The sequence below is a fragment of the Calypte anna genome, chromosome 1 (assembly GCF_003957555.1).
Source record: "Calypte anna isolate BGI_N300 chromosome 1, bCalAnn1_v1.p, whole genome shotgun sequence".
NCBI lineage: Eukaryota > Metazoa > Chordata > Aves > Apodiformes > Trochilidae > Calypte > Calypte anna.
Window position 1 is genome coordinate 19,632,376 of NC_044244.1, and position 72,089 is coordinate 19,704,464.

A 72,089-nucleotide genomic window follows, 5' to 3' on the forward strand; every position below is an offset into this window, starting at 1 on the left:
GGCCCTATGTCACTTTTAAGTGCCTGCTAAGGCCTTTCTAACAACTGGAACACATTTACCTCAACATCCTGTTGGTGTTTGTCTCTCCAAAGTACTCCTTTAAGGTAGTTCCAGCTGGCTGTGATTGCAAGGGCTGCTTCCTGGGAGACATTCCACCTCATGGGACACAAGGAAAAATAGGAGTACAAGAGAGACAAACTGATCAGCAATGTCAGTCATGCAAGAAGAGATCTCCAAAGCCATTTCTGGACTAGAGAAAGGCAGAGGTACAATGCTCACTCTGAAATTCTCACATAAAAAAAAGTCAGAAGATTGCTTGTCAGCAAGGAACTAACACATGATCCAGCAGTGAAGACATAGGTTCTTGTTTTGCCCCTGGCCTTTGTAGGACTTTGGGCATGCCACAAAGGCCTAAATTCCCCCCAGGATATCCAATTCAAGAACTTGTGAGATCATTTTCATGTGGAGGCCAGATGGAGCTGCAGCAGAGCTTCCCAGGAATGAAAATCAGCAAACAAATTTTAAAAACAATGCAAAAAAACAGCATCTGAAGGTTTTTCAGCAACATGTTGAAAGACATAACATCAACAAAAAAAAATGTTGGTTGGATTTGACTGCAGTTTTGACTGACAGACTGGAAAGCCCTGTTGCAGCACTTTTTGGAAGTGGGGATGGTGTCTGGTGAGCTGGGCAGCAACAGTGAACTATTTTGTCAATATTCTCCTAATGTCAGAAGCAGATGAAGTCTGTTCACTTTGGAGCTTACAGAGGTGATCTGTAACACACCCTTAAAAAGCTAGAAAATGTGTTTCTAGAAAGAAGCTTGAGAGTCACAAAACACCTCAGAAGTCAACTGCCTGAAAACAGGCCAAGGGAGTTGAGTCATCCATGATATTTTTATGCTCATCATAAGCTCACAAAAGCTTAAAAGAACACAGGAATGCTTCTGCTTGATTCATAAGAAACCCCACAGTCTCTGAAGGAAGGGCCCCAAGTGAGATAATTCATTTGGATTAACATGGTATGATACCTTCAGTAAAGACAGAAAGAATACATTTTTGAAACATCTCAATTAACATTACAGAACATATATCCAGGAAAAAGGCTGAAGGTTTTTTCATATAGCAACGTGTGGACAGATAACAGACTGTGGTCTGTGCTCTCATTTGGCCAGACGAAGTTGTCCTCAATCTGGAAACCACATTAGTGCTGGAGTGATCTATCAAAGTGATCTATCCTGTCTATCAATGTCTTGTTAGTTTAGGGACATTGCCACACAACTGTGACTTTGAAGACTCAAATATGCATCTGTCTCAGAGCAGAAAGAGCCTGCATGGTCCAGAAATAAAAAGACATTCAGAGAATCATGGTTGCAAGGTTCATCATTGTAACCTGGGTAGGGCACAGATAAGAAACTGGATAAAAGGACACACCAATGGAACTAGCAGAACATTTAAGGGTTATTATGATGTTGGTATCTGCAGACAAAGAGAGAACTATGTCTTCCAGGGTGAGCTGGCAATAGCCTAATCTGTAGATTCAGTTGGCCACGGTCCTGCTGATAGAAAAAAAATCGATGAGTAGAAATTACAGATGTGGGAAGAGGTTCTGGATTTCACAAAGAATGTAAATTGAGAGCAGAAGTGGAGTGGGACAGAAGCTGACTTCCATGGATGTCCAGCATTGCAAGAGAGGAAGACATTTATCATCATATTAAGTAACTAGAGAAAGTAAAAATTCTACTTCTAAAGATAAAGGCAAACTAACAGTAAAGCAAGAAATTAAATAAACAGCCTTGTCAAGTGCCAGTACTTTTAAGATGGAAAATGGTTATGGAGGGACTGTTAAACATATGTGGCTGTTGTGTAGCTCAGTGCTTCTCCACTCATTTGATTCACACCTTTGCTTTCTCTCCCTACTGTTAGGACCACTATAATTAAAGAGAAAAAAACAAAAAGACAGGCTGCTTCCATGCCTCCTTTAAGTCATGCTCTGTATTGAGAAGCTGAGGCATAAGATGACTTGCTGAAAACCTGACCTCTCCTAGGGAAGTCCTATGGGTAAGAAGCCCATGGGCACCCTGAAGAGGACTTGCTGTCAGACAAGGAGGTTCTGGATCTGTTTGCCCCCCACACCATGACATTGTGCTCCGTGAAGGAGGAGGAAAGATAGCATGGGGGCAGGGATGAAACTGAAAAGAAAACAGGTAAGGCAAATATATGTACTGGATGCAGAGCAGTGCCTGCCTGGTTCCTCTCCACTTGCATTCCCATTTTGCATGGAGGTTCTGACTGAGGAACAGATCTATTCTGCTTTTATAGTATCAGCAATATATATTAAGGAGTCATTAAGGCCAATGGAAGATGGAGAGCAGATAAGATCTACCTTCACATTGATGGTTCATAGGAGATGATAATTTCTAGAGTTCTTTTGATGCCAGTACAGGAACTGACCCTTGCTCATTTAATTAATTTTTTTTTTAAAGTGGCATGTTTTAAAATGGCACATGTGTCGTGTTTTAAAATGGCACATAAAAGGGACTATTAATGCAAAATGTGAGCCAGTGATACCAACAGTGGCTTGAAATGGTAGAAAACCAGAAGGATAGGAGGTAAGAGCTCCCACCATTGCTACTGAACTTCTTCCTGTACTGCACTAAACACAGCAGTTTTACATGTTTGCACTAGAAGGCTTTCTGGATAAGAGAGATAAATTGTTTTCTTAATCTAAGAAAAGGTATTTCTGTGTGCAATAAAAAAACTTACAGGGGATGTGAGACAGAAGATAAAGTCACGATTTTTTAAGGCCAGCTGTTGAGTATGAGCAAGGGGGATTTGCTCATTTCACAGTAAATTGAAGCAAATGCATTTTCTTCTGTTTGCTAAGTACAAGTACCTGGTCAGGTTGCAGTGTTACATTACAACTCAGTTAATCTGCTGCTTCAGGAACCAAGAGGAGCAGCACTATTTCCACTCCCCTGTAGCTGGGCTACCTCCCAAGTGCCTGAGTCCATAGTACAGGGAGTGAAATCAGCAATAAACTAACCCTACAGAAATACTCATAACTTCCCATTTTTTCTCTGAAGCAATTTATCAGAAGTCCAGAAAAGAGATGAGTCAGGAACACAGCCTGCACAGCACTGCTGTGGCTGCTATTATGGTTTAGTGAAGACAGAGCTGCTCACTAGGATGTGGCAATGGAATCATGCCACTCAACTAGAATTTGCTGTCAAGGAAATGTATCCACTGCTGCAAATACAGACATACAAAATACTGCATGCAACAGCATCAGTCTGTTTTCCCATACCAGACCCAGTGTGGGTGTTGCAGGTGAAAATAAATCCTTAAATAAGTGAAGGCAAACTGCTTTAAGTTATGCAGTAACTAAATGTTAGTGTCAGGTTTGTGCAATGCACAAGATGCAAAGGCTTTTAAAGGATTTTTAAGGCTTTTTAAAGGATTACTGCAGAGCATCTATTTGTGCTTTTGCTGTACCTAAGTTATATTCTGATATGTGCTAGTATCCCTGAAGAACTGGGACACCAATGCTCTGTGGTAATAGTAAGAAGCTACATAGGAAAATAAGCATCAAACAACTTAGGGTTGTCTCAAATTGGGTGTTTGGACTGGAACCACAATGAACAAGAAGTGAGTTTCCTTCAACAAAAGAATGTGGCTCTACAGAATTAGTCAAGTCTATAGGCAGACACGGACATCTGACTGTTATTATAGCACATTTACTTGTGTCTTGGTCAATATTGCAAAACTATTGCATAGTTTGGCTGAGAAAAAGAAAACATTTCAGTGATCAGCAGAGTGAAATTAATACTTTTAGAGTTGGGAAAGCTTCTCATATCTTCTTTCAGAATTGCCCTACCGATGTTTAAAAACCTTGTGAAAAAGAAAAGAAAAGAAAACACTTTATTTTTGCAGATATAACACCACAAGGACAGTACTGTTTGGTAGCTTTGTAGTGCAGAACTCTTCAATTCTCTAGAAAAAGCATCACCTGAGTGGAACTCCTTCCAGAGCATTACATATCAGTATTTGAGAGAGTGGGAAGAGCTGGCCTCAGGCAGAGCAGGAATTTTGTAGTCAGAAAAGACAATGTTTGCCTGCAGCAGTATATTAGAAGCAGGACTTTTAAAGATCAGCCTGGGATTCAATCAGAAAAGCTAACAGCAGTTTTCTCAGTATGCAAAGACAATGCTCAGACCTGAGCCAAAGCAAGGAAATACTACTAGGAATCATTTGCAAACATTGCCATAAATTGGAATGCCTTAATGGTAAGCATTTAGGCCAAGCTGTCTTGGTTCCCTTTAAAACAAATATCCAACCAGAATGAAATATGCTCGGGAAGTACCTGTCTCTCTGCAGTGGCCATCATGGGAGCCTTTAAATGAACACTTCTTTTGTAGACAGTTAATATAAGTTACATGTCTGCTATGTTCCTTATTGAAGCTTTTCTGTAAAACAGATCAGGGCCATGGTTGGTCAGATTCTTTTTGGTATTTCGATTGCTGCAGCCAGGAAGAGAAGCTATACTGCAGGAGATTTAGTGTCTCTGCAGCTAAAACAGGAGCTTGTAATTGTGTATTGGGTTTGCATGGCCAGATTTTGGTATTGGGGGTTTACAAGAGTGGGTTCTGTGAGAAGCTGCTAAAGTTTTCCCCATGTCGTGAGCAAGTGGCAGACAGCTCCAAGATGGAGCTGCCAGTGGCTAAGGCCAAGCCCCTCTGTGACAGTGGTAACACCTCTGTGATAACACATTTAATAAATGGGAAAAAAACTCTGCATAATTGCAGCTAGAGAGAGGTGTGAGAGTAGGTGAGAGCAACAGCTCTGCAGACACCAAGGTCAGTGAAGAAGGAGAGGGAGGAGGAGCTTCAAGCCCTGGAGCAGAGATTCCCCTGCAGCCCATATGAAGCCCATGATGAGGCACGGTGTCCCCATGCAGCCCATGAGGATCCATGCTGGAGAATATATCCACCTGCAGACCCCTGGAGGACTCCACACAGGAGCAGGTGGATTCCTGAAGGTGGCTGTAACCCCATGCTGAAGCAGGTTTGCTGGCAGGACTTGGGACCCCCTAAGGGACCCAACTGACTGGAGCAGTCAGTTCCTGAAGGATGGCATCCCATGGAAAGGACCCACACTGGAGCAGCTTGTGAAGAACTGCAGCTCGTAGGAAGGACTGAAAATGGAGAAGTTCTTGGAGAACTGCATCCCGTGGGAGGCACCCCATCCTGGAGCGAGGGAAGAGTGTGGGGAGGAAAGAGCAGAAAAGACAACATATGATGAACTGACTGCACCCCCATTCCCTGTCCCTTGGACTACTGTCAGGGAGAAGGTAGGGAAAATTAAGGGTGAAGTTGAGCCCAGGGAGAAGAAAGGAGTGGGAGGAAGGTGCTTTAAGATTTGGTTTTATTTCTTATTATTCTACTTTGGTTTGATTGTTAATAAATTAAATTGATTTTCCCCAAGTCAAGTCTGTTTTGCCTTTGACAGAAACCGCTTAGTGATCTCCCTGTCCTTATCTCAATTCACAAGTCTTTCTTTTATCTCAATTTAAGAGTCTTTTTTTGTATTTTCTCTCCTCTGTCCAGCTGAGAGGGGAGTGATAAAGCAGCTTTGGTGAGTACCCACTATCCCACCAAGATCAGCCCACTTGCACTGAAAATGTCCAGCTCTTGGATAGTTGTTGTTGCTTCAAGACCTCATATGACCTTGTCATTGGAGTGGTGTTTTGTCTTAGCCAGACTTAGGTTTTCAGATCCTGCTCCACCCTTATATTTTTAATTCATATTCACATTTCACATTTGAAAAGTGGATCTTAAGACTTTGCTGCAATAAAAAGCACACTGTACAAGTCAGGCTTTCCTACAGGAAAGATTTGTCCACTGGAGGAGAGCAACGAGGTTGATGTTCTGGTGCTCCCTCAGTTGAGTGGCTGAATGTCTCATTTCTGGCTGCAGTCTGGAGGGTATTAAAGGCAAAGCAGATGTCTGAATAGATCAGTGCTTCTATTTCACAACCAAAGCAAGCAACTAAAAGCTCTAGGAAAGCCACCTTGTCTCCTCTGCTTTTGAAGCTGTAGAGCTGCTTGAAATAAGAATATATCTACTAGATACAGTCTACACAATGGAGCTTTGATATCAAAGGAGCCAGGCAGAATTTGCCCTCTTCAGGACACCTCAAAGCTTGTGTTTCCATAGAGCAGATTTGTCTCTTACACCGTATTTGTCTCTTGTAAATTGCTCTTGAAAGTCTTGACACAAAAAACACATTCAGATGGAAAATATTTTTTATTGATCATCTTCTTGTTCCAGACCCTCCCTCCCCACCCATATTCCAGATCCCACTTGAGCAATTCCACATGGCTTCACGATTTGCTATTAATCATCTTTTAGCTGACTTTATTTCCTTGTTACACAACAGAGAGTAAGGATATTTGACAGGAGTATTCAGTGAAATAAAGGCCAAATGTTTGATAATCAGTACAGTGTGTAACATTGCTCTCAACAATTGAGTACAAATACTGATATAATGGGGAAAAAAAACCAACAAAACTTCAATTCTTTCCAAAAAGCTGTTTCATTCTAGGCTGAATTTCCACATAACAGTTATAAATAGCTAACAAACCAAAGAAATGTACCTTGTCAGACAAATAGGAAAGTAGTTGTTATATTTATCTAAGGAATATGGTCTGTCATGGTGAGATCATTAGAATGGCATTAGAAAACAAAGGAAATTAAAAAGAAGGATAATGTAACAAAGCTGAGAAAACTTCCTCCACTCTTCATTTCTGAAAAACATTTGCTTATAGTTTGAAAATGAAGGTTAAAAATAAGAAAATATGAAGTACTTGTTCTATAGGTAGACAGAGTACTAAGAAAGTACTCACTTATAGCATATTATATATAAAATATTAATTTAGAATAAAAATGTGAACCTGATGCTCTAAGCAATCAGATTTTTTTGCTTTGAAACACTGAGAAAAAAAGGGATAATAATCCAGCTGCTTTTGAACATGTTAGAATAGGCTTCACCTGCTAAAGTCTTCTCTCGTGGGGATAATCTCACAGTAATTAGCAGAACCTACTAACATTAGAGATAACCAGTTAGACGAGTTTGCAAGTTACACAAAATTACAACTTGAAAAGGACCTTGAAAATGTGCTGTTAAATTCAGTGCAAGGAATGCACACTCTTCATTCTAGGGGAAAAACAGAAGAGGAAAGAAGAGTTAAAAAACAAATCTAACCATTTCTCTACAGCATGTGGACTTGTCACAGTGCAGACAGCACTCATGAACAACTAAGCAAAACCAAGAAACTTTATTATTCCAAATGGTATCTTCTGACAAGAGAAAAGCCAAAGGCTGCCTCAAAGCAAGGATGGAAGCCCCTTCTCAACCACGTGGCTTTTGTAACTTCTGCAAGGCTGCATATTTTTCCCACCTTTGAACAAGGGCTTTTAAGAGCCTCTGGAGTCTTAGGTCATTTCCACTATTGTATGTTGCCTCTGAAATGGTAACCTTAAAGGAAGAGGTTTTTGAAAGCACTCAGCAGCTACCAAATCATACATCTATGGGTTGCATCAATTGCTGGTTTGCATATACCCTAGGAACAGGTGTTTTGTGAAGGGCTGTGGAAATGAAAAGAAGCACTGGAACAGCTGGGCAGACATCACTGACAAGTGAGAGCTCAGAGGGCAGTGATCAGCTTGCAAATGTCAGGGAGAAAGCAAGGGGCAGGTGCTAATAATGTAAATATCCTGCTCAGCAAATCTAAGATTGTTCCAGGGCCCTCAAAAGTTGCCTTGTTACTTCACAAACTTCTGAACTCCCCTGGTTATCTGACCCCCTCTTTGTTCTCTCTCTTTGTTTCTCTCTCTTTGTTTCTCTCTCCTTGTTTCTCTCTCCTTGTTTCTCTCTTTGTTCTCTCTCTCTGGCCTCTGATGCCAGATCACATTATGGGGAAAGAGGGAGAGAGAGCAAGAAAAGAGAGCAGAGGAGCCAGAGGTGTCTTCAGTGGGGACAAGGAGAGGGGAGAGATAGGAACCTGATACTCCCCCATTCAGCCAGACATTGCTTCTGTTCTTCAGAGAAGCAAATTACATTCTTTCAGGATTAACAACTCTGTCAACTCACAAAGATGTTTTAAACTTTACATTGGTTGGATACCTGTGTGTCATGGCCTTTGCTGGGTTTCCATCACCGTATGTCTGACCACGAAAACCTGAAGAAACAAGTTCAAACATAGGTTGTAATTTAGTTTTCACTGTGGTTCACATATTTATTCTGACATTCTCAACTGATCTGAGTTATTGTTTCATTCAAAATAGGTACATTTCATTTTTAATAAGTGAAATAATGTCTCAAAATGTTTGGCTACATTAAATAGAACCCAGAAAAGAGGCCAAAGGAAAAATATAGTTTTAAAACAAGATAAAATTTTGCCTCTCAGCCAATGCTATTAAATGGAGGGGGGAAAAAAAGGAAAAAGAAGAAGTTTTCCCATTTCAGTCCTCTGTAGAGTAAAGAAGGCTAAGCCATTCCTATTGTAAAGCATAGCTATTGATAGAAAAGTGCAGTGCACTGCAGTGTAATGAATTCTACATGTCGTAAACCTAGTCCTGCTTCTGGAAGGAAGCAGTTTTTGTGATGGTTAACTACACTGATTTTTTAATGCTAGAAAGTGTTTTCACTAGAATCTGGATTTTGAGTGACAAAATGCTTTTTAGTAACATCATGGCCCTTGGACACATTGATGCTGCTTGGTAACTAACAGTGATACTTAATGTAAACTTCTATTTTTACAAAGTTGTATGCAGTAAATATTTTTACTGGTTTCTCTATGCTTTTATAACATTATTTCTAATTTACTTCAATATTTTACATAATCCAAATTGTGACAACTTATGGACAAATTTTACGTTTATTATTCCCTTCACCTTTATGTGGATTTTTTAACACCTTGGGTTCAAACACAGTAGCATCCAAATATAAGAATTATCACCCATTGTCTTGAAGATAATTTCATGATTTCCTGATTTTGAAAAGCTAGTGCTTGAGAAAATATCTTTGTTATAGAAAAGAAACATTTAGGAATATAGAAACCCTTAGCAGAAAATGCTATTACTGTTACATTTAAAACCTTACCCATGACAAGCAGTTGATGATTCATGGTGAGTCAGTAAGAACACAGGAATCACAGCAATAAGTCAGACCCACCTAATTCACTGTCCCAGTCTGACACTGACTGGTACCAACTGGTCAGCTGGCAGAGACAGAATTATCCACCCACCGATGTGGAATGGAGTATCCCAAAACTATACAGTATGGCAGAATCCCTAGAGTATGAGGTTAATAACCTCTGTACAACACACACAGTGACTATATATTACAGTTCTGATGTGCATGCAGTTTCTCAGATTTCTTTCTGAATCTCCACTAATTCTCGATCAGAACAAAAATATGTGTTGAAATGTTCCATGTTTAAATAAAATAATGTTACCCCAAAAGCTCTTCACTCAGCTTTTGGTGTTTCACCATTTTCATTTCATATGCAGACCCATTTACTTCTACTGTAAGGCAGAGGGGAATACCCAGACTGCTGTCTCTGGAGCCTTCCATTATTTTACCTGCTTTTGTCATACCCTTCACACTTGTAAAAAGGAAAATATGAATAAGAAACATGCATGCAGACTACATGAATCACCTCACTGATTATTTAATTGATTGACCCTGAGTGCATTTGTTTTATATTTTTGAGTGAAGACAAAACCTGAACTAGCATTATGCAAATGCTTGCACAAAGAACTACATTTAGATGGCAAATTTAAGCCCCCTTTTTTCTAGTACTAGGCTTTGAAATCTGAAGCTCAACTAACAGGTATTCTTAGATAACAGAGAAAATCTGTCATAGGAATCACAATGTTTACAATGAAATGGGCGGGGAGATTGTTTCTGTAAGTGGGTTTGGGGATGTGTCTTTTGCAATGCTCAGATTGAGTCTTCCCACAGTTTGGCTCCTTAAAGCCTTACTAGTTCTAAACTCGTGCATTCTTCAGCATAAACCTCACAGCATTAGTTCGCTCTGAACTCACTAACTTCATCAACACCTTACTTCCAGGTCCTGGATTATTCTGACTCCATGAGCATCTCTGGATGTACCTCAAATCATAACAATATCCTCACTGTACTCCTGCAGCACAGGGAGGGAGGTACCACTGTCCCACTTGCAGAATTAGCACTAGGACTGTGCCGCAATCACTGCAATCATAGAACTCTGTGCCTCCTTGCCAAGGATTGTTTTTAACCACTTACCTCATATACCAACAGCAAAGTAAAGGTAGGTGTGGCATGCAGAACTTGGCACAGGATGGAAAATTCACACAGGAAGCAGAGAGAACAGGCAGCCACACAAGTTGCCCTTGCAGTAGCTAATTAAAAGCTAGTTGAGGTTTATGAGCACTTTGTCTATAAAGGAAGCTGAGCATATCTTGCTTCCATGCAGACACCAACATTCAGTCAGGTGAATCCCACCTCAATTTCCAATGAAAACACACTTCACCTGAGATGCTCTCTTCTATACAGTCAAGGCTTAATTCTTCTGTTATCATTCATACTTACCACAGTGGAAATCACAGATTTGCAGTGGAACTGAATAATCTACATCTGTCCTCCATCCCTTTTAAAAGAAAGGATTAGTCTTATTCCCCTTTCAGCAGAAGTGCTAATAAAATGTGTTGACAAAATGTGATTGCTTTACTAGTTTTATTCAAGTGAATTTTTCAATCTGTTTCTAAATAAATACATATGGAGCCTGCTGGTCTTGTGTATATTTAGTGAGTTGCAATCACTTTTACATTTCTAAATGATAAAGCAAATCACCTTTTTTTTTAGAGGGGTTGAGGTGAAACGGGAGAACTGTATTCAGACAAATTATGTCTTATTTACAAAAGAAACTATTTATGCAGGAAAACATCAATTTTACCATCAAATCTGATTTTCTCTGGGGAACAAAGAACAACTCTCATTATCCAGAAGGATTTTGCCACTATTCTTTTCATCTTGCCCCTTTCTGCTTAGAAGCAGAAAGTGATGCTGACAAGGGCCTTGCAGGGCAGCTTCTGGAGCCTCACAGTTCTGGCTCTCAGCCTTTCTTATTGTGGTGTCTGTTGAAAACATTAACTCCAGAGAGTAATAAACCCACCAGCTTCATGCTCATTTTCTATTAATATTGTCTTAATAGAGTTCACCTTCAAACATAGTGTGCAAAAATGTCAGAAATAATTTGCTAAGCCTGATTTCAGGAGCACTAATTCTAGCATAGGCTGCACTCACTGTGCAATTTGCTGTCTGCCTTTTCCAGTTAGTGGCAATTTTGAAAAATTAACCTATGATTTACTTGGATCTTTTGATACCTTGGAACTTCTTATTACAAAGGAATGCACAAGACAGAATTAACAATTTCCTGATCATATCCCTTTATCTGCCATTGATGAAGGAACAAGATCATGGAGAGCAGCTTCTATAGTAAGTAATTAATGTCATCTCAACAAGTGGCAGCATATCAACATATAAATAATGCTCTTTGCTAACTCAATCCACACAGTAATCAGATTTGGCTGGGAGAAGAAAGCAGTAAGAGTGCCTGCTAGGTTTTTTCAGGTTGTTTTTTTTTTATTATTATTATTTTTTTAATTACTCTGTACAAAGTACCTGGCAAAATCAAGACACATACCTGAATACAAATCGTTGACCCACACATTTCCTGTGACATAGTGATTGATACAGAATCTCCCTAATGAAAAGAAAAAAATTGAAAACTATCATTTGCCATACCCTGGAAAAAATAAAATGTATTGTGTCTCTCCAGTTCTTTGGTTTATTTACCAATAATGCTACATGTTCTACTGTATGAGAAAATTTAGACAGAGTAAATATTCATTGTGGAAGGGTTTTTATTTTCAGCAATATCCCCAGATCTAAACGACTGCTGTACTTTTGCCAGGCACAGTATGTGCAACAGAGGAATAAGGCTGATGTTCCTGCATTTTATGAAGGACCGTCAGGCAGGACACCCTCCTTGCTGTCACTGCTCACACCACGTTAGCTGTCAGTATCTTCACAGTAAGAATCTTTTCCTGGTGTACCTAAGCTAAAGGAACTTATGTTTCTTTACAGTTCTGCTGGATTTCCCATCACATTGTATGCTGAGAACAAGTTCACTCCTGAGGTGAAAGTGTCTCAAATGACTTAACATTTGGGGGTTTTATGGTTTGTCCTCAAAATAATGTTAGTTACCTCACTAACAGCTATGAAACCTAAACTGATGTCTTTAGTGTGACAAATTCCTAAAATAATCTTGGAAAGATCAGGGGAATATATTACTTTTGAACATAATTGAACAGGGATTACAAGGTAGAGAATTAACATTGTTTTCTGGGAACAGAGCTAAGTCTTGATGAAAACATTATGTATATTTCTCATAGTAGTGAGACAGGAACCATATGTAATTTATGTGGGCTCCCATTCTCTCACGGTAGCAGAGGACATAAGAGCTTTGTACTGGATGGAAGAAAAAAGCATTTTTAATTGCATCAGTGCCCTTCATGAAATACACACTTCAACACTTAGCTCTGATTTATTGGTGCTCCACCATTATCCTTCTCACTCAGCAAATCACACAGGGACCTTTAAAAGAAGAAAGCTTAAACTCCATAGATTGCATGTGAAATAAACCAGTTGAAGGGAAGTGTCACTGTACGTGTTCACTGAGCACAGAGTTTGACAACTCTTCTGCTGTACAGATCTCCATCTCTGCCAGCATTAGCCTTGGTATCCTGTCCCATTAGGAGAGACTCCTGAGAGCATTACCATTGCCCTCTGTGGTCTGTGTTGATGAGATTTTTTTTTTTTCCCCAGGCCTTTCCCCATTATTATGGAGCTCTGGTACCTCTTGCAGCAGCAGCAATCACCTCCCACTTCAGTATGGCCTCAGCCTGCCCAGCAAAGATGAGTTTGGAAACTCTGCCTGTCACAGCTGCTCTTTTAGTTTCAGCACCGGAGATGTAATACAGACCTAATCTGATTCATTAGAAAATAAATTTAGCTTTCAGTGTCCAGCCCTTTGATTTTAAGTCCTCATCCATACCTGCTAACTTTTCATCTACCCCTGATAGGTGCATGATGCACACTGAAATCATCAGAGGTGCTGGGACAGTCAGTTGTAGCATTTATGTGCCATACACTGGCAAAGAAAGAAGTATACCTCAAAAAAAGGATGGCTGTAGGATCAACAGCATACTTGTGTCTTCTAAAGCACATGCTGCTATAGGTGAGTGAAGTCATAGAATCATAGAACTGGCTGGGTTGGAAGGGACCTCTGAGATCATCAAGTCCAACCCTTGATCCACTACTGCTCCAGTTACTAGACCATGGCACTGAGTGCCACATCCAGTCTCTTTTTAAGTATCTCCAGGGATGGAGAATCCACTACTTCCCTGGGCAGCCCATTCCAATGCCTGATCACCCTTTCTGTAAAGAAATTCTTTCTAATATCCAACCTAAACCTCCCCCGGCACAACTTGAGACCATGCCCTCTTGTCTTGCTGAGAGTTGCCTGGCAAAAAAGACCAACCCCCACCTGGCTACACCCTCCTTTCAGGGAGTTGTAGAGAGTGATGAGGTCTCCCCTGAGCCTCCTCTTCTCCAGGCTGAACAGCCCCAGCTCCCTCAGCCTCTCCTCATAGGATCTGTGCTCGAGTCCTTTCACCAGCCTGGTTGCCCTCCTTTGGACCTGCTCCAGGACCTCGATATCCTTCCTGAACTGAGGGGCCCAGAACTGGACACAGTACTCGAGGTGTGGCCTCACCAGCACTGAGTACAAGGGCAAAGTCAATGGGGACAGGCTGGAATAACAGTAGAAATCGCATCTGGATTTCTCAGCTTTCTCAAAATCTGTCATATGACACCTCCTATGCCTGGTCAGTGGAGCAGAAAGCAGGAACACACATTTAAGGGTGGACATAAACCTATTGAGGAGCACCAGCAAGGTGTCTGTCAGCATGCTGGTACCAGGAGCTCCTAGGACCTATCCTGCTAATACTCTCCTATTTGAAAATTGGTGGTATGGTCACTCTCTTGCTTTTTAAGCCCAATCTCCAGGTGTACTTCTCAGTGGATCACAGGTCAGGCCAGCACAGTCATCCTGGTAACCAGGGTTGAAGGGTAAGGGCAAGTCTCAGTTGTTCATACAAAATGTCTGAGGTGGAGGCTTGGCTGCAAGAGAGGAATGAGGCTCCCATTTCCTGAAGGGGCTGAAACAGAAATCTCACCTTCCCATAATCTCTCTCACTCACTTGGCTGGAAGAAGCCACTGTGTAATGACACAGCCAGCTCAAAAGCTAATTTGGCCTAAAAGTTTCCTTTTTTTGTGTGTTGAGTTTTTGGTATTTTTTTTTTTTCCTTCTGTGAGAATGGCTCAAGATCATCATAGGTTTATGTCTCAAATCTTACATTTCACGATGTGGGATTTGCCAGGTCAACTGTATCAGTGACCCATATATCAAATACTAACACTAATATTGCCACACTATGTATATATTAATGTTCCACTCAACAGTCACTTCCTCTGCTGTGACTCATATGACTTCAGGATTCTTATTTATTTCTTGCTTCATGTGAGATCAGAACTAAAACTAAATGCCTTTAAAATGTTCCAGTAATTGTTCCAACATGTACGTGCCTGGGATTATTAATGCTTTCAAGCTGCAGAGTGATAAATGAAATAATGAATGAATGCAGTTAGATATGTTTAAAAGTCTTACAAAGTTTAAGAAATAATATATACAAACCACAGAGACTGAATGGTGGATCCCAACAGTTTCACATGAGGCCAGCTGTGTCTTGTTACACACAAGCACTGAGAACTCTGCCTTGGTCTGGGATGTGAAGAAAACTTGTATTCGTTCTGCAACCTCAGCCATTCTCATTTTCCAAGCTGATATTAGGGAGAAAAATACTTTCAGATGTACAAGGACAATACACAATATTCTAAATTGTTATGTTAAAAATAAATGCATTTTAATTATTAAGTGCCATCAAAAGATAGCAAGTAATCATTTTGATTCCCACAAGTTCATTTTTATACTGATAAACTCTTTTATCTACTGGGAATACATAGAAGTAGCAAGTTGTCAAATCTCTTTGCCACAATTTACAAGCTACAGTGATATGAACATAGCTCACTTACTGGAGAAGGCTCACATCTACTTACTGATTTAAATATTTTTCACAATTTAATATTAGATAATTTAAAATGTAATTTACCTGGAAATTCTCCATTAGCAAATGGACATTTGACCCAAGAGCCTTGTTTGGTTGTAAACTGAAAGCAAAGAAATCTGTTAGAAAAATTATTTTTCTATTTCAGTCTGACTACAAAGATGATTACAAAAGATGCACTGACAGCTTTCCTGGGCTATGGTATCTTCCCACCCTTGATTTAAATTAGGTCCCTCAATCTTCAGATATCTATGCACACGCTTATTTTACAGAAACATGTTAGTTCCACTAATGTAAAAGTAACCTAAAAGAAAACTATAATATGCCTATATTAACCTTACATGCCATTCATGTCTCAAATAGAATAATAAAAGTTATTCCAGTAAATGTACTGTGTCAACCATTTTTATTACGAAATATTTTAAATGAAAAATTTTGTTTGTCTAGTGCATGCTTCAGAGTTTGCATCGATCTAAACAATTTCTTCTCTGTTTTTCTCAGGCAGAGAAAACAGAGGGCACAATCTGACCTGTGCCCTTTCTATTATTCCTGCTGAACTTCCAAAAAACCTCCTTTTGATCTAATCTGGTATTTCCTCTATTCCCACTTCCTGCTCATCAGAGCTATGAAACAAAATATTGATCCTAAGGAACATTAGCAGTTCATAGAGCTGACAGAAAGAGGACAGTTAAGAGGTGTTTTGCAAAGAAATCTCTTTACCTTCATGCAGAGTCTTGGGTGAGTGTCCACACGAGAATATTTAACCTGCTTGAAAAGAGAGCACTTAGCATTAGCCAGTTTCATTCACCAGTTTCACAAAGTCAGTTACCAAAAATGTTAATGGTTTGGTTACAGAAAGGAAACAGATTTCTCTACTTTATAAATATCCCAGGAAGTTAATCACATAAAAGAGTAAGAATAGAACAACTGCTACTTTGGATTACCGAGTAATTTGCTTATTTTTATCTGTAACATGTAGCACTTTTTATAGTCTGTCTGACCCAGTAGAGCTAAATTAATTGATTCTATGGTGGCTCATGTGCAAAATTCTAATTACACACTCATCTTGCTTCAGTCCCTCATTTACATTCGTCAGCGACTCAGCGAACATTTAAACACCTAAAGTGTTGTTTCACCTTCAGTTCAGAAATTTTTCAATTTTCCATATCTCTATTCCAGAAAAGACTTAAACATAAACTGCATTTTAGACAGCCATTCAAGTGACCTACAAAATGTTGCTTTCTTGATTAACAACTGTTTCCCAGCCAAGGACTTCACCATAAAGAGCCTTGTTTCACATAAACAACTACTCCTCATGTAAGTGGTCTTGACTAAATAAACACCCTTTGCTTAAGCGACTGAGCATAACGGGCCCTAAACACAACCCATGGCATAGTGACCAAAGTGACTCTGCTTTCCTCTAACTTTTTGGGGATCAGAATGGATATTCTCAGGCCTGTCTACACTAGGGTGACAGAAGATAATGCTGTAAGAATCCACTCAGATCTGGAGATAGCATTGTCATCAACAGAGAAAGCCTCACCCTAATTAAAGAGAAGACTTAACAGAGATTTTGGGCCTGTGTCAGCATGTGTCAGCATGGGATTAGACTGTGAAGCTTTCTGTGGATTTACAGGGGGAGCTCCTACTTTGAGGAATCTCTGCTGTAGCCTCCAGCACTCTATAGAGATGCCCTTCAATGCTTCAGTACAAGAGATCAACCAAATTTGGCATCAAAACCTTTAGGATTAAATAGGGGGGGAAATGGAAGATTTATCATGTCCGTTAATATTAATAAATAAAGGAAAATATTCATCATCTGTATGAAACTATTCTTGGGTTGTGTTCTGTCTAATAAACATGACCATTACCAGTCAAAGCTCATTCTAGACTTCTTTCTCTTTTCCTGCAAGCAATGACTTGTGCTTGTTGTCTGCAGATGTTGAATCCCACAGAGGCCACTTACATATATAAAAGTTAATATTTGGGTTTTTGCAAGATCAAAGCTTTGTTGAAACCCATAAAATGGTGAAACTGAACAGTTTCTAAGCACTGGGACAGAAATCCCTAATCAAAAAAGCATTCAACAGTCAGCCCCACCCAATTAGTGTCATTAGAACAACACTCAAAGTTCCAAATACTCAGAAAGTGTTTGTTTTTATTTATTTTGCAGTTGTTGCCTCAATTTAGTGGCTTCTCTCCACAATCTGGAAAGCCTGAAACCTACTTTTCAAGATGAAATACAGGATTCTAACCAACCTCATAAATCCAGCACATTCAGCATCATGAGATTTCAGACTGAAATATTAGCAGTTGAGAGGAACCCAATGTTTCAACACCCAAAATTTCAAGACATTGGAGGGGGTAGAGAGAGGACTTCAAAGGGATCTTTATTGAGTACAAAACAATTGTGTCCTACAAAACGACTGTTAATTTTCCATTATGTTATAAAGAGAATTAGCTTCATCTCAATTATGTTTAGTTGTCTAAACATTAAATATCCAAATCTGATCTAATCACAATAAACTCTTGTGATTCGCAGTGAAAAGAAAGGTGTATCTTCAAAGAAATCCCCCAAACTTTCTTATATGCTTATCATCAGATGAGCTGTCCTCTCAATAGGTTCATTTCACACAATCACTTTAAATGGAATCTGACATGAATAGCATAGTCAGGGGCCCATAGTCATGGGCTTGAACACCCATCTATTAGGCAGCAAAGTCAGGATGGGTGAATCATACCTTTACTGTAAACAAAATCAGACCCTATTTGCCCCAAAGAATTTAGCAAACATTAATAGCTTCACAGTCATCTCCATGTTCTATTTCTTAACCTTGAGTCAGCGAGCTCTTTGCATAAGTCATGTGGTTAGTGTACAAGAACATTCTGTGATGATGAATAGTTTTAAGTATCAGAAGAGAAAAGAGGAATCTGCAATTGCTCTTAATCCAACATCAAACTCTTTGCATTGTGCCTTTGGTCATGGCCTTCAGTCTCACAGTTTGAATAAACCTGCATAGCTCTTACTTTCTCAGTAGAATTTTTGGAAGAGTTCTGTATATCTTCACAGTGGTCGTTAGACTTCAATGACCTGCACAGGTTAACCATGACACGCACAGGACAGGCTGGCTCCCAAGCCAAGGTTTGTGTCACTGGGTTATAAACAATATTATCCCACAGCGCCTTCGTATCTGTACACAAAGAGTGGAAACATTATTCAAGAGGTCTAACAATGAATCAAAAGTTTTCAGTAATCTGGTACCAATACACACGCTTAAAACCACAGGGATTGCTTTTCCCTTTCCTTGCCATTCCCACCAATCAGACCTGCAGTGTTTCACACTGTAACAGTTTAAAACTCGAATTTATCACACCAAGGAGGTGGCATTTACCAGAGGTTCTCAACCTGAGAGCTGAGTCTTACCAGTCTCCCACCATGGTGATAGCTGGGCATCACCAAGGAATGACTCCTTGGCCCCAAAGTTGGCTGCACAAGCTCCTAAAAGTGCATTTTGTGCCCATCAGTCACAGAAGGAGTGTAATGCAAGTAAATTCTTAGCCAAGGAGCTTCAGTTAACTGTGTGTGGTAAACTGGAATAATTCCATTCATTAGTGACTAGAGGTCATGGTATGGGAGATTCAGCTTCTGTGTGTCTTGTGTAGGACTGACATGAACATGAGTATGTAAGAGGATAAATTCAAACCTTTAGCCACATATCAAGAACCCCAATATTAAACAAAGCTGTGCAGGTAATTCACAATAATTAATTTTTCTGCAGCATTTATATAAATGTTCTTTCTATGAACAGTGGGCACTCCATAACTACAGACCTAGTCAACTTAATAATGTTATAGAAGTCTGTAATAATATAGATACAATGTAAGTGTAATACTAATAGTTCAGAGAAAAGCATCACAATTAAGATTTCTTAAATTTGTTTCCAGGCCTAGTCATTAACTTATTGCCTGAGTTTCCTTCTGTTTTAATCCTTTGTGGCATCTACTTATTCACATCATAATCAAGATGCTTATTCATCTTCATTCTCACATAATTACATTGTTAAGAAACCAATAGACCTTTTTTTTTTTTACTTCTCTTAGCTGCATTAACCCAAAAGAGTTATTACATAGAGGAGCTTATTTAATTACCTCCTCTATTATCCCAACTTTATTACTGCAATTACTAATGAAAAAGAAAAAAAAAAAAACCAAAAAAAAAAAAAAAAAAAACAAAAAAACCAAAAAAAAAAAAAAAAGGACACAATGTACTTTGACTATTCCAACAAACAGAGATCTCAGTTAGGAAAAAGGAAAGATTTAAAAAGAAAATATTCTGTTTCAAAAGCTGGAACACCCTAAATACTTAAATAACTGGGTGCTACAGTTTGAAAAATTGCTTGAGATTCTTGCAAGGAGGATAGTTGAGTGAAATAAAATTTTAATTGTAAAACAGTATCTCTCATATTCACTTCCTTATCAAAGCTGTAAGTTCTGTTTTCATCTGTAATTGTCCATTGGAACTTCCTAAATGAAGAGAAATAAGCTTCAAGAATTTCAGTGTGCCAAACACATACAGCACTTCCTCTGACTACATGAAGCTTTGTAACCTGTGCTTCAGCACTTCCCAAAGTCCTGACTCAATGGAGAAGAGAATGACTGCAGTGCAAGGGGAAGAAAAAAGCAGAATATTGAAGGAAGGAAGGGGTCACAGCATTCATGATCCCAGCTTCCTGCATTTGCAAAGCATAACCACTTCACACATGGAAAAATAGGTAGAGACAGGAGAAAATCTAGAAGACAACAGCTTATGCCCCATGAGACCCAGACTCCAGCTGAACAGCTACCAAGAACAGAGTTTAGGACTGGATACTGCACGTGCCCAAGAGGTTTTGTTTCTATGACCTTGAAGCCAGATGTGAGTACATCACATAGACACAGCTACAGAGCTTGAGAACTCCTGTGCTTATTTCCCTAATGGAAAAAAACATCTTTTTTTATTTAGCCAAACTTTACTCCATTAATACAAAGGAATGGTAGTGTCAAGAAACACTGTATTCTGCCACAATAAAATAAATCAGAAATGAAGGCTGGGCGTACAAAAGAGGACATTGCTTCCTCTCTAACACGTGTATCAGCCCTGCAAGATTGCAGTTAATATATAGGCAGTATAATGGAGTTTGAATGCACTGTTATGAGTTGGTGGCTTTGCCCCCTCTCATGTTTGTTTTATTTTTTAAATGAAACATTAAAATCCTTTCTTAGAACAGTCTAGGGAGAAAATGAGAAAATATTGTTGTACTTATGTTGGATGCAACACAATAAAACCCTGACCCAGGCTATGCTTTTTTTCTATATGCCTAGTAAAACTTTTATTAAAGACCTACATAATATGACAATTTCTTTTTCAGCTGTCATTTTAGACCAGACTTTAACTTTGATGGAACACTTTGTGTGAATAATTTCCTATTAAGTCTGAGAAGTCCCATGTGCACCAAACTAACTTCTTTTTCATCTCTCTGTTCCCTCCTTTGTGTTAGTTGCTGGACACCTTCAAATCTCCCTTTGAAGCCATCTTCTCACATCAGCATGTCAAAGCTGACTTCAGTGGCTTTTCTCCTTCTGGCCATTTTATGTGTGACTTAAGAAAATGTGAGAAATTAACAGAAAGTTACTTCGTGTTTATGTTGGCATAAACTTTGTGAACAAGTTGGTCTGAAAAGAAGTTATTTCATCCACCCACAATATAACAAACCAAAATGACATTTTCCTTGAAGTTTTGCAATGCATAGTTTTCACCTTGGATTGATTTTAAATTGCAACACATTATTGAAGCTGCTGAAAACCAGTCATATAAAGGGTTATCACCCACTACTTGCCGTTTTCAAATGGGCAAAGTTGTATCCTTCTTGCATCTGGAATTGCCAGCCAGCCCTACAACCCAAAAAGTAATCATTAGCTAGAGATTCTCAGAGACACCAATTTTTAACACTTCAGGCAGAGTGTGACAGAAACCATTCCCACCAAAGATATAGATGCTATGTTTATTAGAAAGCTTTGGAAGTAATTTTTTAAAAAGATGTTTGGCAATAGATAACTCTTTCATTGTTGATCAATAGAGAAAATGGAGCAGATGATCTAAGGTGATCAAATCTATCCCTTTAGAGTGTAATAAAAAAAATAAAAATAAAAATCCCTAGACTTGAAAGACACCTCGTAGTTTAATTCACATATTAAATATGATTTTAGATTCCTACAACACACACATCTGAGTGTAACTAAAGTGTTCAAATTACTATTACAGCAGCTACATGAAGATCTAGCCAGTGCAGCTAGTGAAATCTATCATGCCACCCAGCACATCCCAAAATAGCCACCTGCATCTGGTCACTTGAGAGACTGCATTAATTAGATCTCCATTGACTATAGGAGTTTGGACATAGAATGCAAATGTAGATATTGACACCTGGACATCTACCTTTAAGTATCTTAATCTGTAAGGTAAATCATACCCCAAAAAATCAATGAGAAACTAGGTCACGTAGTATCTTTATATCTTACAAAGATAATTTTAAATTGGTTTGGTGACTATTTATTCCTTTTAATGAAAGATATTTAAAAAATCTTGCTTCTCAGGTTCTCAGAAAAAAATCTGTCCCAATCCTGAATATAGTAATGCAATACAGTTTATTCTCCTTTATTCTTTGTGGCAAGAATGGCTTCAGCTTAAAAAAATCTGTTATTTTTCCTTAAAAGTGACCCTTTGGTATATATTTAGATAACAAACATATTTTCTCATTGCATGTTTTACCAGGCTGGTGAAAACTTGTTCTTTCAGTCTCCTTTATAATACACTCTCTTCATTCCCCAGCCATGCTAGATTTTTAATGTACAGCTTCCACTTGAATTAATATGGATATGGATAAGAGAATTTGCTCTAGCATTTCAAAGAAGGCCTTGCCCATACTTAGAATAATTTAACCCACTAAATTTTGTTCACCTTTACATTCTGCAAGATGATTAGTTTAACCGTCTTGTGATGAACTATTACACTTTTTTCCCTCTATTTCTAAATGAGGACTTGCCTCTTACAGCAAGAAATCTTCTTATTAGAACAAGTGTATGAACTTATGCTTCGTACATTAAACTTCATCCTCCTTTAGTTACTTGGTATCTGAAATCTTCAGTTTCCTCCCATTATCCTAACACTCTTCCATTTGATTACACTTCTCAAGTGTATTATCAGCAAAACTCATTAGCACATTCCCTCCTTTTGTGTCCATGTAATTGATGAAAAGCATTTATATAAGAACAGTTCTAAGTGGGGTCCTGAAGTAATCTTTCTACTATCACAGCCACATTCAACAGGAGCAGTCAAGTTAGCCCTTCAGCTATGTGTTATCTACCATGCAAATCTTGTTCTTGTCCTCACCCCCAGCTTCCTCAATTCCTCTTTTAGTTTCCCATGCAGGACTGTATCAAATGCTACTCTGGAATTCAGTCAGATTAAATTTTCTGCCTTTTCATTGGTTATAAAAAATCAGTCAAATTAATCTTGTACAATTCTTCCCATAAATGAATAGAAATTGTACCCGATATTTTTATCTCCGTGCTTTAATTAGTGTTTCCTAAAATATCTTCTACATTTACATAGTCATTAGGTCAGACAAGCTTTAGTGAAAAACTTACATCTAGAGCCTTTTCTTCCTTTTTCCTCCTTTCCTAGCACAAATCCCAGACAAAATTTCTTTAATCAGAAACACAAGTATATACCAAATTCCAGCCTGGATTACCTCAATGCAAAGACAAGGCAGTAGCTGAGAATATTTCAGAGAAACGGATTTTAAAGATTCCTTCCCTTTTATCTGAAATGAAAAAGATGGCCATGAATCCAGGACAGTACATTACTTTTAATAAAGCTAAATAAAGACATAGGGAGGCACATCCTATTTCCTGCATTTCCATGTACAAGTCACATCCCTACAGTTCAACAAACTGCTCTCAGTTTTCACTCACCACAGCAAAGGCTCCTGTGTCTTCACACGTAAACCATTTGTGGCACAGGCGAACGTAATAGTCTTGATCTCGAAGAAAGTTGGATACATTCACTGATATAATTTTCCTTGCCCTGTCTACATTATAATCAAACTTTCCAGCTGAAAAAGAAAAGCATGACATTTTCACACCTGATTCTTTATAAATTTCTTAATTTCTTACATTATTTCTATGTAAGGGGCACAGAATATATTTCTTAACTTGATGGAGATGAAATTCAACATCTATAGATTCTTGCTCAGTATATTTGAATTAATTCTTTTTCTATCTTGATAGAAGGTATTTTTTATGGATTGAGGGGGGGACAGGCTGATTTCATGGTATTAATATGAGGAGCTAGGTTTGGGACCCTGAGGGATCCCAGGGCAGAAGAGAGAGGGATCAGTATTCCCTCCCATTTCCTGCCATACCCTATAAAAACCAAGTGGGTGGAAAAGTTCATCTCTTCCTATTCCTCTCTGTTTTCCTCCACTCAGAGGCCTTGATGAGAGGTTTCTGCTCCTTGTGGCTAGCTGATCCCATGCTCAGTTGGAGCTGAATTTGCTCTGCGGTGAGGGAACTCTGGATACTTACATCAGCACCACTGAAATCAGGTTTTGTACATCTTTGTGTATTTGTCATTAATAACCCACATGTTACTGTCCATTCCTCTATTAAACTTGTTCTAGTTTTAACTTCCAACCTTTAAGACTTTCTTCCTTATTCCACTTTTCTCTCCTCCCCTGGGAGGGTGAAGGGGAGTAACAGAAAGCAAGTTTTTTCTCTAGTTTTCATTTGCCCTGACCACTAAACCAAGACAGTTTTCTCATTTTATGAGATACAATTATTTTCATAAGAATAAATATAATATTATTAAGTTTTAAATTAAATACTACTACAAAAGCTGACTAGCCCAAAGTTGCAATTTCATTACATAGTGAGTGTCTGCAAGCATATTAGGCATACACAAAAGTTGGGGGAATGTTTTAAGCTTTCTATATCCATGGGTATGTCAAAATCAGGGTGGAATTTTGGATGAGGTATGCCTACAAAAAAACCTTAAAGCCAGAAGTCTGAAGTGCACAGAAAGGACACAAACCTGTTTCCAAAAGTTTAGGTATCAGATAGGCTGTAACTATCTTTATCTGCTACCTAATATTTCCAAGTCCAGACAATGAAACACATTTTCCAGGACATTACCTGTCAATTACACAGTAGAGGTAGATGTAAATCTTTTTTTTTTTTTATCCTCTGATTATTCAGCTATAAAAGCATATAATTGCATGGGTCACCAGAAATAGCTTACAGCTTTAAGTTACGTAGAAGACCATCTCACCTGAACAAGCTGGAATGGATTTTCCCACATCACTGTTTCTGCAATCTGCAAAATAAAACCCAGAGGTTTTTTCAGTAGTACTTTACTTACATAACTCTGAAAAGTAAACTGCCCAATGATCCAATAGCTTCCCAACAGGAAATCTTTCTCTTATATCCCTTATTAAAGGCAGATGTCCATCCACTTCTAGATAAACATCAAAAATGAAAAGTGTTCTTATCACACATGGAAGTTTTATCACATGCCTTAAGGAACTCTCTTACTAGTGCAGGGTTTCTTCTGGAAAACCTCATCAGCAGTTTAAGGCAGTAATTTAGGATCTAACACTGTGCTAGGACTTAACAATATTTTATGCAATAATGATAAAAAAGAGCAGTTTGCCTTATTATTTCCTTGAAAGCTAATACGGTTGTTTACCAGGCATATTCCTCTCTTACAAACAGCTGAGGTTTTTTGCTATTCTGACTCCACTCTAGGCTTACAAAGAAACACCCTATTTAGCTCCCAGGGAGTTTACAAGAATTAGAGATGAGCCAGCACTTTCAGAATTGATATCTCCAAAAATAGAATATTTATTTAAGAAAACTGAATCAGCTCATAATGTGCTGTTTACTCTTTTCTCTCTCCTTGCTTGACCCAGAGCAGCACTCTGCTCTCATTTCCCCACACAGTTCTTTACCCCGGAGAAATATTTTCTATTTTTATTTATTCATTCAGCCCTGTAAAGTATCTTAAAACTGGGGCTTATGAAACCTTGATTTCCCCCCTCTTTAGTCACAAAGTAGATATCTACTGCAGAAGCAAATTGGGACTTATTAAGAAAATGAAAGGCTTTTTAAATACAGAAAGGCTTTACTTCTATGGAAGTGTGAAACAGCCACAGTGTGTCTGGAGCTGTGTGCAGGGAATGAGATTGTACCCAGGGCTGAGCCCAAGAGCTGCCCACCTGCAGGCTCTGGAGATGGGAAGTCAGGACAAAACAAGGAGTCTTATTTCATTTGCTGCACTGTCATTTGGTCTCCATTAGCCACACTGTACCTTGGCTGGACCACAGTGCTAAATCTGTTTTTATTAGTATATGGTAGGCACAACACCTCAAAAAAAAATTGAAAAATGTCACCTGATCTATTTACATAAAAAGAGGCAATGGAACATCTAACTAATGAAAGTGAAAAGGAATCTCTTTACATTTCTTTATAAAGCTTTCCTCAATCTATTAAACCACCTGTGGCCTAACTATGAAGAGAAGCAGATGCTCCACCTATGCACAGAGGGCACACAGGACTAAACCTGCTGGCAGAGGAAGAGCATGTGCCAGTCACAAGAAGGCCAAATAGGCCAAACACATAGTGTAGTTCAGTTTTCCATGTACTTTTAGACATAATCTCTGGTTTTTACAGCAATTCATACATTTCCATTAAAAAAAAATTAAATGTAAACCAATACTGGTCCTGGCTTACATTACCTACCACCAATAAGATCAATTTATCCTGGAATGTGATTTGGCTTTGCATTTGGAGATTTTTGGTTTGGTTTGGCTTTTTCCTTGAAAAGATGTTTCTCAAAAAATACCTAGTTTAAGATGTTTTCCTACCTTCAACATAGTATTCCTGACTCATCTTCACTTCACAGTAATTTGGTACTGTTTTCATGGTCACATAGATGTGTTCTGCTACACTGACTTCAATGCAATTGAATTGTACCTGTACCTGTTTAAAACATTTATAAAATCAAGTTTGCACATGACTTTCAGAATAAATGAAAACACTGGTTATCAGAGTTAAATAAACAATACTCTGTGTTCAGATGTATTTATATTTACAGGGAGCATTAAGCAGTTTCAGATATTGGAGCATTAAGAAGGTCAAAAAAGCAGATAGCACTTAAGGAAAGAATTTTAGAGAGTATCATTAATTCTAATCCAGCATTTGCTGCCTTCTTCACATCCAGAATCCAAATATCTACAAGGTATCAAATAATCCTAAAAATACAGAAAAACAGGTACCCAGTGCTTATTGAACTTCAAATGCAAAAAGGTCTTTCACTTTACCAAGGATCCCCTTGTTTAGGCATTTTAAAAGCACAAACACTTGCAGAATAGAAAAGAAAAATCCCTGTTTAAAACTTTAATGGCAACCTCAGCAAATTTATTCATTCCAGTAAAAGTTTGTGAGAAAGTAACCTAGAAAAAAGAAAAACTGATGTCCAGTTAGAGTAGTTTGTTCCCTCACTGTTAACAGCAGTAACTGTTAATTCCATGTAGGTTTCCATGTTGGATATTCTCCTGTTTGGCATAAGGCAGTTGGAGGATAAAACACATCATGTCACGATTCTAATCACTGAACTATACTAAGAAAATTTCATTAAATGTGTTTGTTCAGTCTTGCCTATAAATTTATCTTACTTTGAAAGCTACCAGTTGTTCATTGCTGGCCTTGGGTTGCCTAAAAGGACTTCTGATCATCAAGTGATACACAGAGTAAACTGCAATTACAGTTTTGGGAGAACTTTGTTTCAGATGTGCAATTAATATAACATTGACAAAGCACATGAATTAGCACATCTTGCATGGGTTTAATAACAGTTATCCACCAGTAATTGAAAGAAAAATTCATCTCTTCTAGACAGTTGGGCAAGAATGGTTCTTTTTTTTTTTCATTTGCAAATTTAAATAATAAATACTTCTGTGTTTAGTTTTGTAAAAAAATGTATTTTGCTGCTGCAGCTATTACCATGAGTTTGGGGCAGCTGTGTACAAATGCTTAGGCATGGGTTGTCTTCTAGATATGTAAATTCCATTGACATGGTTGGACTTAAATATATCATATGTAGGTACTTAAAATCCCTCTAGCATTCTAGTTCCTAGCACTTGGAGTCACAAAAACTTCCTCAGAATTTAATGGGCAAAAAAAGAAAGCTGTCAAGATTGACAGGAAAATTAGACACTGCAGGGGCAGCTTCTCTTGCAAACAAGGTAAGTGGAAGAAGTACAAAAATAGTATTGTAGTATTCAGAATTCAACTCAGAATTGAATATATAGGTTATAAGAGGACATTTTGTTACGGAGTTTCATTTGGCAATGCTGAAGGATAGATTTCACTGAAGTATTACACAAAGTCAGTAAGAGAAGAAAATGAGAGATACAAAATACATTATTTTCCAAAATGTCATATACATTTAAATGAAAACCAACCCAAAAAAGGAGTCTACCTTCTTTCCATTAAGCATCTTGCTTTTTTTCCTTGCAAATCTCACATTTATGCACTGAGATTGCTGTGTGTCCAGTGAAAGAGAACATATTTCCAGCCCACGGATGTTTTCTGAAATGAGTTAGGAATAGATTTCAAAAATATAATTTGAGCAACCATCAAGAAAGACAAAAAAAGTAAAATATACCATATTGCAAGCTTTCCTAAGTGAAAGGGTATTTTATCTCTTAAAAAAAAAAGAGGCATTATATCTAACACACACATGGGGGTAGGAGGAAGGATTTAATACAGGTTGCTAAAAATTAAAGCATAAGCATTATGCAAATTTTTATGCAAATTTAAAAAAAATAAACCTGTGTTTAAATCTGAGTGAGTGAAGCATACCAGGAAATACCTAAGTGGCACATGAATGGCAGGATGTTAGGAAAAGCAGACTATGCCCAAAAGGCTAGAGTGCATTCGTTCCATTTTAGCATAGAATTCTGAAAGAGAGAATTTTGTTTTGGTTTGGGTTTATTTGTTTCATTTTATTAATGAAAAAATTCTCATTCTCTGAGAACTCATGTCTGAGTTACCAGGGCAGACAGAATTAGTGTGTGCATGCAGACATTTCAGAGCAAGTGTGCTTGGGGCACTGGCAGAGGACACTGAAGCTGGAAGTAAAAATGTAGTCATTTTGAATTCATTATTTTAGTTCTCATTTCCTTGAGAAGGGCCAGGGCTTTATCCTGGTTTGTAGAAAAACAGTTTCACAAAAAATGTCTTTCTGATATAATTACATGAAAACAGCTTAGGCACAAATATTGAAATATGGAACAAAAATTGGCTGAACAGCTACAAACAGAAAGCAAACAGAAATTATTAAGTATCAGGTCTGCTTCCTACCATCCAGACTCAGAGTTCCTTTAACATTTAAATGAAGAGAGCATGGGCTTCCTTGGACACATTTCATCACTGTTGAGATCTTCATGCTTTTCAGTACCATAGAAGATAAAGATGCAGGAGCATCATGACAGAAGCTGTTAAAAATGTCACCTGTAAATGCAAATACAAATAAATCCCATAGTGCAAAGGACATCTGTGGGAGATAAGACACTGAAGGTGAATAGGTGAATCTCCACCTTTGTTGAAATCAGTAAGAAAGTCACCACTGACATCAGCAAAGCCAGTACTTTACCTAGGAGTTTCACATGGCCAAGATACCTAATTGGCTTCACAAGCAACGCAAGGAGGTTAGGAAAAAACTACATTACAGATAATATTTGATTAAAAAATTCACAAAATCACATAATTTCCATGGTTGGAAAAGACCTCGAAGGTCACCGCATCCCATCATCAACATCATCCCCTCTCCCCCGATAAAATAAATAGCATATATTTATATATATCACCATGGCTCAGGGAAGTGTTAACCCACAAGAAGAAGGAATCACACTTCTAACAGCTAAGGCTATCAGAGCAAACTTAGACTAACAGTGTTTTTAAATAATCAGATCAGTCAGATCATGGCTAGACTAATACTTTGCTTACACTTTCTTTCAAAACCATTACCTGTATATTGTGAGCACTATCATAGGTAGTACTCTATTTGTAGGATGGGTTGATGCTCTAAATTGCTGTTAAAATACCGTTTCCACACAAGAGGGCACCATTGCATTCCTAGTCATGGGAAAATCCCCCTCACCTACAGGATTTCCTTTTAGACCAGAATAGCAAGAGCAGAGTAAGTATCATCCAGGCCTTTTTCAAGGTGTCCCATTTTCCTATGGAAATTTAGTTATCCCAGAGCTTTAGGACAGTGGTTTGTGCGGATGCCTTCCATAGGAAGAGAAAGAGTCTTAATGCCCCAAATCTCACCAGTTAGCCATATTTCATCTCTTTCCACTTCTCAGACTGATTGGCACAGAAATCGCTTATTTCTTTATAAATTTATGTTGGTACAGTGAATTTAATCTTCAGTGCATTCCTTGGGCTTCCCTACCTCACATATATTGTATATAGTTAAAAATCTATCAGAACCAATAGCTAGGGAATTGGGCTTTTGTCCTTTGGCTTTGTGGTCTACAATGAAACATACCTCATTTTAGTTGTAATTATATCATAGCAATTTCTTTGAAATATTTTTTACCCGTCTGACTTCAGTACATATCATGAAAGTTAAAAGATACCCAAGCAAAAAAAAGTGTTTCATTACATATTCTCCTTGCCCTGGGGAAAGGCTAGAAAAATAAAAAATATTTTACTCTTATTAGTCACACTGCTGAGCATACTCCTAGGAGGAGCTGAAATAGTATGGCAAATATTATAATATAAAACAGCACTGCCACAATACTGTGCTTGCCATAGAATGCAGAGTAACACTTATACCCAAATCAACAGGAAAAGGTGCATCTGAGACTGAGAGAGTATTAACCTCTACAGGACCTCTTTCTATATTAGATTTTCAGTTTCACAATGTCCTGTTGCAGCTGAATCCCATTGACAGGGATCAGGTACTGATGCATGCAAGAGATGGAGGAAAGGCTGACAAATGTGGTAGCTAAGTTCTGTCAGGCCTTAAGGTGCTCTCATACTTGCTGTCAGAAAAAAAGTTCTGTGTTATACATATCAGAAGTTGGAAAAGACAAACACCTCACACCCAAATCTCTATTCTGTTATCCTGGGTTTGTGCCATGAGCATCTTTTGGAGGCAGCAGCATATGCTGATATGAACTAAGTGGAAAAGAATGGAAAAAGAAGGACCCTGTACCTCAACTGAAAGTAGAGTCAGCTCTCAATGAGCCAAAGCAACATCAAAAACAAGACAATTTGTGCAAATCAAACTAAAAAAACCAGATCATTCAAAATATACAAATTTGGATTCAAAAGTAGTGAAGTTCATTGACTTTTGAAGAATTTGTAAACATGTTTCCAAAGAGATGTGGCAGACTTAGGAATTTCAGTGCACAGCAGCCAGGTGTGAACACATTATTAGATGTTCCCAGAATGGGAGGTGTAATAATCCTGAAGGTGTCTCAGGATGGGCAGTGATTGTACAACAGCCAATCAGTCCACCCACAGCTAACTGGGAGGTTATTATATTGCAGAACTACCTAATAATCATTACTAATACTGTGATAAGTAATGATTAGTTTTAACTCTATCTCTTTGCTCAGAAAGATATTTTCTTGACTGCACGGCATGACATGCAGTTGTGGCTACCAAATGGTAACCAGGAACAAGAGTTTCTGCTTAATTCCTTGGCTGTTAGTTTAAGTTTCTTGATACTGGCCTAATCTTGCCTATTCCCATGTCCGTGCAGAAACTATTTCAGGAAAGAGCAGTGTGTATACACATTTATTGTCAAAGCTGACAGTGCTTCACAAAGTATTCTCTTTGGGTGAGCTTGACCATATCGTTTGACCCTATGTATTTTTAGAAGATATTTTTATGACTTAAATTGTTTCTTTCCTTAGCTATTACTGTCTGAGGTATGATACTATCAGATGTTACAGGCATGGAACTATCTTAAGAGAATCCTAATTCATATCTAAGAGCATTATTGACGATGATGATCAGATAGATGCACAAACACAGTTTTAGGGACAACCTGTCTGTCCGTAAGCAGGGACATAATAACACACTAGATAAAATAAAATTACTTTTCCACTTTGAATTTCTTTCCGATATTTTTATGATATGTTTTGAGAATTGCAAAAGATGCTGCAAAACTCATTAATAGTAATTTAAAAAGATATAATGCATGAGGCCATTAATTTTGGATCAAAGTAAATACATGATACAAAGGAGAGCTGACAAAAAATAATTTTCGTTCTATAAATCATCAGAGTATGAGACTCATTTCTGACTAATTCTTCAGTAAACTCTTTCCTTATCTTATTTTAATCCCCTCCTTAGATAGTTTCCTCTGGAACACACACCTCTTTCCTTTTCTCATGAGTAGTTTGATCTATACCCCAGAAGATACATCTTGATACACAAACCATCTGTTGAGTAAATCTTGCCTAAATGTTATCTTTATTAACTAAAACTGTAATTAGACCTTCATGAGAGAGGGATTATTGCTGTAATAAAAGATTCCTTAATTATGGACACAAATAAGCCCAGCCATAAAGAAGCCAAGGATTATTATTCAACATGTAGACACTTTCCTTGTACTTTTGCCATCAGCTCAACCACAGCAGATTATTTTTTATCTGATGATGCAGCAATCAACCCAGAACTGTCACGACAGCAAAACACACCTTATGTGCACTTGGATAATAGAAGCCAGAGCTGAGCAATGAATACGCAATAGAAATTATTAGATGAATAATTTGAAGCCTCAAGCAAGGAGATTAAATTGGAGAACAACAACAAAAAATTGTAGAGAAAGCCCATTAATAACAAGCCCAGGCCAACACCCAATAGAAAATTCTAACTGGGTTTGTTTTATTTTTCTTTTATTTCTTCCCTATAATAATTGTAAGAATTCAAACTACTTAGGATACTGACAGTGCTAAATCTGTGAGTGTGTCTAAAATTGCTTCACTAGAGCATCATTCCATGAGTATACATTGCAATAACATTTCAAACCTATTTGCATATGATTTACCACAGTATCTGCTCCATCTGTGCATTACCATGATTAAAACCATGATAAGCAAACTAGATAGGCCCTTCTAGGCCAACCACATGGTATACTTCATTAATAAATACCAAAATTTTCTGTTTAAAAGCACTGAAACCAATTATGAAACCAATTACACTTCAGAATGGCAGCCTCTCTTTCACAATAGATTCCAATGCACAATTAATTAGATGGGGTTTGCAGTTCTACATTCAGAAAATATTTTAAACTTCCAGGGATAATGGTCAGCATGTTAATATACTGTGGTAAATGCATTTCTTTAGAATGTAAAGCTTTTTTAAAATCATGGGTTTATTGATATCAATGTCTGGATATATTTCAGTGAATTTCAAATACTATACTAGCCTTTATGTACTACTAATATTCTAGAAGAGCAGGAGACAGAAGTCAATCTTAGCTACGTTGTCAAATATTACTGAGCTGATAGCTTCGATTCCAGGAAATCAAGTCATCTTTTTGTTGCAGCTAAAAGCAACAACTGCAAAGGTTCTCTATAATACCATTAAGGTCTCTTAAGATAATTTTACCTCAAGTAATAAGTACTTAATAGAATGTCTATAGAAAAGGAAGGATGGAAAGGAGTGTACACCCACTGTTGCAGAAGCAAATTATGATGAACACTAAAAAAGCATTTTTTCATCATCCTGAGAAGACTGCCATCCTACATCTTACTTATATTAAAGACAGCTGCATAAGTCTTTTTCAGGCAGCACCAAAAACCTACAATCAGCTCTGCTACATGTACATCATATTGAAAGATAAGGATCTTCAGTTTACAACCTCTTCAAGGCCCAAAGTCTCTATCCCACTAGGAGCCAAACATCTGGGTTTAGCACATGTGCATCATCTAAGTCTCTCTGGCAATCAACTGTGACAGAGAACCCCTCTCTTCCCACTCCCAGCACATAACTCACCATGTCCTATGATGGGTATAATGAATCATTACCTTGTGGGACCTGCAGGGAGTCTCCACTATCTAGATCTGCATTTGTGTAATACTCAGTATTTTATTTTTATTTTAATTAATTTTATTTTAATTTATAGTTAACAGTATTGCAGGTGTCCTTCAGCCAGGGTTGAAGGGGTTTGTTTCCACAGCCTGTGGAAGGGCATGCTTCAGCCAGGCAAAGGTCAAAGCCCTCAATTCTCTCTCCTACAATCCTTTCCAGGTGGACTGTGTAATGAGCAGCTCAGCTGCCTAATCTTAAAGAGATGCATTCGCAGTCCTTGAACCAGCCACCAATGGTTCACTCTGCTCCCTGATAGGAGGCTGCAGACTTTTTCAGGTGAGACTTTTAACTACACTGCTTCCATAGTCATGTTCTTTCTCTCCATTGCAATGTGTCCCATAAATGCTCACACTCCACACCAGAGCAGCAGCATCCACACACAGTGCTGCAGCTGCTCCCTGCCCGTGGAGGTTCTGCCACCCAGATCCTGAAAGGGATCATGGAGACAAGCAGGGCTTAGAGCTGGACCCCTGGCTTGGACTGTTCTCTCAGAGACGGAAGCCTGCAAGGCAGCTGCCTTGTATTTCCTTGTCAAGTGATTGTGTGCACAGGAGGGGGGATTGATGGAGGCTTCAGAGTTCAGGTCATTCAAAAGTCTGTATAATTACTGCAGGCAATAATAATAAGTAGAAGCAATAAAATCATATTTAATGATCAAGCATATTCTCCCAATGACAATCTATGGTAATTAAAATTATAAAGCAATAATACACATGCATAATTAACCTAGTATTTATCAGAGGCAACCAATTTCCAATGTTTTGTACAAGGAAACTGGTGGCAAATACCCTGTCAAATGGAAGTGATCCGATGTCACCAGAAAAATTAATTTATTATCTGCAAGAAATTATCTTCATTTTCCAAAGCCAAATGTGGTAAAAATGTGAATTATGTATACTCACTGGAAGGCTTGCTTTTACATTGAATCCCCTGCAAACAGAAACAAAGACATTATAAAAGCTTAGATAACACAAATAAATATTGCTTAATCATTGTACACAAACATAAAAATAACTTCAACACAGTACACAGCAAAAGTAATTTTTCAAGATAAAAAGATTTTCAAATACAGTGAAAATGCACATCACTACATCATGTAACAGCCTTATACATACAGGGACACAAGATCAGCACTATCCTCATTTTCAGATATGTTTACTGAGATATAATTGTTACAACAAGTATAACAGCTCCATCAAATACAGACATCATTTTGTCAGATACTGTCACTCACACTCACCAACAGCTTATTTATTGTTCTGTCAAACTTTACAATGGACTGCTTCATAGCAGGGCAAAGAAACCAAGCTATTGTTTTTATGCATGATATCTAGAACACAAATGAATATTACATGGTTTTTAGAAGATTACAGCAAAAAGAATTGTTGCCATCACTGTAAACGAAGTTTAGAAATAAGACTTGTCTTTTTATTTCTTAGAACTATATGGCTCAGAATCCTGAGAATGAAATTAGGCACAGTACTTACCATGCTCAAGTGGTTTCAAAGTTTTCAAAGTGTTTTTGTAAGAGGCAAAGTGAACCTGACAGTGAGATTTTAATAAATTATCAGCTATCTTTCAGACAGACTACATCCATTTTCCCAATAAAATAAACAGTAGAGTACAAAAATAGCAAATCTTACTTTGAGTACTATGCAGGACATTCTAAGCAAGTCTGCTACTTAGCCAGCAAATGCTGTTTTCTGCAGTTCTGTCATTCAAGTTTCTGATGTGGCACTTAGACCAGTATTCCTTTCTATAGACCATATATGTTCCCTCCTGCTTTCCTTTAAGATCAGTATTTCATACCCAGAGACACTTTTGTCACAACCACAAAAGGAGCAGGCATCATCCTCTGCTCTTAAAAGGACTCACAGACTTCAGTCCTTTTAAAACATTTTAGGATCTTGTCAATAAGCCAACAATCTGCAAATCTGAAGTTTTAGAGCTGGCAAAAGTCCCTCAGTGGACATTGGAAGTTTTTAAACTGTAGACAAACACAGAGGCTGCTGTCTGGGTAAGTATTAGCATATCATAAAATAACTATTGCTTGGTCTTCTGTGATGTTTTCATCCACAGGTAACTCTGTCCATCTCATAAACACAGCTGTAGAGCAAAATATTATTGCTGCAGGTGAGAAATGACAGCATGTTAGCTACCCTGTGCCAGCTGCCCCAAGTATCTGAGCAGTGTGAGTTCTTTCTTTCAGTGCTGCTTTTAAGATTTTAGCTAGATAAGCTTGCTTTCAAAGAAGATCTTCAGAAAATGAGTCACTAGTATCGAATCTGCATTCAATATAGCTATTATCTATATATAATATAGATATATTAGGTTATTATTTTATCCTTCTTGGCAAATTTCTTGGCAGATTTACTTTTCAATAACCATTTCTGGGAGTGATTTGTCATCTTTTACAGCTGGCAGTTTGTCACTATGACTTGTAAAAGTGCAGATACATAAAAGGTGGTGTTTAAAACCACCTTTTTATAATAAGACAGAGTTGGTCATATCCATGCACAGCCTGAAGATTATAAAAATTACTCGTGGCGTTGTAAAAGATATTACTTTGGCTACACAATACTACATCAGCACTCAAAGAAGGAAATCTAAAGGAAATCAAACTTCTTTATATAACTGTCCTATAACTGGAGGAGTACTTCTATTTCAATGGTTTCATAAATTCCTCAAATCCTCCTGAAGGACTGATGAATAGAATTGATGTGAGCTTGTTTCTGTTGCAAAGTGTTCACAGAAATATTTGTCATTTAATTATTTCTGCCTCCCCCCCAAAAAAGCCTTCACTGATAGATTGCTGATTTTCTTGATTCCAATTCATCAAATACAAAGGAGAAGATTCTCCCAGTGCAGAGAACCATAGAATCATAGAATCATAGAATAGAATTGGCTGGGTTGGAAGGGACCTCAGAGATCATCGAGTCCAACCCTTGACCCACCGGAGCAGTTGCTAGACCATGGCACTGAGTGCCACATCCAGTCTCTTTTTAAATATCTCCAGGGACGGAGAATCCACCACTTCCCTGGGCAGAGTCATCAATAGAAAGAAGAACACAGCAGCTTTCTGAATAATTCAGTGAAACACTGCACCAATAAAAATGGAACATGCCAGTCCATATGAAACTCCATTGCAATTTTAACTGATGTCTCAAAGCCCTAATTTTGAATTATTTCAAATCAAACCCAGCAGGAGTATGTAGAAGGACAATTTTAATTCAATCTCTTTGCTTCATGGCCTTAGGGAGTGGGATAGACAACTATACAAAATGACTGCAAAAAAACTGAATGAGTGAGTTAGGGAGCTAACTTTCTTGGTGAGAAAACCTAACTGTTGGATCAACTAATTGTTGAGCTACTGCTTACTAGGAGAAATTAATCTCTCATGAGATAATTTACCAATTAGTTCTGTATTTTCAGCTTTCCATTCTGCAGTCACACTATTGAAAATATTTTGGTTAGGTGGCATGAAAAAGAGCCCAATTGCCAATCAAAATTTTTAGTATATCAGCTTTCAGCCAATTTCTCTAAACATTGTTTCTTGTTACAATCAGGGCACAAAAATATATTAGAAAAAAAACAAGATCCCATTGAAGTAAACAACAAAATATCATAAATCCAGAGAATTCAGCCTGCTACTTAAAGAGGCCAGAGCTGTGAAGTCCATGACACCTGACAAATGCAAATCACATGTAAATAAATTATCTTAAGTTACAAACATGAAAAATCAAATCCACTTCTCTGGGACTGTGACAAGATGCAGAAGTCATCCTATAACTTCTGGTCTATCCTAATTAAACTTTATTTTTCACTATTGCTCAGATGAACCCTACCATCTGAGCACTTTCCAGTACCATCTTGTGTTTGTTTTCCTGTCTTCTTGATGGGGCAAAAAAATACACACCAGTGAGGTTTTTTCTTATAATAAGATGTTTTGCCATTTTGGGGGACTTGATTTTGTTCTAAATGAGGAGTAATTGGGAAGGTTTACATAAATAATCAAACATTTTCCAGTTACAGTAAACATTTGGTCACAGCTCAATTTTTTTTAGCATTTCTTTTTCACAGAATCATAGAATCAGATGGGTTGGAAAGGACCTCTGAGATCCACTACCACTGTGGTTACCAGACCATGGCACTGAGTGCCACATCGGTCACTTCTTAAAAACTTCCAGGAACAGAGAATCCACCACCTCCCTGAGCAGCCCATTCCAATGTCTGATCACCCTCTCTGTAAAGAAATTCTTTCTAATGTCCATCCTAAACCTCCCTTGGCAGAGATTAAGTCTTGTCTTACTGGTAGCTACTTGGGAGAAGAGACCAACCCCCACCTAGCTCCAACCTCCTTTCAGGGAGTTGTAGAGAGTGATGAGGTCTCCCCTGAGCTTCCTCTTCTCCAGACTGAACACCCCCAGCTCCCTCAGCCTTTCCTCACAGGACTTGTGCTCGAGTCCCTTCACAGCCTCCTTGCTCTTCTCTGAACCTGCTCCAGCACCTCAATCTCCTTCCTGAACTGAGGGGCCCAGAACTGGACACAGGACTCAAGGTGTGGCCTCACCAGGGCTGAGTACAGGGGCAGAATTACTTCCCTGGACCTGCTGGCCACGCTGTTGCTGATCCAGGCCAGGATGCCATTGGCCTTCTTGGCCACCTGGGCACACTGCTGGCTCATGTTCAGCTTCCTGTCAACCCAAACTCTCAGGTCGCTTTCTGCCTGGCTGCTCTCCAACCACTCTGTGCCCAGCCTGTAGCGCTGCATGGGGTTGTTGTGGCCAAAGTGCAGGACCCGGCACTTGGCCGTGTTGAACCTCATCCCATTGGAAATAGCCCAACTCTCCAGCCTGTCCAGGTCCCTCTGCAGAGCCCTCCTGCCTTCCAGCTCATCCAAACTCCCCCCCAGTTTAGTGTTGCCTGCAAATTTGCTAATGGTGGACTCAATCCCCTCATCTAAATCATCAATGAAGATATTAAATAGAACTGGGCCCAACACTGATCCCTGGGGGACACCACTGGTGAGCAGCTGCCAGTTGGATGCAGCTATTTTTATTGTACAATACCAAGGAAGGGGGGGTAGGGAGGGTATTTTCTTGTATAATAATAGACCATTTGTCTCCAAGAACTCAAGTAAGCTAACCAAATTTCTCTCCCACTTTTTATATCTTTTGTTTTCAGGAATTTTCAGTGATAAATGCAATAGAAAAACATAGGACACTGAAACCAGAATGGAAATTTTTCTCCCTTTTCACAAATGCCGTGGGTGATTTTTATGCAACACTAAGATCCTGAATATGATAGTATATTTTACTTCTATACAGAGAGCATCTTTGATTCATGTCTGCTCTCGCAAAAAGCCTAAGCAAAATATACTTACACAATGCACAAACACTTAGGGATTTTCCTATTTCTTTAGGGTTTTCCCCATTTGTGGTATTACTCAACTGTGGCTAGAGGTTATCTGAACAGACACCTCCAACATGCACCATTCTGAATAGAAGGTGTGGTGCCAGATTTTTAGCTAGCACAGCAACTTCTCCTCAATCAAAGGCAATTGTAATATCACACTGTTTTGTTTAAAGACTGCAGAGGCAGTAAGATCAGCAGAGGAAGACTTGGATTTGAAGGCACAGAGAGTATTTTCATGAATCAAAATTGCCAAAGAAACAAATATTAGATCTGGTTCCTATTTCACCTCGTGTCTCCAGGCACTAAATCAAATACAGAAGCGTGGAAATTCTCCCCGGAACACTCTGTCATGCAGGAAGAATCTGAGGCAAATTCAGTTCCATGGTCTACCTGTCTTTTCCACAATTCTGTAAAGAACTGTAATATGCCTGAAAATGCCTTAAAATGTATTCTTTAGTTGGGACCAGTTTGTCAGACACTTAATATTCATTCATTAAGGTGCCTACATTAAAGTCAGTGAATGTATAGTGAGAATTTTTTCCCCTTTTGAAAGATTCTCAGTGGCAAAGATATTACCTACATTCCTACTTTAGATTCAGCTGTTAGGATAGAAAAAAAAGAACAAGACCATCTTCTGATGTTACACTCTGTTCCAGCAATTTCTGTTCTTTGATCATCATTAGAAGTATGCCTGGGACTGTGCATAGTCCTACAACACAGAAAGTGTTGTCTTAATGTGGCATGGTCTTGCAATAACAAATGTGGAAATTGTAGCCAAAAGGCTGATAGAGATGATGAATCTAATCATGTGCTTTTAATTGCCAGTCAAGAGGGGATGCTTTGCACACACTCATCTTATTCTGCACACAATCAGAAAGGATCTGCCAGATCACTGTGTCCAATTCCTTGGTTAATATAGGTGCCACATCATCTAATCCCTTTCAAAAACTGGTGAAGCTTCATTTTAAAATCACTCAGCCTTCCACGTGCAGTGCTGCAATAGCCAAGTCTATTCCAGAAGCCCTGTTCTCTGACAGCACCAAATCTTTTAATTTCCAGTGTAAACAGCATAATAGTTAGCTTGTATTGACTTCTAATTGCTTCCATTATCTTTTCATTTAAATAGATGCTTTCCACAAATTCTGGGCCCTAAGAGTCCTAAGTGATTTCTCATGGTCTCTAGTGAAAAGCCTGACAATGCTAATGTGAGCTCAATCACCTCCATAAAGAAAAAGGTCTTTCAGCTGCAGACAGCCACAGTCAAAGTAGTGTAGTAGTAGACTATCAACAAATGACTGTAAATTTGTTTGTAAAGAGACATTTAGCCCCAGAAAATAACAAGGGAAAACTTCACATATGGAAACAACTGAATATGCTTTAGCTTCCTCCAGAGCTATTTTCATAGGTGAAGGAGATACTGGGTTTTCACTTTACATGTCCTTGATGCTGGTGGAGACTTTTTTTATTCTGTTCTTTTAAAGGTCACCCCTCTATGAATCTTGTCAAATGTAAGGAAGCAGAATTATTAAGAGTAAGAGAAAGCAGAGAGATAATATAATGAGTCCTGTCCCACTATAAAAAAAGCCTTAACTACATTAAAGTCAGGTATTTATACAAAAAAGCATGTTACTGGAAATGAATGACAAAGGAAAGGTCTATTAGGCCTACAGAACATATTTGTCGATTTAATAAAATTGTGTTTGAATTTATTGAGAACCAGAGGAATTATCATCAGTGATGGACATAATATGATAATTTAGATCTGTTAAAAGTTCATAGCTAGTACTGATGATACAGTATCCTCAAAAGACCTTTTCTCAAAAGGAGCATCTCTTTGTGTTTTGATGTCACATGTAATTGCTTTCATTGCCAAGGTAAAGCTATCATACTGATGATCCTTTTATTTTTGGCAAACCACAAAGGTTGTTCTTCAAGTTTTACTGTCAGTATGGTAATCAGATCCATCTGAACACTGTGTAATGGGATCAGCTAAGCAATCACTGAAGGAAACATTTAGACTGCTACCCCTCCAGAAAATAAACAGGCACCTGAACTTACAGCAAAGCATTATTTTAGACTACTTTGAACTACTGCTTCTACTGGATGTTGCTGGATTTTTTTTACAGAATGCTAAAAACAAATTATGTGAGTCACTTCTATGCATATCCAGTACCAACCTGAAAAAAACCAGTCCTATCAGTCCTATTCAGCTTAGCGCTGAGCCTGAGAAGATAAGTACTACTGGAGAAGTGGGTTATTAAGTTCAGGCTAGTACAGCACAAACGAGGTCATGCACTTTTTGGATGAGAGCTGGCTTGTGTCCAACTAAGCAAGGCAAGGTCTGCCTGTGCTAATGGGATGTTGGGATATTGGTATGCTCTCAGCTAAGCAATGAACTGACAGTGAACAAACAGGGAAGAGATTATTTGGTTTATTGGAGATTATTAGGCAGTCTTCACTAAAGCTTCACAGTAGTCTAAATCATAGCCTTTTGCCAATTTTTCTTTCATGCACCATTTGCCATTTCACATATATATGCAAATATATGGACCCTGTCCTTCACACCCTGCTGTGTAGCACAAGGCCAACACTTCCAACACAGTCTTGCAGTACTTCAGTACAGCAGGAGGACATGGCTAACAGAAGACCCCCTGGTCCCTTAGACTTTTGTCCTTTGTTTACCTGCTACTATGCAGGTATACCAGAGATTTCTGCCTTTAAGTCAGTATGTACTTCTTCCTGCACTGTAGTAATGCAGAGAAATCCCATTTTTAACGGGACTGTCTCATTTTTTAGGTGGACTGCATGTAGCATATCAAGTCTTCTGACCATTATTGCAACTGCATTGCTATTTTGCTTTTATAGAGCAGAACAAGTGAAAGAATTGGCAGCACAATACTTATGTTTCTGGGAGCTCTTTGCAGTAACATGCATTTATCCTATAAGTGAATGTCCAGTCAAAACAATATTGCTTTTAGGTCTCACAATTGGGAAGAATATTCCCCCTTTGTATTTTTTTTCTTTGAAGTATGTAAAAATAATGCTGTGATACAAAACGGTCCTACATAGAAACAACTTGCCTTTAAATTTATTGGACCAAAGGGAGCTATGACAAATAAAAGCTGCCTCTTCTATTGTATGCTTCAGCTCCAGGACCAGAAGCAGAATTTTCTTGAAACAAGTATGCTCAAGCTTATTTCCAAAAAAATCTAACAAAAATATTTGCCAGTCATTTTAAAGTCATGTTTCCTGAAATATTACTCCAAGTTGTTAACAAAACAGAATTGCATACAATAGACAAAGTAAAATTAAATTGCATTTTGAATGCCATATCCTCAGCTGGTATAAATCAGCACCAACCCATAAATAAAGTGTCAGAAATTTCAGAAACTCAGCTACTTGAAAGGACAACTAATCTTCCAAATCAGCACTTTAAGTCTAACAATGAGACAGAAACATTCTAACACAGCATGAATGACTGGAGATCTCATACAGGGGATGATTAAACTGAATCAAAGAAATTGACGACCTCCCTGGAGGTCACCAAGTCCAGCCTCCTGCTAGAAGAGGGTACTGTCACCAACACAGCAGTGTGGCTCATCTCACCAGGCTTCTGTGATGGCAACTCTCTCAGAGTTTTCCTGTTGCAGAATGGCTTCCAGATCCTCCTGTTTCTTGCCAAAGCTGTATGCATTCATGCAGATGCACTTCAGGTGGGTTATTGATTCCACCACCTTTTTGGAGGGACATGCTCTACTTCCTATGTGACTATCCTCAGGCATTTCTGTGGATTCTAACACATCAATAGCCCTTCCATCCCTGCTGTTGCATGGACCTCCATCCTCCACTTCCACTAAGGCAGCAGAGCAAACACCCTCTCTAGCACACCAACCCCCAGACTTCATTGTGCTGTTCCCATGCTCATCTCCAGTGAGCCTGGTTTTATCCCTTTTGCTCTTCAAATTTAGTTTAAAGCTCTTCCACCTGCCATCCTGCTCACTTTCACAAATTATGGAAGACTTTTAGTGAAAGTCTTTCTACTTCACTGAACGAACTTTGAATCAGATCCAAGTGAGAAAAAACCTTTTGCCTATATAGGCTTAGCTTTGCACAGAAGAAAAGTGTCACAATGTTTCCAAATAATGCAATTTCTCTCTGTGGGTTTTCCATTACTCCTGGTAGTGAAATGAAGCCAAACTTTACAGGCATTTGCAAAATCACATTAAGTCAGACAAATCTAAAAGAGGATTTAGGTACCTGAAACATGATTTAAGTAAACTATAGTAATCTCAGCCAAGCACCATGATCCATAATACCATATTAATTGCCACCTTTCACTAGAAGCACCAAGGTTTATTAGGCACTTCCCTTTCTGATATGAAAGCTCCCTGGCTGCAGGTAGTTTGGTGTCTGGCTCATGACCAGAACAAAGCTGGAATGACATCTAGGTCATGCCATAGCTCTTTGGGATAGCAGACACTTCCTTCTGAGACACCCACCTCCCCCAGCATAGCAGGTGGCTGGAGATTTAATAATAAAAGAGTTTAAACAAAGCTCAAGCCTAGCTTCTTTCAAACTGGAAATATTAGAAGAGGAAAGCAGAATATGGGCATGATCCACGTTTTATACTCTAACTTTTCAAATCCTAACTTCAAGGGACAGCCAGGTTCAACATCCTCCTTAATCTGAAGCAATTCTAACCTTAAGTATTGGTTTTCCCTGCTGCCCAGTGATTCAGAATGCTTCCCAGGCCTCCTGTCAAAGCAGTGATACTGTGTAGAGAGGAAATGAAAGAACGATGGTCTGAGAAAAGGACAGGTAAGATGCAGTATAATTTTAAAAGTCCAGTGCTTTCAACATTCAAACAGGAATACTGTTTCCTACTTCAAAGGCCATTTACATTTTATTTAAAGCAGTCATCAGAGCAAAACCTAGAAACTGAAACTGTGGAAGAGTCCCTCTCCCCAGCTACTCTGAAAAGAGAACTGCTCACAGCTCAAGTGCCTGGGCTCTAGAGAGTGGGGTTCAGACTAATCCAGTGTTTAAGTTTTTCCCTTGTCGAACTAGACGTGGCATCATGCTGAGCATGCAGGTTCCTCACACCACCCTGACAAGTCTGTAAAGCTTCTCATGATCTTCATTGAATCTGTATTTAATAACCTGGAACCAGAGGAAAGGAGCAGGGTCATAGGATGAGTGAACATTGCAGTGATGCTATCCTGAAATGTCAGGGGCAGAGGAGCTAAGAAACAAAATCAAACTTGCTAATCCTAACCCTGCCAGTGTGGATCATGAAGTCATATGAAATAATGACCGACAAATCATACTTGGTAACAGTTTCTTTGAAAAATTTCAGATTTCAGTGGCCACATATCAGGGCTGAGATGCCCCATAAGGCCATGGAGAGAAACACAGAAGCACATTTCTGATTTTTGAAGCTGTTTTCTCCCTCTTCTCATTAAACAGAAAAATCTCAAACCTAAACAAGCTTGAGACTACCCCTGATCGTACCTCTCCCTGCTGAGAAATATTTTTAAATGTCGAAATGTTGACTTTGGTTCTATTTTAGCCCTAGCTTGTTCTGTTGTTGTGTAAGGATGTAAGGCCATACAAATGATCCCTCAGGCCGTGCTGTGGCAGAGGAGTGTCTGATGGGAATACTGCAGAAGCAGTGGTAGAGGCCACTGCATTCTCTCCTGGTGCCACAGTAGCAGTTAAGGAATTGCTTCCATTAAAGATTTAATGGAAAAGATGCCTGACGAGCTCTAATTCTGCATGTTTGGGTTACAGAAACACAGTAGCCACAAAAAAATGAGGAAAATCTTAGTATGTGTAGACAAAAAGCAATTTTTGCAGCTGCAGAGCAGAACATTTTGAAAAGACAGAATTATTTCCTAACTATTTATATTTGTAATATTATGGCATCTAAAGTCTAGGTCCTGTATCAGAAATTTTGTACCAGAATCCCTGCATACATGCCTCTCCTCTGGGATCAAGACCAAAAAAATCAAAATAGACCTTTCCCTGAAAGAGATACCTGTGTGAGTATATGGAAAAAAAAATCAGAATTTGCCATGTAGAAAAGCCAAACTGAGAATATCTGTACTGTACATTCCAGCTGAAAAATCTGCAGTTTGAGTTAACTAATACAGAAGCTAGTTATGAATAAATTTGGAGATGTTGAGGAATACAAAATAAGAAACTATTACGCATCATTATAGTCTGGTTTTCTTTACTGTTAACTCATAATTTTGTGGGGGCCTTGCAGGATGAAAAGAAGAAAACAAGAAAAAAAAAAAAAGAGGAAAAAAGAAAAGAAAAAAACAAACAACAAAACCAAACTGAAATAATGCTGTAGTTTGGCTTTATCTTGTGTATCTTTCATGTACTGTAGTTGCTAAAGTTAGCACAATCCAATCAAAGAAGGCAGAAGTCCAAAAGAAAGGCTTCCAAAGAGGCAAAATTCCACCAGCTATACAAGAGCACCATTGTTTCACCTGACTCTCCTGATGACGCTGATGTCCCCAGAGGCAGGAATAATTCCTGGGCATGGCCTCAACTTAATAAACCCATCAGTGTTCAGTGCCTTCATCTGTTGCTTCACTCTGTCTCTCATTTAGCCCTTACTCACTGAAAAACACCTATGCCACAAATTCATGTAAAAAGTGGGTGTACATTTTTGTCTAAAAGTGGAAGAGAAAATAAGATACAAAGGTTGACTGAATGGCAACATAGTCCATGCTCTAAAATTATTCTAAAAAATTCTAAAAAATTCTAAAATTATTCTATTTATTCTAATAAATTCTATTCTAAAATAAATATAATATATTGAAAATGAGAGGAACACATTAAAAGAGCACAACACAAAAAGATACCAAGATTTGAAAAATAGTGCAGAGATCACTCATTGCAGAGTCATAAGGAAGAGCAGCAGGTCAGGGAGATGAGGAAGTGGAGAAAAGATCAAGGAAGTTTGCATATGTAGGAATGATAGGGGAAAATAAAGCCAGAGACAGCAAAATGTATTAACTGCAATAAATTCTATTTCCTCAAAGTTTTTCCAAGAGACAATGCACATCTAGCACTGTCAATGTTGTTTATATGATTCATACTTTCTGAAAATATGCAGGCAAGTAGAGGCAACTCCAAGACAATCAGTTTTCCAGAAATGATTGAAATTTACCACACATATTCAAAGCAACCAAGCTGAAACATTTTCTTGCAAAGCAAAGAGACACAGATCATTTGCAAAGTAAAGCTAAAACTTTCTTCATTTTTGCACAGAAATATACTGAATTAGACTGTGTGTCCCATTCAGTTTTCATCATAAATTCTATATTTTGCATGCTGAAAGGGAAGAGAAGCAATAGAGCAAGACAGGTCTTTGCCTCTACTGAATGTTTTAAAGGAAGAAGTTAGATAGGACTTGAAAAAACATTTTTAGAATGCACAAAAGAGAAAATAATGCATGAAAGCAGAGATACCAGGGTTAGAAAAGAACTTCAGATGTTATCCTTGTTTCTGCCTGAGGAGGAATGATCTTTATCTGAGAGATACTTGCTTAGCATGTGTGGAGATCTCCATAAGGTCCTCAGGCAATCCATTCCAGTGCTCAGCATCATTAGCTGCTGTGACTTTTCAGCTTATTCCTGACCTCAGAAAATGCTGGCCCAGGGAATTCCTACAATTGTGAAGGCACAGTCAGGGCTGTGATGTGCCTGTATCATATCTGAGTATACATGAATTTGCTGGTTCTGTGATCATTTCTAGCAAAGTAATTTGGAGCTGGTTGGGAATTTACTCAGCAACACAAGGCTGCTTGGGAAATATATTCTGTTTTATGCCTTTAAGGTGGTAAATAATTTCCTGGTACTCAATAAATAGACAGTAAATGTAAGAAAATCAGAAAAGAAAAAAAAGGTTTTACAAGGAAAAACATTTCCCCAAGAGTATGAAAACTACCATGAGGACATTTTTGCCAGAGTTGATATATAAAACCTAGAGATCTTTCATGGGGATGACAGTAACAAAACTCATAGAATTTCAAATGTGACTTCCTGGTTTGAACAGCTGGGTAGCCACACCATGGCATATAGGAATTCATGGCTCCCAGAAATTAAATTATTTTCAGTCTAAGATAGTATGAAACTTATGTCTTAGGTCTCAATCACCTACTTACCTGGGATTGAGACCTAGCTTGTCAATGCTGAGCCAAAAAGCCAGGAGAATTTCCAAATATATCCTTAGAAAGAAGCCTTTTAAAAATCTTTTTTTGGTCCTTCTTTTTATCATCCCCAGTTCTCTCTCATGCACAGCCATTCTGGCAAGAGTAGCAGGATGGGATGCTATAACCAACATGATGAAGTAACAGGTACAGCATTGCCAGCTCCAGCAAATGTACAGATTAAGCTAATCCTAGATCTTACTGCAAGAATTCCAGCTATGTCACAGAACATGGTCTCATTAAAGTTGAGGTGAGAGAGATTTGTGAGCTACAATTAATTGCCAACAATAAAGGTCATCTGCTCCCATGTCCTGCTAAGCTTGCTTAAATATACACCTTTTATTTATATTTTTTTTTAATATTTACCTCCTCCTACCTCCTGTTAATTTTGTGTCCCCCAACTTTCATGACTGTCTGTAGTGCTTTGCTCTTGCTATTCCAGGGGCTTATCTCTTTCCAAACCGTGTAACCTTTTTCCAGAGTTCTTTAGGAAGGGAGAAGTAAGAAAAAATTTAAGTTCTGGATTGCAGAACTTTTTCCATTTCCACCCCTCCTGAAAGAAATGCTTCAATAATAAGGAACACTTGAGATTTTTGCAGAGTACCTGCTTTTGCCCTTGGCTATTTTCTTCTCAGAGGGTGAGGAGACAGAATGGCACACAAGCAGTGATATGGGATAAGTAGGAAGCATTGAAGCTAAATATTTCATATTGTTGCTAAGCTATGTTTGAACCTAAGAGCAAATGTAAAATATAGTCTAAGAGGTAAGTTACATAAACTTTCTCTCCTGACTGCCAGCAGAGAAAGCAGGCAGAGAAATCACAGCAAATGGGTTAATATCACTACTACAGTGACTCCACATGACTGAGCCCCTTTAAGTAGGACTGCTTTGACTAATGAACACTTAACATTTAATTATAGGATTCAGAGCACTTAATTAAAACATATAATTAAGAAACATCACACAGGAAGGTCAGCACTATTTTGTACTTGTGAAAACTGAAGAATGGAAATTACTTGAATAAGGCCCCACCAGTGAGTCAATGGCAGCCTTCCTGCAAAACTCAGGATATCAAGGGTATGCTCTCATTGTGGATTGTACTGCATCTCAGCAAGTACTAGCAGAGGATGTGTTTTATGTATTTATGCATCTCCTCCAGTCACCAGGTACATTGATGCATACACAAAAGAATATGGTGAATCATCTTCCTATGCTGGGACATCACACTTGATCCCCTCTCTCACTCTCTCTGAGGAAGCCAGACTTTTACAAACAGATTGTAGAGAACAACTAAATTATGTTACCTAGATTATCATGTCCATTTTTAGAGGCTTGGGATCACTTTTAAAATACAAATTGCCTGCCTTAATAAAGAACAAAGGCTGCCAATTTATGTCAGCTGAGTTTAGTGGCTAAGGGGTGTTTTTGCAGTGTGTAGTATTCAGCAAGAATGGTCTGATCCAAGGCATAAACATCCAGTAAGAGATTGCCACAGACTTCAGCTATGAATAGCATGAGGAGGCAGCAGCTATATCAAGAATTTGCTTCCAGTAACCTTTATAATTGAAGGGAAATCCCAGATTTAGTTCAGGGTTTCCTTCTTTATCTATGGACTTCAGAAATGTTACTGTATTTAATAGCAGACAATACAAATACTACTTCATAGTTTTCCTGAGAGGTTTTTTTTTCAATATAGTGCTCTTGATCTTTACCAGCTGTTGAGGCAAATTTGGATTAAGCCTGTTTCCTTTCTGTACAGCCTGCAGACAATGTGATTGTAAAATCAGTAGGGCACAAACACAATTTCAATTGCAGACTGGGATTCCCCTATGCTTTTACAGGGAAACTTGGTTGATAATCGTGTTTGCTATTGGGTGAGGCGTGGAGACCAAGCCCATTGTATTTAATCTTTGAATAGCAGAATATCATATAAACTCTAAAGCCAAGACATTAAAATAAGGAAGGAGAAATAAATCATAATACATAACAAAAGCTTGGTTGTGCCTTTGCCATCACTCAGCCCACAATTGTATGTTTTCATGCTGTTTAAATTTTCATGCAATACTTGCATAAACATTTTATGTTCTTTTTTTTTTCCTCTCTTTTCCTGTAGTAGATAGAAGTGCAGTTTGTGGTATAATAATGAAACCTGGATATTGCCTTATAGAAAGCAATGCAAGAATGTCTTGCTAAATACTTATAGTAAACTAAGAATGATTCATGAAGTTGTAGTAACACCAAAAATCTAAACAGTTCAGTGTTATTGGTTTTTAGATCACATACCTGAAAACAGTTATGTCACTACTTCCCTCTTCAGTACAAGCAATGCTTTACTCTGCTAAGTAGTACCCAAGGAGGTAAAAAGTGCTCACAAGTATTCAAGGGACATATCCTCCTTCATATCTTCCCTGCTGGTGATACCCAACAGTTTCAGTTATTAAACACACTGAAAACAATTCTTAGTCTGAAAAATGCAGACAAATGGAAATTAATTGCTTTTCATTCCCTTATTGAAGAACACAACCTCAGGGCTGACTCTGTGGGAGAGCAATCTACCACACAAACTTCCTAAAGAAAAAAAAATTCTATAATACTCACTTGTAACAATAGCAGCAACAGAAAAATTTTGATAGTTTTAAATTCAAAATATCTCATTATCAAATTAAGCAAATTGCCAGGAAAAAAAGACGCTGAATCTCTGTGACCTGATGGAACTACAAATTATGGACAAGTTGAAGAGAGTTACTCTTTTAAAGTAACTCAGATAGGAATGAGACTAAGGTGAGAAATTGTCATCAGTTAGGTAGGGAAATTGAAGTCACTTCCAAAGGAAAAGGAAGAAGGAGTTTGCTTTAACAAGATAGTTATAAACCTCTAAAGTTCATGTAGCTAAAATGCTTTGCACTAGATTGAAAATGCTATGCTGGCACTAATTTGTCCTGATGAGATCATTATTGTTCCCAGTGAGAAAACATTTTTGTCTTAAAAAGTCATTAATGAATTCAAGATTCTATTGAATACAACTAGCAGAAATATTACATAGAAAACATTAACTGAATCACATCTTTAATATCACAAATGATTTATCGATTCAGTTACACTGGAAATAATGTATTTCTGCTGTAAATTAAAAGAAAAAAAATTGTATATAGCTTTCCCAGTGTCCAACCCTCAGTATTAGAAAAGCTGTAAAACAAACATTTGAAGGCAAAGAAAGGGATCCAGTCTAACTAACCTCAAGTTGTGTCTATGCCTTAGGTATCTAGTGAGTCAGTCTGCCCAACATGCATACCAAAAATGTGGAAAAGACAGATGCCTTTTAAGATCCACAGAGGTAAAACCTATACCCTAGACTGAATCCCACTGAAAAAGGTTCCTATTGTTTTTTGAATCCTGAGTCTAATAGTCACACACTCTTTGAAGAATTAGACTGGTAAACCATTTCTATTTTACACTCATTCCAGCAGACCAAGGAGCATTTATTATTTTAAATGAATGTGGGTTTGCATTCATAAACATAAGTGCATACAGGGGGTGTGGGGGGACACACACCTTAATTTTATAAGCATCTTTATTCCTGATATTTTCTAGGATACATGTATAAAAGACATAATAAATTGCTACATCATGTACTAACATAATATCTGGGTAGTATCAACCATATATAAACAATCTTTTACATGTGTCATTGCCTAAATACTGTTATCTTCAAGCAGAATTCTGTTCTATGAAATTTTTCCATGCCATCAATTCCACTTCTCTGTATCAAGTAAATAGTTATTATTATTCTCTAGTTAGACTGAAAGTCAGATTCCCTATTATTTTATCTTTTTAAAATTTACCTTTTCATTTGTTCTTAGAAGTTTCAGAATGCAAACAGGAGCATAACATCTCCATACTGCCCCTTTGTGGGGGTATTTGGAAACACACAAAATCAAAAGCTATTAAAGAGATGGTATGGTTCACACTCCACTTTTATGCACATATATAAGTCATTAACATTAATGTTGCATTCATTGCACAAAATGAAAAACAGGTTTTACTCTCTCTCAGGCTTAATTCATCTATTCACAGGAAAGTCAGCATTTTGTATATTTCTAAAATAATTAAAAATTTCTGTAACCTTCTGTTCCTCTCTCCCTCATCTCTTTGGCACCACTGCTGTTGTAAAAACTGACTCTTCAAAGTAATAAATAGGAAAAAAATATTTTTTTCAAATACAAAAGACATATTTTAAAAGGTAGTAGCAGTACAAGTTGGAAATAGTGTAAGATGCATTTTCTTACTCCCTCCCTAAAAATCATCTTTGCCACTTTGGAAACTTAATTAAGAATGGCAGCAATATAAAGTGAATGCTCAGAACAGCTGAAATATTTTTCCATTTTTGCTTTCTTGTTCTGCTTACAATTATTTTAGCAGCATACAACTACTCTATTAATAGATAGCAGATCATAACAAGGGAGACATTACCTGAGAACATGAAAGTCCACATTCTTCAATCTTGGGAATAACCTGACAATCAGAATTCCAAAAAAAGATTATTAGAAGAATCTGAATGTGAATATTTATCATCCTAAATTTAAAAAAAAAAAAAAAGGCGCAAAACCTCAGAAGAAACCTTCTACTCTGAGAATTCTCCCTCTCATGCAAAAACTTTAATGTGAATTTTAGTCCCTCCCACAGCACTTCTGAGCTCCACCCTCTAAAAGTCTTGAAATACAGAAAACTGCTAGTTGTGCAAAAGACAAAGCATGTCCAACCCATTTCTTGTGTCCCATAGTGAAAACTGGGAAAAGGGAATTTCTAACAATTACAGTAAAAGCCTCTTACTTCTTGATTTCATCATGTCAGCTTTAGATCAGGGCGGGACCAAAGGACCAAGGAATGAACACAACAGCTGCACTGAAGGAAAAACAACATTGCAGAAGCACTGGTGATCTGCCTCAGGAATATGAGATAAAGAGAGAGCAGAGAAAAAGCAGGACACACATGTGAAAGAAGGAACTGGAAGGAAGAGATTTATGTGATATTTATGGCTTTGTTTCTTGTAGAAATACACCAACTGTGTATCTGGCAAGATAATATGGGAGTTGGGGATAAGGGGCTTAACATAATTGGCTACTAACTCAGAATACAAGCATATAAATAGCCTGGTGCACAATAAAGTTTGATTCTGTCTTCACCATCATATGCGGTCCGTGAATCTTCATCCATCACAGATCAGCCTTAGAAGATCTCTTTTCTCTAAATTCTGTGTATAAAAAGGTGTTTTGTTTCTAGACTGATGCACCAGGTAGGTTCATAGAAATCTAAATGCATTATTTTGTCTATTTACTTTCCAATTTTTCTAATGCACTGAATAAAATTAAAAAGCGTTGCTGAGGTGGGTAGTTTGTTTGTTTGTTTGTTTGTTTTTCATTAGCAGGAAAAGCAGATTCTTTTAATCTAGTAATCTGTTTTATTACTTAACTGCATCAACAGAACCTTCCTGTTCCATAGACTACCTCCAGTGTTTGGATTTTCAACACACTCAGGAAGTCTGCATGCTTTGCCACAGAAGCTGAACACCACCACCCCTGAAAGCAGGGTAGCAGTGAGTCACAACAGCTCAATACCTGTTACCATAACAAAATGCCCAGGAATGCCTTTGTGGGTGCTGCCTTGCAGAGTCCCATCACAAAGAACAAGTATTAAAAAAAAAACAACTCCACACATATGGAGGCTTTATGTGGTTTGTTACACCCCAGGTGGAATAGGGGGTTACTCCCTCACTGAGAGGGATCACAACTAAGAGAGACCTCTTAGCAGGACAGTGGCAGAACCCAAGTCCTCAGTGATCCTGCAATACTTTTTACAAAATTTGAAGTAGGGAATATACAATTAACACTATCTGCTAGGATCTGGCTTTTCTATTTATCTTTTTTTAATGACCAGGTGAAAGGCAATTTATATTCTTCCAATGTATCTACTGTACTTATAGATTAGATGCTTTCATGTGAATGCAGCTTGTCAGCTTTCTAATATTTTATTTTTGGAAGGTAAAGACCAGTGTCAACCACAGTTCTGAACAAATTGTTGCCTAATTATTTTGGTTTCAAATTAGCAACATTTAATTTTGTCATCTCTACCTGTAAATACACCAGATCCAAGATCAGCTCCGTCCATTCTCATGCGCTAGCAGAATCAGTAGCAGCTGCTTAGGAAAACTAAATTAAATATATTACTGTTGTGGATTATTTTAACCTATATTCTTCAAGTTCCAGCGACCTGGAACTGACCTGTTAGAGAGCAGCGTAGAAGAAAGAGATGTGGGAGTCCTGGTGGATGGAAGGATGATCATGAGCCAGAAATGTGCCCTTGTGGCCAAGAAGGCATCCTGGGGTGCATTAGAAGAGGGGTGGTTAGCAGGCAGAGAGTTCTCCTCCCCCTCTACTCTGCCCTTGCGAGGCCACATCTGGAATATTGTGTCCAGTTCTGGGCCCCTCAGTTCAAGGACAGGGAACTGCTTGAAAGAGTCCAGTGCAGAGCCACAAAGTTGATTAAGGGAGTGGAACATCTCCCTTACGAGGAAAGGCTGAGGGAGGTGGGTCTCTTCAGCATGGAGGAGACTGAGGGGCAACCTCATTAATGTTTACAGATATGTAAAGGAGGAGTGTCAGGAGGATGGAACCAGGCTCTTCTCAGTGATTTCCATGGGACAAGGGGCAGCAAGTGCAAGCTGGAGCTTAGGACATAAACATAAGGAAAAGCTTTTTCACTGTGAGGGTGACAGAGCACTGGAGATGTTCAAAATCCTCCTGGACGTGTCCCTGTATGACCTGCTATAGGTGACCCTGCTCTGGCAGGGGGGTTGGACTCCATGGTCCCTTCCAACCTCTAACTTTCTGTGATTTTTACTATAATGTCTTATAAGATAGGATGTCTCACACACAATATTTAGGAATTTGTAAACCATCCAGACCAAGGATGGTTTACACAACAGTGTAGTGGTGTTGACTGAATCATGATGTCCTGCTACCAGAGACATTTGCCAGTATGTCTACTGCAAGTCAGCAAGTTCAGCACACACCATAATTAGTACTTTTGTAACTTCAGTTTCAGTTTATGGGACCCTGTAGAATACTGTTTGATTACTGTTTCAGATATTAGTCTTATTCTTTTGGATTATTTCTTTTGAACCTAGATCTGAGATAATTCCTCCAACTCACCCTTCAGTAGGTTCCCCTGTAAGGCACTCCACTGCAAGCAAGCAAGCACTTCAGCTTCTGACTGTGTCATTGGATTCCTTGAGCAAAAAGTGTCCTTTCATATATCCATTACTAATCAGCTCCATTAACTTTTTAGGAGGCTTCCTTCTCTTCTTTGGTTAAAAAAAGGATGGCATTGATCTTTCTTAAAAATATTGTCTTGGGAGCTGCAAATAATCTCTTAGGGGTGGCATTTTGGGAAATACCTTACACATATACTGACATTTTCCTACATTATTTTTAAAAACGCTCTATTTGGAGCTTCTTCTGGAAAGCATCTACCCTTTCAAGTGCTCCTTTTAATTTCCTTTTGCAGACTTATTCTTTTTATATAGTTCCTTGTTTACTTATACATCAGCTTAGCCCATTTGTTCAGACTTTGGAATTGTGCCACTATTGAAGAGCAGCTTTTTGAGTGGCTGCTTGGAAAGGGACCAAGAGCTCTTTCTTTTCCTATGGGGTCTGTGATTAGTTGCTCCAAGCAACAGTCATTTATAGTGTTTACAAATTTATTTTCTGCATCAAGCCCTGAGGTAACATTCCTCCAGTTTCCATACAAATGACTGATGTTGCTCACTTACTAAGTTTTCTTCCCTCTTCTGTTATTTCTCAGCACATCTCTGTCACCTTCTGAATGAAGTGGTCGGTAGCACTGTTCTAACAGTGTCTTCTTTCTATGCAACAATAGTGTTTCAGTCCAGGCAGTTTCTGTAACACCTGTTATTAAGTTCAGCAGACAATAATCTTACTGTTATTTACTTCATCTGCAGTGAGCTTTTCTGGAATGATGTCTAAACTAGCACAATCTACCATTCCTACATAATTTGTGTCCTGAAATTACAGTGTTATTCCATTGTTTTTATTAGGTAATGTTATGGAACACCCATTAAGCTAGCATTCCCACTAAAAAATAGGTAGTTTGATAGACCCATGCCACGGGTTGTTTTTTTTAAATTATCATTTATGTAGAAGCATCTATGCATGTGAAATTTACACAGGCTCTGGTTCTTAGGCTCCCTGCTCAAATGGGACTCTAAACATCAGGTGTTTAAATATAGGTAAAGTGCAGTGAGGAACAATGAATAAAACGCATCTGTTATAAAGAAAGTATTTTAAAGAATTATCAATAATTATTGTTATGTTTCTATTACTTCATCCCAATACTGTCCTGCTTCTACCAGTATTCCCTCCCTCTTAAGAATAAAGACTCTGAAATAACCTTAATAAGTGAGTTCTTTTCCACTTTGGTAATACAGATACTTTGAGCCCTAAAGCTTTATTAGACCACCGGTCAAGGGTATACCAAAAAAAAAAAAAAATTCAAAACATTTCTTAGTTCAAGAAAGTTTGAGTCCAAACCCTGCACACTCCAGGATGTAGCCTGGCTGCTCAAGTTTTTTAAGAAAATACAGAGGTAGACTTTAGCATACTCAGTGAGCAAAATCCTGTATTTCCTATTCTCAGTTTACTTTTGGGTCAAGCCTGATCTCTGGACCATCAGCCCAGGTCATTTCTTCTTAAATGGTCTCTGGCCTCACAAATTTTGCATAGTTGGCTACAGACTTGGTGCATTTCAAGTGAGACCACAGATCTAATTCGCCTCTTGTTCAAGTGTGTTAAAGAACCATTACATGAAAATAAAAGTTAAGAGAGGTCACCAGACATATCTGAGCAGCTAGGCACAGATTTTGTGACTTGTTGTGGCACAGAACTTGATGATGCACAGAACCTCACAGAGATTTCTGCCTTGGTTACATGTTTTCTGACTTTGCCTAGATTAACCTGTCAGTGTTTAGGCTGGAAGGCACATCTCTGTACATCCATACTGGAGAGTCCTAGAGTCCTAGCCTCTGGAGCACAATAGCCATATTCACACTGTGTTTTGCAAGAGTGTCATGTAGTACACCACTGCATACTTCCATGTTTCACCAGCACAGACACATATTCACAACAATATGATTGTTGGTGGTTATTTAAGTTATCTTGAGGTGAAGGGCCATGTCAAGCACAGTCCCATGGCTCCTCTTTTAACTTTGTGTGTAGTTGTACTGCTTGCACCAGGCAACACACATCTTCCCCCAGGGCCACTCACATCAACCACAGAACAGCTGAGTGTTTAGAACTTAAAAACTTGTTGTCATGTTGGGGAAGCTCTGGAGCAGAGCCACAAGGGGTGCTACTGTCATCACAACAAAATTTACAATTTACACAATGATTCATAACTACTTTGAAAATGCACTTTCCCAGGAGTGTGACTAAATCTGCTGTCCAGAGTGAGCCTCCACAGCCAGAGCAGGTACTCAGCAGAAGGTACCAGCAGGGCACATGAAGTTTCACAGAGCTACAAGACAGGTTGATGAAAAGGGAGATGCTCAAGTTCTCCTGTATCCCACATGTTACTGCTTTATTGTCCAAAACCAATCACTTATTTCATCTATATGATCCAAGGCAATCCTCAATCTCCCACTCCATCCTGTCCCTTTCCTACAGGAGTGACAAGGACTTAGAAACAGCAAATGTTACACTAGGTAGCACATGAGGAGCATTGCCTACAACTTCTAGAAGCAATCAAAACACACCCAGAACTGCAGGCAGAGGCTGGAAATGTCATTCCTGCACAAGTGTGAAGTACAAGGGCTGAATGAATGGCTCAGTGGGATGCAAGAAGGCTGCTGTTTCACCTGGCTCATGCTGTACTATAAGTAGACACTTACAATGATGAGATTACACAGGTTTTGGAATTATCCTGCATCTGGGTCCCTTGAGAAAACGAAACTTTCAAAATATTTTCCTTCGATTGAAAATGCTTTCAGATACATTTTTTCTGCTTATTATTCCGTATGTATTCCAAGAGGAGAAAAGAAGCCATGAAATGTCATTTCAGTTGAATGGAAATACTTTTTAAAGAGATACACTGCATACTTGGCTGACAATGACAAGTGCTCTTAAGCTTTCAATAGCTGTAGCTGCTTTAGCTGCCATTTAGGCACTTTCTCCTCAGAAACTAATCTGAAGCTAAGTTAGTTACCTGGGCTTTCTACATACTGCATGAAGAGTGTGCAGAGGCTGAGAAGAGGGTCCAGAATTGCAAGCATCCTGAGCAGAACTGCCTAGTGCTAGGCTATTGGGAAATGCTAACAAGAAGGTGAGCTTACATGTTCCTTCAAACACTTGAACTGTGTAACAGCTGTGTACTGATTACCTCCAGTTATCATGATACTTCTGGTATCATGGATTTTCTTTAGCTCATAATACCAGTAAGAAAAAGCTATTTTAAATTAGGTCCTTGTTTACAAAACCAAAATACTTTTTTCCCTGCAACACCAATATATTCTGCCAATACAACCAACTCCTGCCATTTATTTTAATTCCACCAAAAGGATCCCATGGGCATCATGCCCCAATGATATGATACAGTCACACAGACTTTTGCTGCTACAAAAGAAAGGCATAGTCCTACTACCCCCCTACTTTCTTCAGTCTCAGCCTTGCTCATCAGACTACCTGCCAACAGGATTCCATTTGCTTACCTATAAGAAAAATAACCCATCCCAATAAAGGGAACAGCTCCCTCTGGGTCAGCTGGAGGGTTAGCTCAGTTATACAAGAGCCTACAGGACAAAAAAAGGAATACATGGCTTGAACCAAGTGTGGGAGGTGTAAGGAAGGATGAGAAACTGCTTCTTTCAAAAGAAAGCCTGATTCCCATACAACAATTAAAACTGGCAACCACAAGATTCTCTGGCATAATAAGCATGCCTAAGAGACAGAGTATTTATTAATATATTTATTAAAATATACTCCCTACCTTATTCTACCACTTCACACATTCCTAATTCAAATTATACTTTTCCATTTGCATAGTCAAGCAGTTTTAATTTAGAAAATAATCTCGTTGATTTAGCTAAGTATTTAAGACCTACTGCCTTCTAATTGACAGCATGAATGCTTTCATTATTCAGTAATAAATAGCTAGTAGTCTGAACTCCTCCCACCTAACTTTAGTATTATCTAAGAAAGGATGATTCACTTTATGTCTGAATGAAAATAACAACTTATTTCTCCTCTCTTCTCCCTTACTGGCTCTTTCCTCTTCATATTCAGTCCACACAGTTTCACTCATCTCTCTTGCCTTTGAACAGATTCTGGAATTCATTTCTTAAAAATTAAATCAAATCAATGAATCCAAGAAGTAAAAAGGCTCCACAGTGATGTAAAAATCAGACAGCTGACTTGGGCCCTGCATATTAAAGCTAAATAAATTGATATTTCTCTTAGGAAATAAGAGAAGCTGCATCTGAGCAGCTGTTCATGTACACATATTGTGACCATGAAACAAGTTCAACCTGACTTTTTTATACAATATAGTCCACTGTGCTATCCATGTGCTTTGTACTCCATAGGAACTCAGTTGGTTCTGCCTGCTGCCAGGCACCATCAATCTTCACTTCTAGAAAATATGCAACAAACTTTATCTCCCATTTTGGATAGCAGAGACACTGACACTGGAGTCTGCAAATGACAGGGGATGAGCCAAAGATGTTGATTTGGGTGCTATGTAACATCAGCTCACAGCTTAATTCCTGCAAATTGAGCACAAATTTGTCCATGGTTCCCAGCTCTGTACTTACCCATGCAACTCAATCTGATACCTAACACCTGACTCAAAAAAGGGCTCCACATCCTTTTTATCTCCATGCATGACTGATTTGTACAAAACTAAGCGTCAAACTTACAAAATGCCAAGTTCTTTTCCAGCATAAACAAGTATTTACCAGCATGGCTTTCTCTTAGCCTTCAGGCAAATACCTGCTCTCTGTCATGTGTCTCATTTTCTGCAGAATTAGGCCCATTCTGACTGTAGACCGAATTAAAAAAATAGCTTTTACAACAGGGAGAAAATTAAAGGAAGAGTTGCTATGTCATGATAGATATTACAGGCAACAAAGATACTTCAAAGTAGAAAACTAAGAGACAAGTATATAATCTCACCATTAAAGCAGAAATGTCTTCTCAACTGTTAATGCAAGTTGCTTGCTAAAGCAAGATATTTTTGTTTCCTTAAAAAAATTTTAAAATGTTATATGTTATGTTACCTTACGTTACCTCATGTAGTGTAACCTTACATTATGGAAGCACTATGCATTGTAAAGAAAAAAAATAGATAAATAAATAATGATTTAAATAAATAAAAAATAAGATTAAATAATTGTAACAAATGAAAGACCTTATTAGAACACATTTAAAATTGTTATTAAATTCTTCTTTAAAAGCTACAAATTTGAGTTTTTAAAAAAACCCTACCAAAAAGACAAAAACATAAAAAAGAAGAAAGCATATTCACAATTTTCCAACTTTTATTTAGACAATCCGTATTTTTAAGAACTTACAAGCTCAGAGAAACTGGAGTTATTAACTAACATGAGGTTTTGGCAACTAAGAGTAAAGCAATTATCACAGCTATTTACCTTAATTTCTTTTCTAGAAACTTCACTAAGTTGTATTTGTCTGGTTTTGGAGTAGAAAGTGTTTCCTGTGTATTTCTATCCTTTAGCCCTATAGAATAAAAGAGGCAAAAGTAACTGTAACCCAGGAAGCAATAAACCAAAACAGTATTGGAAAATTTTGTCATTTCTGTGCTAAGGACTGCATCTATTTATTTATCCTGGTTTACTACTTACATTAATATTGACATACTGAAATGCTGAGAGATTTGGAATTTTTCAGGTTTGATACAAAACATTTTTACTTGATCTATGAGGCTGCCATCTACTACTAGGTACAGAAGCGCATAAACCCTGTCATGAATTACTTTTATGAGACCTGACTTTGTTTAAATTGTCTAAAAAATAAAAAAATTACATTTCTCAAATTCAGATGTATATACAAAGTTTGTTCTAACCACATATTTCCACAACTATATTATAACATAATTAAAATTGGAAAGTAAATGAAAAAAACACTGAAAAAATAGAACATGATGCTCTAGGTTTGTACAAGTTTACACAAACCAGCTTTGTTTCCTAATGCAAAAGAAAATTGGATGCCCTGGAAAGAAAAAAGTAATTAAAAGCAAGATCCTAAGAACCAGTTTGCCTCATATGAACTGCTACACATACCATGTACCCTTTTTTTTCCCTAGACCACATCTTCATGTGCAGCTCAGTATTTAAACTATTTTTTCCTTCAATTTTAGCAATAAAAAAAATACTAATTTTATTTAATTTGGTTTTCTGCTATGCCCATGGTACTTTTAAATCAGGGCTGCCTAAAGTAATAACACCGAGTGAATTAGAAGTTACCCTTACCTAAAGAGCTGTAGTACATTTAGGATTCACACCATTAAAAATAACACAGTCTGAAGCCCCTTGTTCTCCTCAATTGTTCTCAAATGTGTGATGACCCCACCTGCCCATAAGCCTTGATGGTACAAAATAGGAATTAAACACTCAAACCTTCTCAGTACAAGCAATCAGAACAAGTGACAATGTGGAGAACAAGGTTATATCCAGTTGTATGAAAAGCTCTCAGTTCTCTACCTCACTTTATATTAAAACCAATTCTGCTACTAATTGAAAACGCATTGCCAAAATCTTTTTGGATTATTTATCATAAATTTTGTCATTCTGGTGCTAATATTTTTTTTCTTTAGTTTGTCAAGAGTTCCTCTACTAGGGGCAAGGGAAATGACTTATACTTCATGATATCTCCTTGAGTAAAAATTTTGGCTCAGTTTTGAAGTCTTAGTGCTTCATTATTAGGACAGGCTATGTTTTAGAGAGAAATAGATACTCTGTAATTAAATTATAGATTACAGGTGAGATTATGTATATAATAGAACAGATATTGAAGTACTGGTTCATGATACATAAAAAAACCCTGCAGGTTAACATACAAGAGATGCTGCATATGAGGACACCTGCAGTTTTAGAACAGAAACTAACCCTTAGCCAACTGGAAGGATTGAAATAAAACCTCCTTCTCAGCTATTAAAAATTCAGCTGAGGTCTGCATTGCAGGATTTCAGACTTTAGATTGTATTAACACCACTACCAAATAAATAAAAGTGAGTTACAAAAAGCTGCTTCTGTGCATGCTCTGTATAAGTTCTCCTTTCTCAACAGATCTGGGGAAAAGACTTTCCTTGAAAAGAATGGACCAGCAAATTACAGTGAAAAGGGGAAGTCTGGAAAGACAGGCAGAGTGGCAACTACTAACAAAGGAATGCTATGTAGCCCTCTAGGATAGGATTTTAAAATGATGTAAGTGGCAACAATGCTGGCTTAAGATATCACCATACCTGCTGTCCTGTGCTGTGGCATCTCAGTCCTTCAGCTGAACTGGGGGTGTGTAAACTGAACTCTGTAAACTGAATAAAGAAACTAATGCAGCTATAAAGCTTCTTCAGAACAAAGAGGGATCTTGTGTGATTTGAGTGATTTGGATTTTTTTAGGCAGATCAGATGTTAGGAAGAACAATTAAAATAAATACAAAAACTCCAGTGAACCTTACTGAAATAAATGAAACTCTTTCCATAGACTTCATTGCAAGTGGGTAAAAGAGCAGCAGCAGAACATGAATAATTTAAACCAGGACTGCTGGCAAAGAGGACGTATTCTCAGATCTGAGAATGCATGAGTCAAGGCCCCTGACTAGAAAAACAAACTCTAGAGTAGTTTCTATTAATCCCAGTTATTTTTAAATGGAGAGCCCAGGAACAACCAAGAACCAGTCACAATCCCTGCACTGTCAGTGGAAAGTCAGGCTGCATCCTACACAGACAGCACACAGGTAGAGGGAGGAGTTATGGAGATGGCAGACACTCCATTAGCATCTCCCCTCTGCTGGCAGCTCTGAAAACAAGTGATGGCTGGGGCAATCTCCAGGAACTCAGCCCCTGCCTAGGAGGGCCTCTTAAGAGCTGCTGGAAAGCAGAACTGGAAATCTAGGAAGAGATTTTCCAAATTCATTCTAGATGCCTAAAGTCTAATGGCATAAAGCACAAAAAGAGGCAATACAAAACAACAATCCTGTGCATACAGTGGTTTAATGGTCTTATTTTGCCTTTCCAGAATATATAGGTGGCAAGAATCACTATAAACTGGTTATTTGGATTACAGCCTCCATGGTTCATAAAATGGCCTGTTTAAATCTAGACACTCTGCCCTTTGTTCCAGGAAATGGCCACTACCAAGCATCTACACAGGAGATCTTTCTTTCTTGGATTAGAAGCTATGTCAGGTTTTTTAAATGGAGTCAGCTGGAGGAAAATTTAAAATTTCAAAATCTAAAAATTCACTGTTTCTCATTTTTTTTCTTCAGAAACAGTTTATCTTTACAGGACAGAAGAATAATTATAACCTAGGGAGGTTATAACTTTTGCAAACAGAATATAACTTATATAACAAAATAAGCAAACAGAAAGATTAAGTAGGAAATAAATTTCAGGGAAAAAAAACACTTCAAGGAAAACTACAGCAAGCATTACATAATAATATTTTATACCTCTAGGCCTCTATTGGCATGAAAAAGCTGTATGAAATATGAATTTCACTTATATTTGATAATTATAACTTGATATTAACAAAACACTCATTAGAGAGTAACTGGCCAATACAAACCATTTCCATGGGCATTTCTTCATTGCTTTAAAATATCAGGCATGGTTTTCCTTTTGTATGAATCTGATTCATAACAGATTCATAATCTGATTCTGAATCACAACATATTCAGCTCTGTCATTGATATTTCACTCCGTCTGATTTAGCTAAAAATTTACAGGCAGAAAAACAGTTTACTGTGAAATATATTAACATTAGACAGGTAACACTAGATACGGGAGAAAAAAATAACACAAAACTCATCTTCTGAAGATACTTTACCTCAGATGTGATTATTCGTAAGATGGATGACACTGACATTTTCCTCTGACAGTTTCTCCCTGAGGGACTTCCCACTCACTAACAAACAAAAGTACTTGTAGCATTTGAAAAAACAGGAAATCGTTATAAAACCAAATCAGTTGCCAGGGAAGCCTGAGTACTCTTGTTTCTGAAACTAATTTAGATTTTATAATTTTGATGTCATGAAACACAAGACTCAGATCATAAAATACGCAATTTTTAATTTGAGAACCTCCTTTAACTCCAGCTCTAATTGACAATGATCTACACAAAAGCCAACTGATTTGGTAAGTCTAAAGTTTTAATGGCTAGTATGGACCAAGTCTATTTTTTCAAGTAGGGAACGGGGAAGAGAAGGGACATATGACCAAGGCAAAATATAGGCAAGGAATGTGATAGGATGGAACAAAGGAAATAATAATGAAAGATTCTGCCTCCAGTTGTTAGGAAGTCCTATCCGAGGTCTTAAGAGGTCCACTATGAGTTTGCAGTGTGCTAAGCTGACAAAATAACAGAGCAGGAAACTATTCATTCTTTTATCAACAAATTTTCTGCCAGTTTAATCGGATACCATCCATAGCTAGCAGAGGGGAACAGGCCAGAGGAGACAGTCTCCCCTTTCAGCTGCTGGAGATGAATGGCAGGAAAGATCTAAAAAACCCATATTAACTCCAAACTATCCACACATGACACACATACACGTATAAAAACACTTATGTACAGTCCATATGACACAGAGACATTTCTGGATACAAAGAGAGGCCTATATTCCTATTGTGGAGAGGAGAGGCCACGTGCCTTTCCTCCAGATCTCTCATTCCAGTTGAACACCTAAGGTAATTTAAAACCAATTTCACAACAGGCACTTAGGTCCATCAATAGTACAGGCTGCAGAGATTGTGCAGTCCCCACTGGGATGAACAGGGCAGGAAGGGAGCCACAGCTAGGCTGGGAGACCAAGGGTGGTCATCTTCACTGCAAGGCAGAATCTATGGCTGGTAGTTCTATGAAAACCTCTGTTTTTATTCCTAACTAATCCTTTTCCTTGTTAATCTAAGAATAAAAAACCTCAGATCCAGTCATATACAGCCATTACTTCAGAGTCAATCCAAAGTCAAATTTAATCATTCTTCTCTCTTATAAAAATATAATTATCCAAAAGAAAAGTGAACATTGCCTATTACATCTTGTCACTAGCTTCCTCCTAGCCATTCATGACAGCAAACCAAATATCAGGAGCTGTTTAAAGGTTATTATTGCTTGGAGACACCTTACACCACATGACTTTAAAAGACTTTAAAGACCCCCGGTGCCTTGTTAGTCTAAGTGTTTTGTAGAAACAAAATTCCTTCAAAATGTGCTTAAGAATTTATTTTCTGTTTATTCCCTTTTCAACCAAGGTCAGTAATAGAAGTATAAAACCTAATTCACTCTAACTTTCTGGATAACCAAAGCCAATAATCATTTGACCATTCAACAGAAAATATACAGATGATCTCTTGAAGACAGAGATTCAGCTACATGAAGGCAAGTGTGTTTACCACATCAAAGAAATCTAAGATACATTCAGCCTATTCTGCATATGACTCTACCTTTTCACTTCACAGTGATTCAGGAACTCTCTTTCTTAAGGAAACAGCAGCTGCATCCTGTGGTTGTTGATGCATCAGTCTGGACCAAAACCATGCACTATTTTAGTTGAATGGAGAGTATGCTGCATACCTGCTATTAAGAAGCACTGCTCTAGAAGACTGGAAAGAACATTCTTTACATATTACAATGCCACAATAACTATCAGTGTCCCCAAAACAAACAAAAACATGCTAGCATACCTGAACATACTTTTCCCTCTCATTACTTTCCCTATCCAAAAAACAGAGAGGCAAGCCCCAAAGTCTAGAACCTTTAAAAAAGAACCACACAAAAAAACCAGAAAAACATCAAAAAAACACCACCTCATCAGCAGCTTTCTCCCTAGTTACACCAATGAAAATTCATATCGTGTTTGAAATCAATACTATTGTTCATATAACTCAGCTAAGAGGAAAACGCAGTCTGGGGGATATCCCTTGTTTAAGGGCAGGTAGGTTCTGCAAGTTTTAAAGAAAGTTAGGAAAACAAATCAATGTGAGAAAAATCTCTTAATATCAGTAGTATCTCCTGGTTTTTTGCCGATTGCTTCTGTTTGCTTTTATTGTTTTGCTTTGGCTAGTAGATCTTGTGCCTTTTCACTCATAAAACATCCCATCCACATTAAATAGTCCAGAAAGGGAAGCTTAAGGGGAAAGCATATTCTGTTTTGACCTCTCCAATTAGAATGCCAATCCACACTCTTGAGTTTCCACATAATAAAGACTTTTATTTGTATAAAAGCAATGGGATGCAAAAAAACTTCACAACTCCTACAAAAGTGAAGTATAAGCAAAAATGCCAATTATGACTTGTACTCATAACTTTACAAAAGCATTTCTCAGTTACACTGACTGCATAACTGCAGTTGTAACAATCTCTTGCAAACAAATGAAGCCTGCTACATAATGTGATGTTCAATTTGCTATCAACATAAACCCATGTGACTCATTACCTTCTTTACTAAAGGAATCTCCTAAAGCAACACCAGAATACACATAAAGACAGAAAGACAGATGGATTAACAATATTATCAATACATTTCAAATTTATTAGAAGACACATTATTTACTGTGTTATTCCTTGGCTCCTATTGCTGTAACTATATTGCTGTTTATAAACTGAAAAGTTTTTAAGCCTCCTTAATTGAAACAGTTGATTTACTGTATTGGATTGTACTGTATTTGCTGCATCTGCAGAATCCAAACTACTGAGCCATCTGCACCACGACTGCTTTCCAGGCTTTATCTTTGTCAAATTCCTTTAAGGTATTGTTGGAAACCTAAAAGCAAAAAAATTTCAGAGAAACAGAAGTATGAAATAACAATCTCATTAAAAATCGAAGTTAAAGAAAATAAATACCTGAAAAAGTTAGGAGAATGTAAACACAGTTACAGTCTGAACTTCTAAAAGATTCTATACATTTTAAATTTGTGTAATTTCATATATTGCATACTATAAATTTATTATATAAATATCACAATGTAAACTGAACAATAGTTGAGACATTTGGGTCAAAAAAACTTGACCAAATTCTTTTAAATTTGTTGCTTAGGACATTTTTTCATTTTTTCCAAAATATGACTGAATCTTTAAACCCAAGGCCAGAATTAACCCTCTACAATGCAACCAAAGCAAGATTTTTCTATGTATATGCAAAGAAGCTGAATTCTTGCCTAAGAAATGTAACTTTTCAAGAGACAGATCCAGAAAATAAGCAACCTATGCCCTATGGCCCCCACAGCCTGAGGGAAAATAAGTCCACAGCTTCCACTTTCCACTGATAGCTGTATAATGATTTAGTTTCAGTCCCTGCTCCCAGTGGTTTTAACCCAGTACTGTTTCAACGTGGGTGCTCTTTTTAGAACAGGGACTGAATCTCTCACTCACTCTATTGCTGGTGAAAACAGCCAGTCATGGTGAGTTACTCTCTACTAAGGATGCACTGCTTTGCTCTGTAGAGCAGGGGTGAGGAAAGTTTAAGGGCTACAGTGCTTTAGCCATTCACACAGAGTGAAGAAAGCCGGGTTCTCCCCCAGTCCCTGAAATAGCACTCTAACCCTGAATGAGTGTACAACAAGTGGTAACAGAAAGAATGGCATCACCATGCTCTAAAAAAACGTACATTCCAAATCTGTATCTAAAAGGACTGAGTGAATGTGTAATTATTGGAGAGAAATGGAGTGGGATATCAATTCTGATCCTCATTGCCATCTTTGGTAGGGCAGGGAAATACTTGGATTTCCAGGTGACCTCCTCTGCTCAGTACACTTCATACTGTCCAACACAGGAGGTCACTGACTCAGCTTGCCCACTGTTGCTCCTGCACTCCCATTTCTTAACCCTTCCCATTCGCAGTTTAGGGAACCTGAGAGACCTAACTCAGCTTAGTAAATTCACTCCCCCACAGCAAGCCTTGGAAAAGTACCACTTCTAGAGAGCCCCAAACTTCTGCTCACATTGAAGGGGTAAATCTACTCCTTTCTTAATAGATGGCTCTCTCATTATCATTGTCCTCCATGGCTCATTATCTTTTCTGTAACTACATTCTGACATATAAATAGCAGTTATGGATCTGCAACCTGTGCAGTAAGACAGCTGAACTACCATTTTATCTTAGTGCAATGGCAAACTTCATCTCTAATTGGGAGCTCATACTACAAATAAAAACAGAAGGGGGCTTTAACCTTACAACTGTTCTTGTCTTAAAATTACTTGTCACAGATTTATAGACAGTTTTTCATGCTCCAGTTATCATTTAACTAGCAAAATATTATCCCTTTATTACAAAATTCACCAGTGCATTTACATCTTCACAGAGCAGCTTTTAATGGTGATCTGAATTAACACTAAACATTACAAAAATCTTTTTAAATTCAGATTCTTTAATTTTATAATGGGTATCAATACATACCTCTGTTGTTCTGTATTCCTGTTTTTTAACTGGTGATGCTGTCCATGGTGAGTCATGTAGTTTCATTTTTGTCTTGTAATTTACACACTGTATTACAGTTCCAGTAGTAAGGCATGCCTGAATTAGCAGCATCAGCATCAGAAGCAACAGGAGTACATCATAAGATTGCTGAAAATAGAAACATCAAATATGTTGCTAACTACCTGAATAAAATATTTTCAGCTGTCTCCACCCCTCGAGATCTGTACCAAGATTTATTTTTTTAACTCAAATTATAATTTACAGCTTATTTCAGCCTGAAGCTTCAATTAAAACTCAAGTGTCTGAGCTTGATCAAAATAGAACAACTTGGTAATTTTTAACAAAGTATTAATTTGCCAAATGGTCTTTTCCTCTAGAAATAGAATGGAATTGAGGAAACCATCTCCTAATATCTAGAGAATCACTGCTGCTTCTGACCCAAACAATGCTGAAGTTCTGCTTGGGCCTGGCCTTGTGCCTTGCTGGCTCTGACCTTGCTCTGCCGACTTTTAATTCGTGGTTGACCTTTGATCTGCCTCACTGCTATGGACTTCCCTGCAAATCTCTGAACTGTGGCTGACCCTGGTTACCATGGTCAGACCTGCCTTTTTTTTTCTTTTTTGGGGTGCTGTAGTTGGCACTCCTTGCCAATGAGGTCACCACCCTTCTCTGCCTGGCTCCATTGCTCACTCTCCTTTACCAAACAGCTCACTCTTGCTGCATCCAGACACAAGGCAGAAAAACAATGTAAGAAATGCTCTACAGGGTGACACCACTGCCTAGAGAATCAAGTCTCCTGTCCCCAACATGTATGACAGCAAAAGATATTTCAAGAGAGCATGCAAACTGTGGTGACTTCCTGAGGTCTAACATCCTATGCTCTCCAGTATCAGAACAGGATCACACACTCAAAAGTTGGTTTTCCAGCCCCTAAGATCTTTTTTTTAATAAATATTTTCCTTCTCTTCTAAAATTACAACCCTACTTAAGGACTCGTGGGTACTAAGAGTCAAGACTCTTATAGACTCTTTTTTAATCCCCCATAAATGGTTCTTCAACTATCAGTGCTAAACACTTTGATGATAAAGCCCTAGAAAGTTCTTCAGCAAGGAACTGGTAACACTTCATACTGAAATGCTTTAACATTTGCAATCTTTTTTTTCTTCTCTGCCCTGATCCCAGCTTTGAATTAATCTAGATGTAAGTTTACAATCCCAACATGCCACCTGTTGGTAGACTATTTAAGAAACAAAAATGTATTCTAGTGTACCTAGAATCTTTAGTTTATACACTACATATTTATAAAGACGTCAAGGTGTACAAAATATTACATATTTTTACTGGGTTTTTTTAGAATAAATTTGCTTTAAACTGTAATTCCAGAGTGGCAACAGATTTAACATACCTTAAATTATATCATTAGTAAAATAAGACTTTTTAAATATTTTCTATATTTTATTCCATCTTCAGAAAGCAGTACCTTGTCTTCTTATACTTCCTAAATCATTCTTGTGTTGCCACTGTAATAGTTAATTTTTCAATTGCATAAAAATACATACTTTAACAGCAGGTGGATAATTTTTAAAGATGTCAACAACTTGCATGATACTGAAGGATAAGTATGCAGAAGCTGTGAACAGCAAAGGAGAAGTAACACTGCTAATGGCAATTAGGACCTCAACCTAAAAAAATAAGGTGACAAACGTTAAGCAAGAATAAAACCAAGTCAATACTTTTATTTGTCAGCTATATCTCTTTGAAGGAAACATAACAAAAGTGCATAAAAGCTTACAGGATTACACAGGAGACAAATGAAGAGACATCCACAGTGCATGGAACTACAGAAACAAGCTTTGAATAAATTAAGTTTCCTAGCCAAAACACTGTTGTTTTTGTAATTTTCCATTTAATATGGATGATGGGGGGTTTCTTTGATTTTTAAAGTGTCTTTCATATGGAGATAGATGAAGCAATACTCAATTTAGAGGGTCAGTGCAGAATTGTAATTTATTCTCCAGTCTGTATGAAACAATGAGAATTTACAGCAGATATTGCAGACTAACAACCTAAAATAACTATGCAAATAAATCTGAGTAAATACAAGAGCAGTCAAGTCTTTGTTTAACTGTCATCCTACAGGATCAAATTGATTTCAGCTGCTAGACATGAAGATGAGGAAATGTTTTAAAATAGGTTCTAGGTCAGCCTGTTTTAGTGCAACCTGACCACCTCATCTTCTTTCAGAAACCACAGCTCATAATGAAACAACAGAATGGCAGGGACTTAAGTTCAGGAGCATGAAAGCAGATCCAGGCACATCTTAAGAGTTAATGTCAGCTTCCTATGGTCATAACTATTCCCAAGGAACCAGTGCAAAAAACACGCCCCCCCCACAGTCCTTTGGATTATTTTCTAGATTTGGCAGAATTAAGTCTCCAAAGGATCTACTGGATTTCTTTTCAGGAATATCAGCTTACACTTGTGCTACATAATAGTTTCATTTTGTAAGAGTAACTAAAAAATGTGAGAAAGTATGAGTAGTGCCTTTTATGAGGCTTTTTACGAGAAATTACTCACTATAATGACAAAATAATAACTAAAAAAAATGTATATACTTACCAGACATTTGCTTGGATATTCAGCAGCTACATGACTTGCAATAGCACTTGGAAAGCACTAAACAAAAAAGTGTAGCAAAATAAAAACTTACTTACTTGAAAATTACACAAATTACAATTGACTGACAGTGATTCCCACTAGTCACAAACTTCATCCTACATTTCCCAAAATGGTAAAACTGTATCGACTTATTTTGACAGTAGTTAGTCAAACTGAGATAAAAGTAATCTTCATTTAATTTAAATTTAATGAGTAGCATGTATTAATCCTACACATGCTGAAAAATTACTACCCTCAAAACTTGACACATCTACATAGAAACATAATGAACCCAACTGAACTTAGATAATTCTGAATGCTGAAAAACTTAGGTTTGATCTTTTCTTTCTTCATGCCGAAGGATTTTCCTGACATGGTAACCATTTACAGCTCTAATGTATATTGTCTTCTTCCTCAACTGTTTCAATTTATGGCAAGCAGGGCAGCAGTGTCCTTTATGAATCCACTGTTCTAGGTACAGGTTGTTATCAGTGACAAGGGTCAACTCAAATTTTTATTTCTCATCCTGATACGTTACAAAACTCAGGACTTGTTGGATAAAACACTTCACTTCTAACACCTTTGCTTTATTATGCATTTCTGTTTTACTGAACTGAAGACTGAAAATATATCTGAACATGCTATAAGAACAAAAGTTCTCTAAGTCAAAATAGAACAAGCACATTGCATCAACATATTGATCGTATTCAGGTGCTAATTTATTTGCTCAGCAGCAATTGCTTATTCATATAGGAAACAAATATTACAGTTAGGAGAGGAAAAAGTAAAAAAAAGTTCAAAAATCAAAGACATTGTTTTATATGAATACCTTTACTCTGCACTACTTACAGCAACTAAGATCCAAAAGAATGTTACTGAAAGATAGGGACCTGAGACTAGAACATCCATATTCAAAGCAATTATTCCACCAAATACTGATGAAATTCCAATAATCACCTCAATTACCTAAAATAAAGAAGAGCCCATAAATTACTAACAGTATTTGCACACCAAATTTCCTATTTGCTTCTAGACAGGAACTGACTGGAAGGAAAAAAAAATTCAATTATGCTATTAGCTACACATGAAGTTGATGTTTTTCAGATCTAAAATATGACAAAATTCCAGCTGGTTTAAGTGAAAACAAGATCAGCTGGTTTATACTTATTTATGCTTTTTATTTATTAGCTCCAATGAACAACAGTTCCGTTTATACTCTTTATCTATATAAAGTTATTAAGTAGTCTCTTTCCTATCATACATGACAGTTATCGTTTATCTTACAATATTCTAAAAGGAAATATTTTAAGATATTTTTCTCATTTCTGCCTTTATCCTTTTAGCTTTTATTTAAATTGATCCCTTACTGGCTTTAAAGAACCCAGTACCACATAGAAAGAGCACAAAAAGATTTATTTAATGAAAGAAAACACTTTTCTTACTGAGTATGACTTCAGAATTCGAGCAGGAAAGCTGACATTGCTTAAAACAATGGTACTGTCATATGCAGTATTCTAGAGAGGAATAAAGAAATCATGATCAAAAATACACAAAACAATACATTTCTC

General features: G+C 37.8%; 2 protein-coding genes across 2 annotated transcripts in view; both read right to left on the reverse strand.

Annotated features, from left to right (window-relative positions):
- Nucleotides 1–7,128: 7,128 nt before the first annotated feature.
- Nucleotides 7,129–51,720, reverse strand: IL17REL (interleukin 17 receptor E like). The gene is made up of 17 exons (XM_030465456.1): nucleotides 51,619–51,720; nucleotides 34,412–34,439; nucleotides 28,755–28,904; nucleotides 27,871–27,980; nucleotides 26,255–26,369; nucleotides 24,661–24,705; nucleotides 23,307–23,446; nucleotides 23,084–23,155; nucleotides 21,170–21,224; nucleotides 18,321–18,484; nucleotides 16,014–16,061; nucleotides 15,339–15,396; nucleotides 14,864–15,009; nucleotides 11,749–11,808; nucleotides 10,635–10,692; nucleotides 8,184–8,238; nucleotides 7,129–7,214 (listed from the first exon to the last, which is right to left on the reverse strand). The coding sequence occupies exons 1-17, from the start codon at nucleotides 51,718–51,720 to the stop codon at nucleotides 7,187–7,189; spliced, it is 1,434 nt and encodes a 477-aa protein (XP_030321316.1). The 3' UTR covers nucleotides 7,129–7,186.
- A 13,912-nt stretch (nucleotides 51,721–65,632) lies between these two features.
- MLC1 (modulator of VRAC current 1) overlaps nucleotides 65,633–72,089 on the reverse strand; it is a 15,253-nt gene continuing 8,796 nt past the window's right edge. Inside the window, exons 6-11 of the mRNA XM_030460150.1 lie at nucleotides 71,964–72,035; nucleotides 71,371–71,487; nucleotides 70,483–70,539; nucleotides 69,423–69,545; nucleotides 67,843–68,010; nucleotides 65,633–66,210 (exon numbers count right to left, since the gene is read on the reverse strand). Coding sequence (XP_030316010.1) covers nucleotides 66,136–66,210; nucleotides 67,843–68,010; nucleotides 69,423–69,545; nucleotides 70,483–70,539; nucleotides 71,371–71,487; nucleotides 71,964–72,035 — 612 coding nt within the window. The 3' untranslated portion in view covers nucleotides 65,633–66,135. The remainder of the gene's footprint in view (nucleotides 66,211–67,842; nucleotides 68,011–69,422; nucleotides 69,546–70,482; nucleotides 70,540–71,370; nucleotides 71,488–71,963; nucleotides 72,036–72,089) is intronic.

Bases quoted from the DNA above. Each gene is read 5' to 3' on its own strand.
- IL17REL (XM_030465456.1), bottom strand. From the start codon at position 51,720: ATGATAAATATTCACATTCAGATTCTTCTAATAATCTTTTTTTGGAAT. The intron at 26,370-27,870 runs GTAGACTCCTTT...TGTTTTAAACAG, and splicing joins AGATGCTTAATGGAAAGAAG to GTACAGGTACAATTCAATTG. The intron at 21,225-23,083 runs GTAATCCAGGCT...TTTGGGTTGTAG, and splicing joins TGCCTTGTCTTTGCATTGAG to GGCTGGCTGGCAATTCCAGA.